Below are 72,089 nucleotides of genomic sequence, written 5' to 3'. Positions count from 1 at the left end.
TGAATTCCTAAGAATATAAAATGAGTTTTGCATTTAAAAAAGAATGATAACCTAGGGAGTGCGATAGCTATATACAAAAGAAAAAAAATTACAATAAAATGAGCAATTCACTGATACATCGATGTAATTCACTTTGTGGAAACCCTTGACATGTTAGATGAGCTTTAGATTGAATTGAATGTAAGGATTAAATTATTCACGGCAATGTTGGCCGATCAGTGGGTTTAAGATTGAAAATCTATGCACATAAGGGAACCACTTGAGGCACATTTTGTAAGTGCTGATTAAACAAACAAAACAAAATCCTTGAAATTGTTGACCATTGTTACCATGGTTGAAGTTTAACATCTCGGTAAAATGCTCATGAACAATTATAATCAACAATCAAAAAGGAAAACAATGGAGGGCAAACAATAATAGGAAGCATATGGAACTTTAAACAACATACAAAATATGCATATAACTCACCGATATATTGTCTTTATTATATAGTTAATATGAGTATATATTTCTTTCGCAATCCCTTACCCAGAAAAGTGGTAACGCTAAGTTGGAAACCGGAACTTGGGAATTACACCTAAGTATACATTTAAAGAATAAACCTTTCCTTTAGGTAGTATACATTTAAATGTGATAATCTTGAATAAAATAGAGTATTGGCAAATACAAATCACATATTTATCCGAGATACATGGACTTTTAGTTCATAAGATTGTGCTCGAAAATGTGCACGTGTCAACTAAAAGAAAATAATACCATTCAACATTTTAGACGCACACGTAAACCTTATAACCTGTGCCTAATTCTTTTCACATACATGTGCAATACAGAAAAAAGAAAAATGATTTTTATTAAACCAAACACCCTTTTTTCAAATATATAACAGTTGTAATTTGTTTTACACTCTTAATGGTTGTTTACATGTAAAAAATACTTATGCCGTATAGAAAGACTGATGAAACAAGACATCTTCCAAACTAAGCAGTCGAAATGGTCTCAGATTCATAAATGATGGAATGATTTGTATAGAATTCCGTATCTACAACATGAACTTATATCATTTCGTCATGCATACTATTTGATCGTAATGACAATATTTTTTTTGCAATCATACAGTACATAATAAGCCTTTCCTAGGTAACCGAAGACAAATATACTAAACTTTATAGGCTTACAGCTTCAAACTTCCTAAAAAAATAATAATCTAAGACTAAGATTAAACGAAAATATATATTCTTATGTTCACTCTAAGCTGAAATATTTGAGAAGCTTAGGCCCAAATTCCACAGAACGGAGACCATTGAAAGGCCATTGAAAGTGTTACAGTCCATTCCAAAGATCATCCATGATTTATAAAATTGGTGAGGTCTTACAGCGGTCTTCAAGATCACTGAAATTTGTCATCTCTGTGGAATGGCTCAGAAAGACCCCTCAAAGAACTCTGAGAGACTGATGGATATTTCTTGTTTTACTGGTCTTAGACTAGTCCTATAGAGATCTTTCAATGGTCTTTCAGAGATCTTTTATGCAACAAGTGATCTTACAAAATTCTTTCCATGGACTTTGCCTCTCATGAGTCTTACAGTGATCTCCGCAAAAAAAAAATTGAGAGACTGCCTGAAGATCATTGAAAGACTTTTAAGACTTTTGAAAGTTCATCGAAAGACCGCTGACAGACCATGTTCCTGTAAGACTGTTATAAGACTGTTTTAAATTATTTAAAAAAAATCTGGAGCCCATGAAGACCACTGAAAGATTGGTCAAGACTCGTGTAAGACCTCATAGACCATTGTAGGTTCATTGAGAGACCTCTAAAAGATCAACCAAAATTCGTGGTCTTTCAAAGTTCTTTACGAGTAAATCTGTATTTACAAACAAAATCATAGTGAGATCACTTCGACTTCGATTCTCGACTAGTCTTGATACGGAATACACATATGCCAACTAGAGTGCACTGCGCAAAAATAATTCCTAAATATTGCTAGGAAAGGAGTTAATATTTTTTGTCACCTTATTGAACTCAATGAAGTCGAAGTTGAAGTCAGAAACAGAAAAAAAAACATCACTAAATATGTTAAACTATGTTCTGTAATGGGTCAAAGATTTTCCAAAATGGCGTATCTAGCAAAATTGTTAGACCTTATTAAAACAAGAACATATTTTTTTGCGGTACGATTATAATATAATATTCTTTGTGTATAACTTTCTTACATGGTAATTCTTAATTTTTTAAGGAATATGAATTGACTTTTGCGTTAAAAAAATCAAAACCGAGGTGTGATGGCTATATACAAAAGCAACATCGAATTATCTACAAATAAAGAAGGATATGGAAAACATTGTTTTTGTAAGATTTGCACGTGTACTAATGCATCATTGTAATTCACACTATGTTATGGCAATTCTTAGGAATTTCAATTGTCTTTTGCGTTGACAGAATGATAACCAAAAGAGTGCGATAGCTATATACAAAAGCAACATCAATGTTTACAAATAAAGAATGGTATGCAAAATATTTTTGTTTTGTTGTAAGATTATCATATTCACTGATACATCAATTAAATTCACATTGAAATTGAATTAAATGGAATGATTTCCTTAATCACGGCAATGTGGATACATCAGTGAAAATAAATTGAAAATCTATGAACTCAAGAGGGGGAGTACATTTCCTTAGTGTTGATGAAACAAACATAAAACTAGAAATTGCTAACCTAAACTAAAATATCGGATGACGCATGGACGATAATTATCTCTGTAGAATGCTCATGAGCAATAGACAAAAATGAATAAACAATACAACAGTAAAAAGAAGCACATTGAACTATAAACATCGAACAAATTCAAATAACTTTCCAAAATATTGTCATGATTATAGACTTATTAACGAGTATCTTATTTTAACACTCCCTTTCCCAGTGGAGTGGCCACCCTAGATCTATCTTTCAGGTATACGTGCAATATAACCGTTGTAAATAAAATGAAATATATGCAAATACAAATCACATGAATATTTTGCCCGGATACTTTCAATTCATTCGAATGGATTTCTAAATATACACATGTGCAATGAAATAAAACAACCATCATTTAGCATTTGAAACATACGAGTAAACCTTTCTGTTTTCTTTTTTGTAACCTATGCATATTTCACATTGCTTAGATGGGCAAAACAAATGTTCTGCAAAAGTAACAAACCGAAATCATGAAAATCTTGAAAAACTCTCTCAGATATTGATGGAAAGAATTGCATTGAATTTTGTTTTGTACAACATGACATTCACCATTATGTGGTATTCACTTTTCATTTCTATAAAGCAAATTATTTTCTCATGATGGCGGCATTTATTTTGCAATTAATCATTATACAATACACTTTTTCCAGTTAACTGACAAATAAACTGTAATTCATACTTACCGCTTCAAACTTCCTCAAACAAATATTTTACACTAAAATATGCAACGCAAAAATTAGATACATATTTTTGTTTACAACACGTTAAAAAATAGAACAAAATGATAAGTAAAAGAAAAAAATATATATATAAATCTATATGAGCAAACCTGTATTTAAAACAAAAAATCATTTACTATCATTTTCTAGTAGTCGTTCCTCGACTGGTCTTGATGCGAAATATATTTACAGATAAGTAATGTTACTGTAAGATGTAAAAAAAATCCTTACTTGTGCAAAATTGAATTATGAATAAAATGTCAACTAGTTAAAAACTTAGTACATTTTTATTTACATTACTTAACTCAATAAAGTAGGAAGATGAATTAAGAAACACAAAATCTCATTAAGTTTGTATATATCAGTGGGGGTAATATTTCAAAGATCTTCCAAAATGACATATCAAGCAGAAATTAAGACCTTGATAATACAAACAACATATTTTGTGATAGATATTGACGTAATATTATTTGTTTATAACTTTTTGAGATGGCACATGTACCACTATATTCCTAAATAATGAAAATCGACCTTTGCATTGAAAGAGTTTTAACCGAGAGAGTGTAATAGCTATGTACAAAAGCAACATTAAATATTTACAAATAAAGAATGGTATAGTCAATATTGTCGTTTTTTGTGTAAGATTATCATATTCACTGATACATGGATTTATTTAACATTAATTTACTAAATCTTTCTACATGTTTGATAACGTTAAAATTGATTTAAATGGAATGATTTTGTTAATCACGGCATTGTGAATAAATCAGTGGAAAATAAATTGAAAATCTATGAACTCAAGAGGGGGAGTACATTTCCTTAGTGTTGATGAAACAAACATAAAACTAGAAATTGCTAACCTAAACTAAAATATCGGATGACGCATGGACGACAATTATCTCTGTAGAATGCTCATGAGCAATAGACAAAAATGAATAAACAATACAACAGTAAAAGGAAGCACATTGAACTATAAACATCGAACAAATTCAAATAACTTTCCAAAATGTTGTCATGATTATAGACTTATAAACGAGTATATCTTTTTTTAACACTCTCTTACCCTGTGGAGTGGTAACCCTAGATCTATCTTTCAGGTATACGTGCAAATATAACAGTTGTAAATAAAATAAAATATATGCAAATACAAATCACATGAATATTTCAATTCATTCGAATGGATTTCTAAATATACACATGTCTAATGAAATAAAACAACTATCATTCAACATTTCAAACATACGTGTAAACCTATTGTTCATTTTTGTAACCTATGCATATTTCACACTGCTTAGATGGGCAAAAGAAAAGGTTCTTCAAAAGTAGCAAACCCAAATCATGAAAATGCTTAAAAAATCTCTCAGATTCATAATTGATGGAAAAATGCATTTAATTTTGTTTTGTGCAACATGACATTCATCATTATGTGGTATTCATTTTTCATGATGGCGGTATTTATTTTGCAAATAATCACTATACAATACACTTTATCTAGTTAGCTGACAAGTAAAATATAACTCATACGTACCGCTTCCAACTTCCTCAAACAAGTATTTTATATACACTAAAATATGCAACACAAAAATGAGATACATTTTTGCCTACTACACGCTAAAATATAGAGCAATATGATAGGAAAACGAAACCTATATACGTATATTTAGTTATTTATATGAGGAAACCTGTAATTACAAACAAAATCAAAATAAAACTACTTACGATCAATTTCTGATAGTCGATCCTCCTTTACTTCTCTTGATATGGAATATACCATATTCCATTTTAGTAATGTTACATTAAAATATGGAGAAAAGTTCCAACTAGTGCAAAAACATAAGGTAACACAATGAAGTAAGTAGCTGCAGTTAGAAACAGAGAAAATTTCATTAAGTACGTACATGTCACTGGCGTAATGAGTCAAAGATTTTCAAGGCCAGATTGGCGTATCGAGGAAAATTTGTGACTTTATTAATACAAAACACATTTTGAAAATAGATTTTGACGTAATATTCTTTGGTTATAGCTTTCTGTACGTTATCACTATATTCCTAAATAATGACAATTGACCTTTTCATTGAAATAATGAAAACCGAGAGAGTGTAATAGCTTTATACGACAGTAATATCTATGATCCCCACTTGAATGATTTTATGTTTATACCCCCCCCCTTTCCAAAAGAAAAGAAGAAGAACAAATTCATAGAATCTGAATAATAACAACATCCGAAAGAAAGATCTTGTGCAGAACTAGTTGTGACGTGCATATGGAAATTTTCATTAAAAAGCAATCGTCCAAAAAGTGATCCCTTCAATTTCATTTCTAATACACACGTGTTCTGGATTTTAGTTCACCACTCCTACCATTGGTGGACACTATTTACTTTTGAGAAAGGAACGAAAACAGTATTAGTGTTATTTCTTTTTTGTGAATATTCGAGATTACATAATTTTCCTTTACAAATGTCATTAGAATTATGTAGGCTCATCAGCTGACAAGAGGCATGATTTAACCATTAATCCTCGGTTATTGATAATATACAATTTACGTAGATAATGATTCATTTGGTGGGGATTAAAGCAAAACGGCGCAAAAAGGCAGGTCAATGTGTTGCGTTGCTAGCCCTGATCGTAAAGCTCGTTATTTATCGTAACGTTTTTTTTTGTTAACTCAACACTCAAATTAAGTTGAAGACACTAATAATCACTAATGTATTTGTTTTAGTCTTGCAGAAGAACATACGTTACACTGCTATCAATGATTATTCTGATCCTCGTTTCTATCTATCACCTATTCGAATGTTAAAATCTATGTCAAGAAAAGGCTGCTGCACACTGCAATCAATATTTGTAGACACAGTGTCGTCAGACCTGACAATTTAGCTTGATCTGCTGAGCTAGAAGGCATAAAACCTTCAGTTGACAGATCATGATCAATGTTCAATGAATCATCGATCACTGGGGGAAGAACAGTGCTAGAGATAGGTGAGAGGATTTGTTCAGGATAGCGAAAGATTGAATGGTCGCATGTCTCCTGTGTTACATTTTTTGTGGTAAGATGGGAACAACAATGAACTTGGTCGGCAAGTGGAGGCAAAAATGTTGCCCTAATCAAATCGTCACTGTCCGTGTAGACAACTATCGGTGGAGTCCTTGAAAAATTTTGGTAACAACTGATTGTCACCTTGCCATTTTCAGCAGGAGCATGACATCGCACAACATGGTGCTTGCTCGCCTCTTCCCTGAGAAAATGGCATTTTACTTTTTTAGGTTGACTAAGCACATTGATTTCTGCTGTTCTTCTTAAGAAGACATGGTCATTGTGGTTCAGTAAAAAGTAAACCAATTCAATCCATCCCCCATCTTGGACAGAAACATTACGTATGTTCAGGATAGCAGAGAAAGTATCATCCAGGTGAAAACCTTCTACAGAAAACCTGGCTTCTTGATCTTGTTCCTTGAGACCTCCACTCATTAAGGAATGGGAAACTTGGGACTTACAACAGAATGGCTGCTCCTCGGTTAGATACCTGAACGTGTAATATGGAACAGCTGGTGGAGGACACTTGAGGTGGTCGAAGTTGATTGTTGCATTGGTACCTTCGATCAGGTTAAGAGTTTGGGTCGAGTTTGTAGCAAGGAACTGGGTTGATGCAGTCGCAGGTGCAATCATGACTCCCAAAATGAGTAGTGGAAATATCCATGCCAATAACGATACCCATGAAACCAGGAAAGTCTGAAGAAAAGAACATCGTGAGCAAATAATTACCGTTGGGGAGGTGATGGACAAACTATCACTTGCGAAGGAAAATGAATGTAGCTATCTTTTCGAAGCGGAGATGAGGAAAGATAGCGAGTACATCTAGATTGCCGAGGAAGTGAAGGTGTGCCTCGTCACCTGAAATATTTTTATTCCGCATCGAGAACCACTATGAACAAAGTAAATGATATCATTACGTCTTTATATAAAAAAATAAGAATCCTTGGAAGAAATATATCGGGAGGATAATGATTGTTTCATGCTAGCGAGTGCAAGTTTGTAAACTAGTGTGACCTCAAAAACAAATTACCGTCACAACAAAGCATAACAAAGGAGGGGCAATGCAGTTTGATCACACATTTTTTTTTACCGCTAGCGCCCATCTATATCTTGCGCGATTGTCAGTTGATGGAGAAAAAAGGCCAAACAATCGAGTGGTAATGAGCTGTTCATTTTGTTTTTACTCAAACTAATATATAACGCGTTATGAACCTATGAACTAAAATATCACTAAAACAAGAGGTCCATTACTGGGGGAAACCGACTTCTGACCAGTCCTATAGCAAGATTCTTAGTATGTCGAATATAATTTTTTAACAATAATATAAAGCTTTCTTTTATAATAATGGAGGTTTACGGAACATATCATTTTTAATATGCTAGATCGAAAAGTCTTTTGCTATTTTTTTCATAATTGCTTGTAACTATTTTTATTTTAAAGTATAACATGGATATGGAAATTAGGTACATGTAAGCCTGCTAGTGAACACGTAAAGTTTAGCAATCTTACCATTCTCGGTGTAAATGGTGTATCAGAAATCTGCTCAGATTGTTCTTTAGCCGCGGTGATGGGAGGTCTAATGAGAAAAGGTTAAACATTTACTGCAGTCCTATTATTGTTACATTTTTTTTAAATAAAAGGTGAAAATAACGTAATAATATTGTCATTTGCACATTGTCGATAGTCTTTGACTGACTTTGTTCTTAGTATTTCTAATTATGGAAGCGGCTCATAGTAATATTTTTCACTTTATTAACTCAACATCATGGTATAATTCTCCCTTATCATATGAAATCATTTCCCATTTCGTATACTTGTAATTTGTATGTTATCCATGTAATATAATATTCTATATGAGCCCTTGGTATTTTCTGCAATTAAAACTTTCCTCATCATTCAGATAAGCATTGAGTTCATGTGAGGAAGATCAACCAAACAATTCAAATACATGCCATTTGGGTTTACCTATATTCTTTGGTATCTGATGAGCTTGATTCACCTACTAATACCGAAGAGTTGGTGGTAGGGTTCATTATCTGTAATTCAAATAGATTAACATCGGTAAATACTTAAAGGACAAGTTCACCCAAGAAAGGGTTAAATTGAATAAAGGGGAACGATCCAACAAGTATAACATTGAAAATCTCATCAAAATCGGATGTAAAATAAGAAAGTTATGATATTCCAAAGTTCGTTTCACAAAGCAGTTATATGCACATCCTGGTCGGTATGCAAATGAGGGGACTGATTACATCACTCACTCATATTCATTCTGTATATCTCTGTATGAAATATGAAATAGTGTAATTTTCTTTTTGCTGTCATGTGAAACTGACTTTTATTCCTCTCAACATGTAAAAGTTAAAGTCACATCGGTAGAAATTGATATATTGTAAAATTGAAAAAAAAAATAGTGAGGGACATCATCGACTCTCTCATCTCCATATCATTGAGTTCGGCAGATAACTGTTTTTCGAAAAATCGGCAAAATTTAAAATTTCATAACTTTCTTATTTTTACATCCGATTTTGCTTAAATTTTCAGCGTTATGCCTCTTTGATTTTTCTCTATTGATTCAAATCAACATTTTTTTTGGAGCGGACTTGACCTTTAAAATTTTGGAGAAAAGCAATTTCATTTTTTTTTTAAAGTGGAAGGTATAGAGCAGCAATTTTCATTCATAAACATTTGCAAGTTAAAAAATAAATCTAATAATCCTTTGTGGGCCAACGTTCTCATATACACATACAATATATGATATGCATATATATATATATATATATATATATATTATGCATATATATATAAGGCTTTATTAAATGCCGTAGAAAAAAAATTGTAGGTATTTAAATGGAGCGTATAGCTCCCAAACAATGTAAGGCACAGTCATCCTATTCGTCAATGCCCATGATAGCTACAGTTGAGGCCAGAAGTTTACATACACTGAGAAAATAAAAAAAATGTTGACACTTGACAAACATCATAACATTTACTGTATCTTGTACATATTTGTGCTATCATGACAAATTTGATATCAAACAAATGAGTATGTCATGTCTCTTCATCACATTATTTTGCCATTAGGAGCTGAACAATATTTATATGCCACCCCCCCCCCCATATCTTCATGTTTTATACACATTAATAATAAAAAGAGGACACAAACATTTAATATTTATGCAGATTACTTCTCTGCACAAGCATTTCAGATTACATTTTTTTGTTTAGTGGTGACATACAGTATCATGATAGAACACTTAATATAAATTGTAGATTTGAAATTTATTTATACATGTACATCTATGAAACGATGTTTGAATTATAATTACAAACAATGAATAAATTTGCCACGAATATTACTTTTTTTTCAAAGAAAATTCCACCAAAAATATAATTCAATACCAACGGCATTCTAATCATGTCAAAGAGCTGAATATGCTCACTCATTTACCAAATTCATCATGGTAGTATTTATATTTATGAAGATATAGTAAATTTTACGATGTTTGGTAAGCGAACAAATTTCACTGAATTCCATGGGTGCATGCAAACGTTTGGCTTCAACTGTTTTATATATATATATATGTATATATATATATATATATATATATATATATATATATATATATATATATACACTGTAAAATATGGAGTGTTGTTATAGCACTTAAAGTGCTTGTATAGTGACTGCACTACGAGTGCTGATTTTCTAGTTCAAATTTCAACTAAAAAATCAGCACTCGTAGTGTAGTCACTATACAAGCACTGTTAGTGCTAAATTAGCATTTCATTTTTAACAGTGTATGTATGTACATATATATATATATATATTAAAGTGAAATTAAAAATGTGATGAAAAAGTGGAAAATAAAAATAGTATTTTATCAAGAATAATTGTTTCATTTGCATTACCTTGGTCTCATAACACTCCATTGACCTTTTTGCGTTTCGAACGAACAGCTGCAAAACGCCATCTATCCAATAATAAATTCAGATGTTAAAAAAAGTAAATCAAGCTTTCCAATATAAAAAAATGGAATATTTCAGTGTATACCATTCTATTATTATCATTATTATTATCATCATTTGTTTGGTGTCTCCTGTGCCTTTGAGACGAAAAGCGAACTGAATCACTATGACCCGCAGGTCTCTCCTCCCGATATAAGTGATAGGGGGAATACAGGTGGACCACTACCAGGCGCGGATCCAGGATTTCGTAGGGAGGGGGGCCCAAATTCGACCTGATTTTGGCGCCCCTGTGTACTTTTCGTAAAAAAGGCGGCCCCTACCTCCCCCAGGCAATCATAAGTGCCTTAAATGCATGTTAAATTATCTTATTTCATAGGCACATGAATCAGGGGTGGATCCAGTCTTCGCCAATAAAGGGGCCCGGAAATATTTTTTCTGCCATATTTTCCCCGATCGGCCGCTCGAAGATGTTTTTTTTTCGTTTGTTTCTTTGAAGGAGGTATAGTCCTATAAGTCACTTCTTATAGCTTTATTCTTTAAATCAAAATAAATGTGTAATTTCACAATCCTTATTTTATAATGCCTGCGCGAAGCGCGAGCATTTTTTTTTAAATTGTATGTATTTTTCTAAAATTTGAACATTCTGAAAAAAAGATGTGCCTGCAATACTACGAACGCGAGTAGACTTTTTTGCTAAACGTTTTGAACTGATCGGAAAGGTAGGCCTACCAGTCCTGTTAAAGACTGCATACAGTTAGCCATGAAGACGTTATATATTCAGACAATCAAATAATGCGAGCGCGAAGCGCGAGCTGAAAATTTTTGACATTTCTACATAAAGAATGGAAAACTTTAATCAGTTTCTGTAATCATGAACAGGATAGCTATACAGTATAACTAAACAATTGATGCGAGCGCGAAGTGCGAGCGGAAAAATTCTAGATTTAGATCTAGAACGGGACACTCTATTCATGTTTCCTAAATCATGAAAAAGATGAGTAAGAGGGGATCTTCCTACATTAATAATGCGAGCGCAAAGCGCGAGCAGAAAATGTTTGTATACGTTTTGAACTGATCGAAAAGTGCCTTTTAAGGACTGCTTGCATTTAACCATGAAGACATTACATATTTCATCAATCAAATAATGCGAGCGCGAAGCGCGAGCTGAAAATTGTCGACATTTCTAGTTCTAGACCTAGAACGGGACACTCTATTCACGTTTCCTAAATCATGAAAAAGATGAGTAAGAGGGGATCTTCCTACATTAATAATGCGAGCGCAAAGCGCGAGCAGAAAATGTTTGTATACGTTTTGAACTGAATGAAAAGTGCCTTTTAAGGACTGCTTGCATTTAGCCATGAAGACATTACATATTTCATCAATTAAATAATGCGAGCGCGAAGCGCGAGCTGAAAATTTTTGACATTTCTACATAAAGAATGGAAAACTTTAATACAATTTACTTAATTACAGAAAAAACAATTCGAATCTGTACTGATTCCCAATATTTATCACACACAAATCCATTATTCCATAAACTAAAGACTGTAACAGTATTTGACATAAATACACTGCAAAGTTTACTACTTATGTTTAAGTACGTAAATAACATGCTCCCATCTACCTTCATCTAGAAAAATTATAGATTGAGACCTAGAACGGGACACTCTATTCATGTTTCCTAAATCATAGAGGGGATCTTCCTACATTAATAATGCGAGCGCAAAGCGCGAGCAGAAAATATTTGTACACGTTTTGAACTAATCGAAAAGTGCCTTTTAAGGACTTCTTGCATTTAGCCATGAAGACATTACATATTTCACAATCAAATAAATACGAGCGCGAAGCGCGAGCTGAAAATTTTTGACATTTCCACATAAAGAATGGAAAACTTTAATCAGTTTTTATAATCATGAACAGGATAGCTATATAACTAAACAATTGATGCGAGCGCGAAGTGCGAGCGGAAAAATTCTAGTTTTAGACCTAGAACGGGACATTCTATTCATGTTTACTAAATCATGAAAAAGATGAGTAAGAGGGGATCTTCCTACATTAATAATGAGAGCGCAATGCGCGGGCAAAAAATGTTTATATACACTGTACGTGTTGAACTGATCGAAAAGTGCCTTTTAAGGACTGCTTGCATTTAGCCATGAAGACATTACTTATTTCACAATCAAATTATGCGAGCGCGAAGCGCGAGCGTAAAAAATCCAGATTTCGACCTTGAATGGGAAACTCTATTCATGTTTTGTAAATCATGAACGGGATGAGAAAGAGGATCATCCTACATTAATAATAAGAGCACAAAGGGCGAGCAGAGTTTTTTGATATTGTGATCTGAAAGTGGATAACTGAATGAAAATGCGCGCGTGTGTTTCAGATTTAGACCTAGAATCTAGGCATTCTAAACAATCTTTTATCATGAAAATAAAAGCGAGCGAAGCGCGAGCTTAAAATATTTGATATTCCGATCTGATATTTCAGGAAACTTGTAAGTTGGATATAAATCGCACATGATAAAGAGCTGATATGTTTCATTATTACTTTAATTTTGAGACATAGGACCTTGACATCATTAGGACATGTTATTATTTGAATATGATGACTATATATCTTCCTATTCATCTTGCTAAGCGCGAAATAAAACAAAAGTGACAATTCAATTATTAAATTGATATCTTAGTATTAATGCATAATGAGGGCGCAGAATCTGATGATATTATGACCTGAACACTGAGCATTTCAATCACCTTTTTTTCATGAATAGGACGCATCATTAATTAGTTGATATATTTTTAACCATTAATGCGAGCGCAAATCGCGAGCCGAAATTTTTGATAAACTGTCATGAAAAGGGGATTTTAAGTAGTTTGTTATATAATCAATATTGAGACATACATAACCCGCCAATCAAAAATGCAAGCATAGCAGCGCTAGCTGATGCGTTTTGACAATCAGACCTGAAAAGGGATATTTTAAAAACTTTATGGAATACATGAAAATAATAGGTACCTGATAAATCAAAATTCGCAAACGCGCAGCGCAATTGGAAAATGTTAATATTCAGACCATACATGTAAAACTGACATTTTTACAGAGCATTTTTTTTAAATCAATATGTAAATCACAGGCGCGGATCCAGGATTTCTTAGGGGGCCCTAATTTCAAGTCAAGTAATAATCGTGCCGAAATATTGACTACCATTGCCGAATGGGTAATGTCTAGTTCAGTTACTTCTCACAGAATCCTCTCTTGCATTGTAGGCATTCTTTGTTCTTGTGGGTGCTCCCATTATTTTTTTCTTTTCTACTTTTTGCTTCAGGGGTTGAAAAATCTTACGGGGATGACGCCCCTGTATCGCCGCGTATGAAAACTGGTTGTGCGATAACTAAATTGCATATTCTGCATGAATGAAAATTAATATTTTATTTTGGGTAAGATATTCTTGAAAAAGATATGAATTTACATGTTTTTTATTATATATTTGAGGTAGATTCAGTAGTCAGCACTCAGCATTTACTAATTGGGAGTGCACTGCCTACTTAGATCTGTAAGTGTTTCGATATAATTTATCATATAATCTTTTGTTATTCGCTTGAAATCCATTCAAAACTGTGAGTTGTCTTGTCAATCCTAATCAGCAAACATTGGCTCTTCCGCTCTTGCAACAATCATATAAAGTATCAAAAGATTAAGTATCTTATAATCTTGCTAAAATTTTATATACTCCAAATAGATTTTCAAAAGAAACAGAATGCGTGTAAACGGTGTATATAAAAAGAATAGAAGATACTAAAGATAAATATACTGTAAAAATATACTTTATTGTCAGTGTCTTTATAAATATGAAAACAATGCTCTTAAGTTCGAATCATTTTGGACGATAAGTTCTTATCTCTCTCTTTCATACAATACTCGTGGTTGGAAACGAAAAGGTGTCGTATCATCAACTGTATATAGCTGTCTTTTACGCATTACTACATGAAACAAAAACGATATAAACCATAGAGTTATTTCAGTTATTTGAGTATTTGACGATTCGTCAAAAAATAAAAAACGCATCCCAAACTTTCACCATTACAATGAAAGTATCATTTATTCTTTTACATATTGCACACTAAGAAATAAAGGTTCAAAATTGAACCCCGAAAGGTTCATGCAAATTCAGCACCCTATGTGTTCAAAAATTGAACCCTGTGGTTGGGGCTCATTTTTGCACCCTTTGGGTTCAAAACTGCACCCCTAAATTTCGAATTGAACCCCTAGGGGTGCAATATTGAACCCGCAGGGTGCAAAAATGAACCCCAAATCAGGGGTTCAATTTTTGAACCCATAGGGTGCCTATTTTGCATCAACCTTTCGGGGTTCAATTCTGAACATTTATTTCTTAGTGTGTGCAAGTAAACTTCAACATTTCTGTAAATAATATCTATCAATATATCCATCAGTGTTGTAGTCAAGGCCAAGGCTTTAATACCCAATACCAAGGCTTCAATCCCCAAGGCCAAAGCCTAAAAACCTCAAGGCCAAGGCATTTCAAACTTTCAATATATGGAACAATGAGTCAACAACAAGGCGGCAGTTCGAATATCAGTTCGGCGCCTCTACATCTAGGTCTATCATCAATTTGCCCCCCCCCCTTCGAACATCATTTTGGCATCCCTTCGAACTCAATTTGCCTTCCCTAGTTCGAATATCATTTCGCCCCCCTAGCTCGAGTATCAATTTTGCGCCTCCCTAGTTTGAACATCAATTCGGCGCCCCCTAGTTTGAGTATCAATTTGGCGCCCCCTACCTCGAACATCGATTCGGCCCCCTCCCTAGTTCGAGTATCAATTTGGCGCCCCCACTTCGGACATCATTTCGGCGCCCTCCTAGTTCGAATATCATTTCGGCGCCCCTACATGTAGGTCGATTATCAATTTGCGCCCCCCCCCCCCCGTTCGAACATCAATTCGGCCCCCAGTTCGAACATCATTTTGGCATTCCTTCGAACTCAATTTGCCTTCCCTAGTTCGAATATTATTTCGCCCCCCTAGTTTGAGTATCAATTTGGCGCCCCCTACCTCGAACATCGATACGGCCCCCCTCCCTAGTTCGAGTATCAATTTGGCGCCCACACTTCGAACATCATTTCGGCGCCCTCCTAATTCGAATATCAATTCGGCGCCCCTACATGTAAGTCCAACATCAATTTGGCGCCCCTAGTTGAATATTAATTTGGCGCCCCTACATGTAGGGCGATCATCACCTCCCCCCCCCCCCCCGTTCGAACATTAATTCGGCCCCTAGTTCGAACACCATTTCGGCATCCCTTCGAACTCAATTTGCCTTCCCTAGTTCGAATATCATTCCCCCCCCCTAGCTCGAGTATCAATTTTGCGCCCCCCTAGTTCGAACATCAATTCGGCGCTCCCCTAGTTTGAGTATCAATTGGCGCCCCTAGCTCGAACATCGATTCGGCCCCCCTCCCCAGATCGAGTATTAATTTGGCGCCCCCAGTTCAAACATCATTTTAACATCCCTTCGAACATCATTTCGGCGCCCTCCTAGTTCGAATATCAATTCGGCGCTCCTACATGTAGGTCCAACATCAATTCAGCGCCCCAACATGTAGGTCGATCATCACTTCGCCCCCCCCCCCCCCGTTCGAACATTAATTCGGCCCCCAGTTCGAACATAATTTTGGCATCCCTTCGAACATCATTTCGGCGCCCTCCTAGTTCGAATATCGATTCGGCGCCCCTACATGTAGGTCCAACATCAATTTGGCGCCCCTAGTTCGAATTTTCCCCCCTTTTTCTTCTTTTCTTTCCCCTCTCTTTTTTTTTTCTTTCCTCCCTCTTCCTCTCTCTCCTTTTCTTTCCCCTCTTCCTCTTTCCCCCCCTCCCCTCCCTTTTCTTCTCTTCCTTTCCCCTTTTCTTCCCCTTCTCTCTCTTTTTTCCTCTTCTTTCTTCCCTCTTCCTCTCTTTCCTTTTTTTTTTCCTTTTCCTCTCTTCCCCCCTCTTCCTCTTTTTTTCTCCCTCTCCCTCCCTTTTTCTTCTCTTCCTTCCCCCTCTTCCTCCTTCTTTCCCCTCTTCTTCTCTTTTTTTTCTTTCCCTTCTTCTTTTCTTTCCCCTCTCTTTTTTCTTCTCTTCTTTCCTTCCTCTCCCTCCCCTTTCTTTTCCTCTTTTTCCTCCTTTTCTTTCCTCTTTTTTCTCTCTCTCTTTTTCTTCTCTTCCTTTCCCTCTTCCCCTCTCTCTCTTTTTTTCTCCTTTTCCTTTCCCTCTCTTTATCCTTCTCTTTCTTTCCCCTTTACCTCTCTCTTTTCCTTCCCTTCCTTCCCCCTCTTCACTTTTTCCTCTTTTCTTTCCCCCTCTCCCTCTCTCTTTCCCCCTCTCCTCTCTCTTTTTTCCTTTTTCTTCCCCCCTTTTCCTCTCTTTTTTTTCTTCCTTTCTTCTTTTCTTTCCCCTCTCCCCTCTTTTTCTCTTTCTTTCCCTCTCTCTTTTTTTAGCCGAAAGAGGGGGGGGGGGGGCAAGGCCCCCTCGGCCCCCCCATGGATCCGCGCCTGCACACCGGGGCTTCTGTTTTACGAATATTGCAGTGGGTTTTTAACGTGCAAAGGTGATTAATCTCCTCTACACGGGGCCTCAATTTAACGTCCTATCCGAGGGACGGAGTGTTTTCCATTGCAGCATAGCTTGCATCTATGAAACATGGGAAAGACGTTTACACCCAACCAACAGTCTTTGGTTCGACGGGCAGACGCGTTACCGACTGAGCCCACAACGCTCATATTTGATACTCAAATAAAAAGGATTTTTTTCAATAAGTATATTGAAAAATACAGATGATGACGAATTGAACATTTTAAGAGCCGTGTGTTAAGGCCCTAAACCGCAAATTGCACCTAAACCGCAAATCGCCGCCTAAGCTTGTAGAAAAAAAGTATTTTTGAAACGAAGGACCTTGGATGAGTGGTTTCACTCCCCTGGTAACATTTAGTATTAAAGTTTGAAAATTTTTGAAAATAAGCTACTATTACTACTACTACTACCACTACTACTACTACTACTCCTATACTACTACTACTACTACTACTCCTACTCCTACTACTACTACTACTACTACTACTACTACTACTACTACTACTACTACTACTACTACTACTACTACTACTGCTACTCCTACTCCTACTACTACTACTACTACTACTACTAAAACTACTACTACTCTTACTGCTACTACTACTACTCTTACTGCTACTACTACTTCTACTACTGCTACTCCTACTACTACTACTACTACTACTACTACTACTACTACTACTACTACTACTACTGCTACTACTACTCCTCCTACTCCTACTACTACTCCTACTACTACTACTACTACTACTACTACTACTACTACTACTACTACTAAAACTACTACTACTACTACTACTACTACTACTCCTACTCCTACTCCTACTCCTACTACTACTCCTCCTCCTACTACTACTACTACTACTACTACTACTACTACTACTACTACTACTACTAAAACTACTACTACTACTACTACTACTACTCTTACTGCTACTACTACTACTACTATACTGCTACTCCTACTACTACTACTACTACTACTACTCCTACTACTACTCCTACTACTACTACTACTACTCCTACTACTACTCCTACTATACTACTACTAAAACTACTACTACTACTACTACTACTACTACTACTACTACTACTACTACTACTACTACTCCTACTCCTACTCCTACTACTACTCCTACTACTACTACTACTACTACTACTACTACTACTACTACTCCTACTCCTACTACTACTACTACTACTACTACTACTACTACTACTACTACTACTACTCCTACTCCTACTACTCCTACTACTACTACTACTAAAACTACTACTACTCTTACTGCTACTACTACTACTCTTACTGCTACTACTACTTCTACTACTGCTACTCCTACTACTACTACTACTACTACTACTACTACTACTACTGCTACTACTACTCCTCCTACTCCTACTACTACTCCTACTACTACTACTACTACTACTACTACTACTACTACTACTACTACTACTACTAAAACTACTACTACTACTACTCTTACTGCTACTACTACTTCTACTACTGCTACTCCTACTACTACTACTACTACTACTACTACTCCTACTCCTACTACTACTCCTCCTACTACTACTACTACTACTACTAAAACTACTACTACTACTACTACTACTACTACTCTTACAGCCCAAGTTGCCCAACTCCCATAACAACCAAGAGTCCAAAACCAACAAACAAGAAGAACAATAATGATAGCCTTTTAGGGCCCCATGGGAGACCAACTTTATGTTGAATGAGCACCCTGGTAAAATATTTAAATAAATAAACAAATAAATAAATACGTGTATCAACAAAGGGATCAACAACAACATTTCTCATAAAAATGAGATCAGCGCCCTAGATCTAATTCCTCACTCTTCAACCTCTATCCTTCTGCGATTTATGTTTGCCGCCCTCTGTGTTCACGCCTCTTACGCGCACACGGTCCTTGTTAATATACCGTGTGCGCGTAAGAGGCGTGAACACAGAGGGCGGCAAACATAAATCGCAGAAGGATAGAGGTTGAAGAGTGAGGAATTAGAACTAGGGCGCTGATCTCATTTTTATGAGAAATGTTGTTGTTGATCCCTTTGTTGATACACGTATTTATTTATTTGTTAATTTATTTAAATATTTTACCAGGGTGCTCATCCAACATAAAGTTGGTCTCCCATGGGGCCCTAAAAGGCTATAATTATTGTTCTTCTTGTTTCTTGGTTTTGGACTCTTGGTTATGGTGGGAGTTGGGCAACTTGGGCTGTACATAGTGCCGTTTTTTGTGTTTTTTTTTTTGGTGTTTTTTTTGTGTATCCCTAATTCTCCCCTAGTATAATCTAACGCCTGTAGGATTAAGCAAAGGAAAAGGAAAAGGGAAGAAATGAAAGGCGGAAAATAAAGAAAGAATCGCTATAAATAATTTTTTAAATATTTATTATAATCTTTTTAAAACTTTAATACAAAATGTTACGAGGGTAATGAAGCCATGTACTCATATTATTATAGTCATAATCAGTACGAAATAGTAGTAGTAGTAGTAGTAGAAGTAGAAGTAGTAGGAGTAGCAGTAATAGAAGTAGTAGTAGCAGTAAGAGTTACTGCAGTAGTAGTAGTTTTAGTAGTAGTAGTAGTAGTAGTAGGAGTAGTAGTAGGAGTAGTAGTAGGAGTAGTAGTAGTAGTAGTAGTAGTAGTAGTAGTAGTAGGAGTAGCAGTAGTAGAAGTAGTAGTAGCAGTAAGAGTAGTAGTAGTAGTAGTTTTAGTAGCAGTAGTAGTAGTAGAAGGAGTAGGAGTAGGAGTAGTAGTAGTAGTAGTAGTAGTAGTAGTAGTAGTAGTAGTTTTAGTAGTAGTAGTAGTAGGAGTAGGAGTAGGAGTAGTAGTAGTAGTAGTAGTAGTAGTAGTAGTAGTAGTAGTAGTAGTAGTAGGGGTTTTAGTAGTAGTATAGTAGGAGTAGTAGTAGGAGTAGGAGTAGTAGTAGTAGTAGTAGTAGTAGTTTTAGTAGTAGTAGTAGTAGTAGGAGTAGGAGTAGGAGTAGTAGTAGTAGTAGTAGTAGTAGTAGTAGTAGTAGTAGTAGTAGTTTTAGTAGTAGTATAGTAGGAGTAGTAGTAGGAGTAGTAGGAGGAGTAGTAGTAGTAGTAGTAGTAGTAGTGGTTTTAGTAGTAGTATAGTAGGAGTAGTAGTAGGAGTAGTAGTAGTAGTAGTAGTAGTAGTAGTAGTAGTAGTAGTTTTAGTAGTAGTAGTAGTAGTAGTAGTAGTAGGAGTAGGAGTAGTAGTAGTAGTAGTAGTAGTAGTAGTTTTAGTAGTAGTATAGTAGGAGTAGTAGTAGGAGTAGGAGTAGTAGTAGTAGTAGTAGTAGTAGTAGTAGGAGTAGCAGTATAGTAGAAGTAGTAGTAGCAGTAAGAGTAGTAGTAGTAGTAGTAGTTTTAGTAGTAGTAGTAGTAGTAGTAGCAGTAAGGAGTAGTAGTAGTAGTTTTAGTAGTAGTATAGTAGTAGGAGTAGTAGTAGGAGTAGGAGTAGTAGTAGTAGTAGTAGTAGTAGTAGTAGTAGTAGTAGTAGTAGGAGTAGCAGTAGTAGAAGTAGTAGTAGCAGTAAGAGTAGTAGTAGTAGTAGTTTTAGTAGTAGTAGTAGTAGTAGTTTTAGTAGTAGTAGCAGTAAGAGTAGTAGTAGGAGTAGTAGTAGTAGTAGTAGCAGTAAGAGTAGTAGTAGTAGTAGTTTTAGTAGTAGTAGTAGTAGTAGCAGTAAGAGTAGTAGTAGTAGTTTTAGTAGTAGTAGTAGTAGTAGTAGTAGTAGTAGGAGTAGTAGTAGGAGTAGGAGGAGTAGTAGTAGTAGTAGTAGTAGTAGTAGTAGTAGTAGTAGTAGTAGTAGTAGTAGGAGTAGCAGTAGTAGAAGTAGTAGTAGCAGTAAGAGTAGTAGTAGTAGTAGTTTTAGTAGTAGTAGTAGTTTTAGTAGTAGTTTTAGTAGTAGTGGTTTTAGTAGTAGTATAGTAGGAGTAGTAGTAGTAGTAGTAGTAGTAGTAGTAGTAGTAGTAGTAGTATTAGTAGTAGTAGTAGTAGTAGGAGTAGGAGTAGGAGTAGTAGTAGTAGTAGTAGTAGTAGTAGTAGTAGTAGTAGTAGTTTTAGTAGTAGTATAGTAGGAGTAGTAGTAGGAGTAGGAGTAGTAGTAGTAGTAGTAGTAGTAGTAGTAGTAGTAGTAGTAGGAGTAGCAGTATAGTAGAAGTAGTAGTAGCAGTAAGAGTAGTAGTAGTAGTAGTTTTAGTAGTAGTAGTAGTAGTAGTAGTAGCAGTAGCAGTAGGAGTAGTAGTAGTAGTTTTAGTAGTAGTATAGTAGTAGGAGTAGTAGTAGGAGTAGGAGTAGTAGTAGTAGTAGTAGTAGTAGTAGTAGGAGTAGCAGTAGTAGAAGTAGTAGTAGCAGTAAGAGTAGTAGTAGTAGTAGTTTTAGTAGTAGTAGTAGTAGTAGTAGTAGTAGTAGTAGTAGTAGTAGGAGTAAGAGTAGTAGTAGGAGTAGTAGTAGTAGCAGTAAGAGTAGTAGTAGTAGTAGTTTTAGTAGTAGTAGTAGTAGTAGCAGTAAGAGTAGTAGTAGTAGTTTTAGTAGTAGTAGGAGTAGGAGGAGTAGTAGTAGTAGTAGTAGTAGTAGTAGTAGTAGTAGTAGTAGTAGTAGTAGTAGGAGTAGCAGTAGTAGAAGTAGTAGTAGCAGTAAGAGTAGTAGTAGTAGTAGTTTTAGTAGTAGTAGTAGTTTTAGTAGTAGTTTTAGTAGTAGTAGTAGGAGTAGTAGTAGGAGTAGTAGTAGTAGTAGTAGTAGTAGTAGTAGTAGTAGTAGTAGTAGTAGTAGTAGTAGTAGTAGGAGTAGTAGGAGTAGTAGTAGTAGTAATAGTGTTACCTGGGGAGTGAAACCACTCATCCAAGGTCCTTCCTTTCAAAAATACTTTTTTTCTACAAGTTTAGGCGGCGATTTGCGGTTTAGGTGCAATTTGCGGTTTAGGGCCTTAACAGCCGTGGTTCAACAGAGCACCATGCATTTATTGAAAGTACAACATTAAACCTTTCAGCTTTTTAGATAATTTTTTACTATTAATTCAATATTCATGCCAAAAGCGGAATCTCATCTACAATTTGAAAAATTTCATTTCTAATTAATGAAACTACTCTATGTTTATGTATTTTCGTATTGTATAATTTTTGCATGTTTTTTTTAATTTTCACGTACTGAATGTAAGTTCTACCGTAGTGGAATAAATACAATGCAACACAAGCCAACAACATAGCAAATCGTTAACGCATGGCAGATTACGAACAATGCATGTATATTGAGGCATATCAGACATGTCAGAAACGATCTGCAGAAGCGCAAGCTGTAAAATTGGGACATTTTGAACATTGACATTTTAGGCACTTTTGTAATCATATACAGGATAAGTATATAACTAAACATTTCATGCAAGCGCGAAGGGCGAGCGAAAAAATAGCCTTAAAATGGGACAAATTATTCATGTATCGTAAATCACAACAACAACAAGATTTTTTTTATGTTCTGACATGAAACTGAATAATTCAAGCACCTTTTGAATAAAGTACTGCGTGTTTTCGAGATTTAGAATCTGGGCATTCTAGACGTATTTATATTATGAAAATCAATAAAGTGCAAGCGCGAGCTGAAAAATTGATAGCGATTTGAAGAGGGTCAATTTAAGCACTATTTCAAGCATCGTGAAGTGAACGAGAAACGCGAGAGCCGATTATTTTATCATTATTTAGACCAAGCACCCGGAGAAATTTAAGGACCATTTGTCATTATATGAAAATTACTATTTTCCTATCCCTCTTCCAAAGCGCGAGATAAAACTTGTCGATATTATATTCGGAAAAAAAGGAGACAATTTCATTGTAGGGAATTCATGAAACTGTTACTATAAATATTTACCTATTTGCTAGTAATAATGAGAGCTCGAGATATGATGATATTAAAAAAGTACATTTTAATCATTTCTAAAATATTCTTTTACGGCCTAATTGTGCACATTATGGTTATCCTCTATGCACAGCTAATCGGTCGTTAATTGAGTGCAGAAGACCCATGTGCGAGATAATAACTTGATGCGCGCGCTGTTGCGGTAGCGTGGTTTACGTACATGACTGAAACTAACAGATTGCAGTGCCACTGCAAATAGGCCTTGGATCGGTCCGGCCGTTACGAGGATTTAAATTAGACATGTTTTTTATACCTCCTTCGAACTTTTCTTTCTCTTCAGCGTTTGTCTCAAGTCAAAAACACTATATTTTGGTTGCCAAAAAATAGGGGTCCAGGGCCGGCTCGCGCCCCCCCCCCCCCCCCCCCGTTGGATCCTAGCTCACCTGGTTGTCGTATTATGAACCAATCTTTTCCCATTTTTCTGCGGAGTCTGATTTTGACATTCAGTTAAACTAAAAAAAGTCGTCTTTCTACTTAATGCATGATATGTTTGTCTCATACATGGGCGGAAATCCCAAGGGGGACAGGGGGAACGTGTCCCCCCTACTCAAAATAGTAGGGGGGTCACAATATCGAATGCCCCCCTACTATTTTTTGTCTTTTATGGTGGTAAGAAATACATCATTCTAAATCGAAATAAAAAAATGTATTTTGGGACGAGATGACGTCCCCCTTTTTTTGGCGGAGCAAAAAAAGAAAAAGGGAAAGGGGAAAAAAGGAGGAAAAAGAGAGAAGGAAAAGAAGAGAAGGACGACGAGTGCATAAAATAAGATGAGGGGAAGACTTGGAAAATAAAAATAATCTTTCGTACCACTATATAAAATTTTCGAGCTCGCATTGCCTTTTAGGTGATTTATATATGTTCAATATGGAGTTCGAATATCAAGTTTGGAAATATAAAAAACATATTTCACCTCGGAAATCGAACTTTCATTATTTTGTGTAATTTACAAATTGTTTTTACAAAGTGCTCTGTAATAATGTCCTATTTATGGTCTGAATGTTAACATTTGCTGCTTGCGCTGCGCGCCCGCAAATTTTTATTTATCCCGTACATATTTTTTTCGTGTATTTCATAAAGTTTTCAAAAACCTTTTCAGGTCTGATTGTCAAGACGCATCAGCTAGCGCACTGCACACTAGCATTTTGATTGGTGAGTTATATAAATGTTTTAATATTGATTATACAACAAACTACTTAAAATCCCCTTTTCATTATAGTTTATCAAAAATTTTAGCTCGCGATTTTCGCTTGCATTATAATGGTTAAAAATATATTAACTGATGTATCCAATTCATAATCACAAAGGTGAAATGTACAGTTTTTATGCCATGATATCATCCGATTTCGCGCCCTCATTAGGCATTAATAAATATGATATTAATTTGATAATAATTTATCATTTTTGCTTCATCTAGCGCTTAACAAGAGGAATAGGAAGATAGTCATCATTTTAATATATGATGACATGTCTTAAGGATGTCCCGGTCCTATATCAAAACTCAAAGTAATAATAATTTTCAAGTGCGATCCATGTCCACCTTAAATTTTTTCTACAAAGTGCTTGAAATATAAAGCTGAAATTGACTCTTTTTTCAGATCAGAATATCGAAGTTACATGATTTTCATGATTAAAGTTGTATTTAAAATGCCTAGTTTCTATGTCTAAATGTGAAACACGCTCGCGCATGTTTATTCAGATACTCAACTTATTCTCTAATTTAAATCATTATCCAGTTTCAGATCACAATATAAAAAAATTCTGCTCGCGCTTTGTACTCGCATTATTAATGTAGGAAGACCTCACATTACTCATTTACAAAACATGAACAGAGTGGCCCATTTTTAGGTCTAAGTCTCGGGGGAGATTTTTTTCTGCTTGCGCTTCGCGCTCGCATCAATCATTTAATTATGTAGCTATCCTATTCACGATTACAAAAAAATATAAAAATGTTCCATTCTTTCTTTAGAAAGTTCAATTTTTTCATCTCGCGCTTCGTATATAAAAATTTTCTGCGTTCGCTTTATTTGATTGTTAAATGCTACTTTAACAGGTATCTTTTCCATCAGTTCATTTCTGCTCGCGCTTTGCGTCCGTGTTAATTATTAAGTTGGATTCACACCGTTTTCAGGATAACAAACATTGCCCGGAATCACTTCAAATTTGTTGGGAAAAATACATAAAATTTCCAAAAAATTAACTCGCGCTTCGCGCTCGCATCAGATAAATAAGGATTAAGATATTATATATTAATTTATATGAATAAACCTAAGAAGTGACTATGAGGACTAAGCCTTCAAAGAAACAAACAAAATGATATTCTAGCTGCAGATCGGGGAAAATATGGCTGAAACAAATTTCCGCCCCCCCCCCATTTGCGAAGGCTGTATCCGTCCCTGTGTCCCCCTACCTTTTGGGAGAGATTTCCGCCCCTGGTCTCATATTCGGTATCAAAACAAATAAGTATAGATGAATGATACGATTATGTAAATACAAAGTCATAAATTATTTGCCTTCGAGAAAAAATACTTAGGAATGATGGTTTCGACAAAAATAGGAAAATTTAAATTAAAAAAGGCAATATTTCTCGTGTTTGGTGAATGAGGGAGGTGGATATAAAAAACGTGCTGTTCTCTATTGCATTTGCCTTTGGAAAAATATAACTCATCAAAAAAGTTTGGAAATCTGTCTTTGACTGATAATCCCTCCTCGGTTCTCGTAAATATTGATCGTCGATTGATCCCAATTACTAGATCACTTAATTCTCTATAAAATGATATCCTACACAATGTGATTATGATTCACATGCACTCTAAAAAATGAAGTGCTAATTCAGCACTCACTGTGCTTGTATAGTCTGATAGTACTGGCACTACGAGTGCTTATTTTCTAGTTTAGATTTGAAATAGAAAATCAGCACTCGTAGTGCAGTCACTATACAAGCACTGTAAGTGCTAAATTAGCACTTTATTTTTTTACAGTGTGGAGGTGCAGAACCTAGAAATGTTGGGCAAGGTCAAAATTCAAAAGTTGGAAAATTTCACAATATTGAAAGTCACTGTTTCTTTTTTTCCGTGATGATGAATGAGTTTGTCGGTAATTTTTGTTGTTTTAATGCACATTTACATCAAGATTAACATGGAATCAAACACACCTCCGCACAAGCAAACCCATAACAAACAAACAAGCATGGGTATTTTAAACCATGACTCAAACCATGTTACATGTATCTCACAGAACGATCACTACATAAACAACATCAAAAATGAAAAAGAAGGGGCTTGATATGAATGGATTTTCATTTCTATTGACACTGACAAAAGAACCATGTTCTTATTGAACCTTCAAGTGGATTTCTGCTCGTTTTGCAGCTTTTCAATTAAGATCTAATTCAATAATTTTGGAATCTTGCTCTTTTCGTGACGGCACGATCATAATAAGCATGGTAGCATTTTGCAGAAAATTAAAGGATCTTTTGAATGATATCAAATATGCATTGTGTAAAATAGGGAGGAGGGAGAAATTAGTGGGTATATGCCATCATCATCTCACCTAATGAATATTCATGACGATGTACATATAATTGTTTTCACAAAATATTGATAAACTTTACAATTCAATAACTTCGTTTTTTGTTATCCAATTTTGATTAAATTTTCAGCATTTTGCTCCGTAAATTTTACTCTATGTATTTAGATATACATATTTTCAGAACGGACCATCCCTTTAATCAAAGAGCATATTGGATTAGGGCCATGCAGTATGCTTGAGCTTGAGAGTAAAAGGTTCTTGCACGATGTTCTGCTGTCAAATTTCTGTTGGAACCTGCCGCGACCGGTTGGGCATGTTTTATTATAATAAAGCCGTAAAAATGTATTAATTTGCTTTCATGACTGTCATTAGTTCGTTGTTTAACGGTGCGTCAGAATAGCAAAATTACGAATATGTTGGAAAAACTGGAATGAGTGACAATACACACACACACACACACACACACACACACACATATATATATATATATATATATATATATATATATATATATATATATATATATATATATATATATATATATATATATGGTAGTTTAACCTACACCACGTTTGATCATAGTTGAAATGTAAAGTTAAACTTCCATGTGCATACAACAAAATTTCGATTCTTTATTTAAGTTGGATAGAAAAGTCTTTACCTTTAGTTTCTTCATTTTCATCACCTTTTTTGTGAGTAGACCCGAGTTTACCATCAGCTTTTGCGACCTGGATGTTTATGTCGCAAGTGTTTGCGGTATCGACGCCGGCTGTTTTTATTTTATTCGTATCAATCCTGGAACAGAAAAAGAGTGTGGGGTTTGAAATAGTAGAGTCTATGTTTAACTGAAGATCGGAATAACAGAAGGTAAATCACACATGAAACAGAACACACGGAGATAAAGACGAACTGAACTCGGTAGAAAACGAGTAAAAATATGGTTCGACCAGAGATGAAATATTTCTGGCAATATTTTACCTCAAGAATAATATAATAAAAATCGACCAAAATTCTCATCTGGGAAAGATTGCGTCCAAGTTAGCCGCCATTCACTAATAATGCATGTAACCGACTCATTAATCACCCTAGAATCCTATTTCGGTACATATTTCGTGTTTCAGGGGGTGAAATGATTTGATGCAAGTAAACTTCAACTTAAGCATTCCAGGTACATGAAAAAATTCAAGATGGCGCCCTCAATGGCTGTCGTAGGCTAAAAATCATCAATTCATCTCTTACTTAAGTGGCTTTGATTTGGTTTCTATTCAATGCTTTAAATGCTGAAGTAGTACATCTCGTCAAGTTTCAAGGACTGTCATGTGTGTCTAAGAATCCAAGATGGCTTCCAAAAATGGAGTCTGAAATGGCGGTTGATACTTAAAATGGACATAACTCATTTCATATCGACCTGAGAGATTACTATGGTACTTATGTCTATGTCATGGTTAAATGGGTCTAGTAATATTGTTTCGTTTAACATGTATTTTCTCATATGTGTTTCTTTCATTCAATTCAGAAAGTAGAATTTGAAGATACCATAGACATTTACGCTGACCGTAAAATTGGGCTACATGAGCAGCATTCATGATTTTAGCTGCTTCGCTGCAGTTTTTTTCAGGCAAATGATATAGTGAGGTTTTTTTCTTTCTGAGTCATGGCATAGGCGGATCCAGGGGGGGGGGCGGCGATAATTAACATTGCCCAGAATATTCAAAATTTAAAAAAAATACACAAAATTTCCAAAAAAGATTTAGCTCGCGCCTCGTGCTTGCATTATAGAGTGCGTCCCACAAAAAACGAAACCGAGATTTAGCGATCATTTATTATTACTTAATCATAAATAAAATAAACAAATGACCTACCAATTTAAAGCTTAGAATCTCCTCTTTCATCTGATATTACTCAGATTATTTGTAATTCACGCATAAGTGAGCAAAGACAATTTGAAAAAAAGTATCAAAAACTCATTTGGCGGGGGGTATCTGGGTTTCAAAAAGAAAAATCACATTTTTGAACGGTTCAGTATCTGCTTTCTAATTTGATACCAAAATTACAGAAAATGGTCAAGAAATAACAAAGTTCTCGTCATTTGAAATGAGGCATGAATTTCAATAATTTTATAAAGTGAAGAGGTTCTCCAGGCTGGCGTTCAAACTCACTTGACACTCCGTTTTGTTGACGCTCAGCCATGCATTAAATCTTTTGTTCACCATGCCATAGCTTCTGTGGGAAAGCCGGTGGAAACACGTTTATCTCATTAAATTATGGAAATAAAAGCCTAATTTCAAATGACCAAAACTTTTTAATTTCTTGACCATGTTCTGTGATTGAAATACCAAATTAAAAAGCAGATATTGAACTTTTCCGAAATGTGGTTTTCTTTTTGAAACCCAGATACCCCCCGCCAAATGAGTTTTTGGTATCCTTTCTTCAAATTGTTTTTGCTCACTCATGCGTGAAAAAGAAATAACCTTTGTAATATCAGATGAAAGAGGGGATTCTAAGCTATAAATTGGTAGGTCAGTTGTCTATTTTATGATTAAGTTATGATTATGATAAATGATCGCTAAATCTCGGTTTCGTTTTTTTTCTGGGACGCACTGTATACATAAGGATTATGGTATTATATTTTCATGTTTATTTATAAGAATACAGCTAGAAAGTGATTATTACGACTACCCCTTAAAAGAAATAAAAAAATCCCGGCTAAAATCATCTTCGAGAGCCAAATCGGGTAAAATATGGTTGAAAAAAATTCCGCCCCCCATTGGCAAAGGCTTGATCCGCCCCTGCATGGTATTTCCTTCAAGAAAGTAAGTAAAGTAAGATATCAACAGGATCAATATATGTAATTCAAAAATGTGAAAATTTTGAATAGAGAGTGTACGAATCAAGTGAAAGTTTTAGCGCATGGATAAAGCGCCATAATAATTGCAAGCGGCATTGTTCAATGCTTGTATTTTTTTAGACAAAAGAGACTAAAATATCAAAACGCTAAGAGTTATAAGTTAGAGATTCTATTCTGAATCTGTAAATATTTCAGTTTATGAAACTAAAGGTAATGATACTTGTAGAATGATAACAGAAGCAAGATAATGCATTTGTTTGAAACTTGTCTGTAAATTATAAACAAACATATATTTGTTTTTTTAACAGAAAATGAGATGAACATTTTCACGCATTATGTATTTAGATGAAGAGTATGCATGAGAATAAATAAGGTCCCATGCTTAGTAGGAATAGTAAGATTACAACTTAAAAGGAAGAGTCGACGTGAATGATGAAGATAACACATTTGTGGTCTTGCTCAATATCTTGGTTTAGAATTCATGAGAAATACACTCTTTGAATTAGTCGATTTTAATAACAGATATTGTTTAACCCTAAAAAGACTGGGGGGGGGCTGATTCAGCCCCCCCCCCTCGACATTTTTCGCGATAAATCCGCCGCGCAAAATTTTTTGACCGCGTCACTCACTGACTTTTTACTTTCAAGTCTCGCGCAACTTTTGAGACCAAAATTGTGACCCCCGGGTACGCGGTTCGGAAATTACGCAACATTTCGTAAGTGCATGCACACCCAAAATTACTCAAAAACGTGAATTTGTGTACAAATCCAATGCAAATAGTGTTTTTAACCAAAATTCATAAATGTATCATTATTTTTCCTTTTACTGCTTAAAATCAATTAATTTTATCTTTTTTATGGTCCAAATAAAGTCCCCGACAATTTCCATTGAAAAAACAATAAAAAACAAAAAGTCGAAAAACAAAGAAATACATAAGAAATTTAGAAAACAATAGAATACATAAGAAAGTAAATGTGATGTTGATTTTTTTTTAAATAAATTTGATCAGATGCCTTTCTAGAGTATGTGAAACAAAAATTAGCATTTCAGGGGCATTATTTTATTAATTACAGCAAACTTATGATTTTACGCATAAATTAGCATAATTAATCAAACATGAGATTTTTGCAGAATTTGATGTTATAGTTTTGTAGATAATGCCATGGGTAACGCGTGTGCCAATTTTCGTCGCGATCGCGCGATCGACAGCCGAGATCATAAGGGGGGGGGGCTGAATCAGCCCCCCCCCCCAGTCTTCTTAGGCATCGAAATAGCCCAGTCTATTTAGGGTTAAACCAAAAGTAAGGTTTTGCGAAAGTAAAGGAATTTCCAAATTTAGGAAAAACACAATTATTTCAGAGATATAATATATTATGCACCGAACCATATCAAGATCAAAGAAAGAAGAAAACATATACAGAAAAAATTTGGGGAAAATTTGCTATTATTTTTCACAATGTTTGAACGAGCCTTCCCCAATACCGACTTTTCCCAAACAATTGGCAGATGAATACTATCCTGCCACGTATTCTACACCGAATCCAATTAACGTGGCCAAGCTGAATTGGTTCCCCTACATCAACGCGGAAGAGTCATCTTTTAAATTTTATCCAGTGAGACCGAAGCATATCAAGTCCATACTCCAAAGGAAAAAGCCATCTTTCGCTCCCTACGATGACGGGATTATGTATGGTGTTCTACGAAAACTAACAAGTTCTTATCTTTTCTTAGCAACGATGTTTACGAACTAATTGCATTCGGCTGATCCTTCAGAGGAGTGGTCAAGATCTAGTATTACCCTAATCTACAAGAGTGGCAATACCCATGAACCCAAGTCGTTCTGCATGATCGCCCTCACTTCTGGAATTGGTAAATTGTTTCATCAGATCCTCGCAGATAGGCTGGAAGAGTTTGCCATTGCAAACGATATAACTGATCCTGCAATTCAAAAGGCTTATTTGAAGGGAATAAATGGCCGTATTGAAAACAATCAGGTAGTCCACGAGATCCTCCAGAATGCTAAACGCTGGATAATGACGGCCCATGTCATATTCTTTGACCTATAGCATGCATTTGGGTCAGTAGAGTACGAACTTATCTGCAGAGTTCTTGAGGTCTACAAAGTTCTTACTAAAGTAAGATTCCACATAAGGAACTTGAATTCTAGACTAAGTGGTCAGGTATGATTTGCAAACTGGTCATCATTTATTTATTTATTATTTATTTATTCTCCAATATTTATACAGAGTGGCCTGATCAGTATTAAAATACATACAATACACGAAAAACATAGTAACAGGACATTATGAGATACAGAAAAGGGGAATAAATGCAAGGCAAAAATACGAAAATGTGTTACGAGTTACAGATGGCAAGATACATGATAAAATATGCAAAGTTAACATTAAAAGCTGGTCTACCTCAGCGCTCTGTGGTTGAATATATATATATATATACATCAGGGTGACCAGACGTCCCGTATTTCCCGGGATTGTCCCGTATTTTTCTCCTGTGTCCCGGCGTCCCGACAAACCCTTCCCGGGACGCCTATTTGTCCCGTATTTCAGAATATTGAACAAAATGTAGTTAATAAATTTAAAAGTGACGAATTTTCATTAAATAACCAACAGCTAACGAAGCAGGGACAACAATTAAATCGATAACTGTAAACTTTTGCAAGTTCTGCGGTGATTTCTTGCTAACCCAATACATTGCAAACGAACTGGCCTCCTGCCTGTGTGTGGCAGGCTACTAGCTATAGGCATATAGGATCGGAGCAAATTCTCAATGGTGCAAACAATCTCACATGATAAACAGTTTTTCCAACAAAATAATCACAAAATCGGCGGGAAATTCTAATAATTATACTATGGATTCTGAGATTAATGAAGATGTAATCGGAGGAAGTTATTGACTTTTTATAGATCTAGTTGTTTCAGCTTTCGTTTTGAGTCTTGATGTGTACGATACCGCGATGTTTCATCTAATTTTTAAGTTTGACATTATGTTTCACCTTAAAATTTTATTCATTTCTAAAACATTTTATTTTTTTTAATTCTAAAATTACATTTAAAAAAACACCAAATAAGATTATGATTTTTATTAGACGATTGGATTTTTTTTTGTTTACTTGAAGTTTGAACTTTTCCCTTTTTCTTTCTTTTATACCCTATCCTTTCTGCATGCCCTTTTTTGTTCCATCTATCTTTATTTCCTATCTTTCTTTCCTAGACATTTTCTTTTCTATTTCTCTGTTCATTTTTCTTTCTTTCCTTCTTTCTCTTACTTTCCTTTTTTTATCAAATATCCTTTTTTATTTCTTTCATTCTTTCTTTCCTTATAATTAGATTGGCTTCCTTCTCTCTTCGTCTCCTGTTTCTTTTCGTTCTTTATCTCCTTCCATTATTTTCTCTTTTTCGTTCTCTCCTCCCTTCATTCTCCCCTTCCGCTCTTTCTTCCTTTCTTTATTTTTCCCCTTCTTATTCTTTTCCCTTATTCTTTCTTTCTTTTTGTTTCTTTCTTTCCCTTCCTTCCTTCCTTCCTTCCTTCCAGTTTTCTTCTTTCTTTCTTTCAAAGAATGAAGGAAACATGTTTATTTCCTTCATTATTTCTTTTCTTTTTCTTACCTTTTTTCTCCTTTAATTCTCTCCTTCATATTTTCTTTCAGACATTTATTCTTCTTCCCTTCCTTTCTTTTTTTCTTTCTTTCTATATTCATTTCGAAGAATGACGGAAACATTTTCTTCATCTCTTTTATTATTTCTTTCATCCTTCTTTTATTTTAACTATCTAATTATTTTTTGTGTTTTCCTTTTTTTTCTTTCCTTCTCATCATCTCTTTTCTTTCTCTCCTTCATTCTTTCGTTCACCTTCCCTTCCAATTCTTTATATTTTTTCACAAGTCTAACACATTGTGTGGGCTTCTTTGTTGATCCTCGTTTGTCAACTGTCCCGTATTCCATTTTGTGAAATCGGGTCACCCTGATATATATATATATATATATATATATATATTGTCACGAAATGGGTTTTATTTCGTGTTAGGAAATTATTTTGGGTTGATTTATAATGATTTTGTCGTAGCTGGCGATATTACATGCATGTTTCTGCGGTAATAATGACGTAGATAAGACATTGAAAGTTCTGCATGTTTTGAACCGTTTTTGTGAAATAACAATTTTCTGGAGATGCTCAACTGATTATTATGGTTATCACTAGCTTGATCTAAATGAAAGCTTTAATTTGATATGTCATTCATGCATATCCGGTTTTGGAGACCAAAGTTATAGCTGTTTTAAGATTGTAACAGAGGTTAACTATATCAGATATTGTATAATTAATGCATAAGTACAGTAAGTTGGTGTACTCGTGAGGCTTTGCCGATGATCTGTTGAAATACGGCGCCCACGGGGTGCATTGCACGTAAAGTATGCAGATCGATTTGGATTCGCTATCCAATAAATAAAGTTGGTGGATGCGATCGAAATGATTTATATGATCGTTCGCATGTCTTTCCACGGGGAAACCTAGAATTCTAGGCGACGACTGTGGTTAGATTTCCTTGTATGTTGGGTCTTTTGCACGCCAGCAAGAGACTATACCAGGGCTTGCTCTTTTGGTAGTCTGGTTGGTCTGGAGGCGGACGGTTCGGAGCAGACGGGTTGGTCTGAAGCGGATGGTTGCTGGTCTGGAAGCAGACGGTCGGAGGTCCGGAGCAGAAAACGGGAAAAACTACAAGTAGAGCAGAGCCAATTGGTGTGGTCGTGGGAGCCTGACTGCAGAAGGACCCATACATATGGTCGAAGAACCAGACGTCGTTCCGGTACTGAACAGAGGTCCCTGGTTGCAGTACGGTAACAGACGAGGTTGCGGTACTGAACAGACGTGGTTGCAGTACGGAATCAGACGTGCTTGGTTGCAGTACTGAACAGATGTCAGTGGTTGCAGTACGGACTCAGACGTGGTCGTGGTACTGAACAGACGTGGTTGCAGTACTGAACAGATGTCGGTGGTTGCAGTACGGACTCAGACGTGGTCGTGGTACTGAACAGACGTGGTTGCAGTACTGAACAGATGTCGGTGGTTGCAGTACGGACTCAGACGTGGTCGTGGTACTGAACAGACGTGGTTGCAGTACTGAACAGATGTCGGTGGTTGCAGTACGGACTCAGACGTGGTCGTGGTACTGAACAGACGTGGTTGCAGTACTGAACAGATGTCGGTGGTTGCAGTACGGACTCAGACGTGGTCGTGGTACTGAACAGACGTGGTTGCAGTACTGAACAGACGTTGTTGCAGTACGGTATCAGACGTGGTACTGAAAAGACGTGGTTGCAGTACGGAAACTCAGACGTGGTTGCAGTACGGAGCAGACGTGGTTGCTGGTCGTAAGCAGACGTAGTAGCTGGTCGTAAGCAGACGACGGATGAAATTAACAGAGTCCATGGGTATGGTCGTAGGAGTTTAACTACAGAGAAACCCATACCTATGGTCGAGAGAGCTTAATTACAGGAATCAGATGCATATGGTCGTAGGAGCTTAACTACAGGAATCAGATGCATATGGTCGGGTGAGCTTTTGGAGCTGATAACAAAGAGTGTAGCCGTCTGGAGGTTGCCTGGTGGTGGTACTGACAGGATCGAGACGTGTGCAAGTGTCAACTGCGGCAGTATATCTCTGCCAAACGGATCCACGACTTAGAGTTTGGAAATCGACGTGGCGACGCACCCGCCGGCGGCAGGCATCCTGACAAGAGCGAGCTGCCGGCGGACCGAACCCACGCCGCCGCCGAGCGGTTCCGTCACAAGTGGTGTCAGAAGTGGGATCCAGTGACAATGGCACAACAAGGAAATATGCAGTATCGACCGACGCCAGGAGAGATGATGGCGCACTTAGAGAGGAGCATGACAGAGATTGACCAAATGATGGAGCAGTTTGTCCATAAGACAAGCACCCGGTGCAGAATCAAGTGGACAGGATATTCCCCCAACTGTGAGTGGACAAGCGGACAGAGGACCAAGGAATGACTCACAGATGGAAGGGGCACAGCAGGCTGGATTCAGCTCAACGCCCAGAGAGCAGATGAGACGATCATCTACTGCAAGACCCGGTGTTCAATTTACACCCCCACAGTTTTCCCCACATATTCAGGATGCGGGGATGGCAAATTTTGATGCTATGATTGGCAGACGACCACATCTGGTACCGGACAGATTTGATGGACGCACACCTGTCGAAGATTATTTGCATCACTTTGAGGCCTGTGCTGGAGTAAACGGATGGACAAAAAGGGAAGCAGTTCAGTTTCTTGCTGCAAGTCTGAGGGGCCCTGCTGTGAAGTTGTTGACCCAACAACCTGGAGTGGTGTTGACATACGACGAGTTGGTATACAGGCTCAGAAACAGGTTTGGCCTAGGAGGCAAAGCTGAGGTATACCTGGCGGAGTTGAGGCAACGTCGTCGCCAACCAAAGGAAAGCCTCCAGGAGTTAGGACAAAGAATACGGGAGCTGTGTGGATTGGCATATCCCGAATTCGACGAAAAGGGGCAAGATCGGCTTGCCCGAGGGCATTTTCTAGATGCCATAGTAACACCAGAAATAAGAGAGGGATTGTTCCGTGCTCAACCTCGCACATTGGATGATGCTGTGGAAGCTGCTTTAAACACAGAGGCCTTTCTGAGAATGGAGGGTCAGAGGAATGAAGTGAAGCGGGCCATAAGGTACAGCCGAGCTCTGGAAGAGCAGGAGTGTGAGGTTGCAGCAGTGGAGGAAAAGCAACCAAGAAATCCAACTATCGACAAGATAGTAAAGGCTGTCATAGACGCCTTGGATGAAAGAGACAAGAAAAAGGAAACAAAAATCAGGACCAAATATCAGGAATTAAGAAAAGATGGCTTTGAGCCACAAAGAAAAAGAGAGGAACCAAATAAATCAAGGATTGATGAACAAGAGGAACAAAGATGTTTCAACTGCAATGGATTGGGGCATTGGAGGAACAACTGCCCATATCCAAAGAAAATAAAAGGAAGAACAGCAGCTTTACAAGTACCCGAAAGGGAAATGATGAACGAAATAAAAGGAAAAGAGGAACAAATCAGAGTCGGAACGACTCTAGATGGACAAGACAAGAAAGGAACAAGAGAACAAGAAACAGATGAACAAATCAGAGTCGAAGCGACTCTAGATGGACAAGAGAAAAGAGGAACAAAAGAACAAGAAAAAGAGGAGCAAACAAGAGTCGGAGTGACTCTAGATGAACAAAATAAAAGAGGACAAAAGAAAGAGGAACAAACCAGAGTCGGAGCGACTCTAGATACCAAGAGAAAAGGGCTTTACCTTCAAGGCAAAGTAAATGGACAAGAATTGAAATTACTGGTCGACACTGGAGCTACCAACACTCTCATTGGAGAGAAAGTGTTTGACCAGATAGAGGAAATCAAAAGACCAGAATTACGACCAGTGACAAGTGTTGTACTACAAGCAGATGGATCTCAATTGAGAATCAGAGGAAAGTCAATGTTGGAAGTGCAGATTGGAGATATAGTCGTCACTACAATGGCTACAGTGGCTAGTCTAAAGAATGAGGGGATTCTAGGGCTAGATTTCCTAGTCAAAATCAATGCTGTGTTAGACTGTCAAAAGATGGAATTGAGGACCAACTATGGCATAATTCCATGCCTAGATAGTAATGGAGAATCATTTTGCAGGAGGATAGTGGCGGGAGAAGATTATTCAATTCCTCCAGGACACGAGATGGTATTAGCAGGTAGAGTTACAGGCAGAGAAGTGTCACTAGGTGATGGATTAGTAGAACCACCTGTAAATCCAACAGTACTAATCAAGAAAGGACTCATCGTCGCCAGATCTGTTGTGAAGGCAGACGAAGATGTACTACCTGTTCGGGTTTTCAACCCAACCAATGAACAAAGGATCATAAAGGCAGGCACTGCCATTGCTTCATTGTCAGGGCTGGAAGAAGTGAGCATGGAAATGTGTTACCTTGCCGAGCCAACTGAGACCAATACCAACAAAGACATACCAGAACATTTGAAGGACCTCTTTGTTCGCAGTACTGACGAAGTGCCAGCCCAATGCCATGATTCGATAAAAGAACTGCTGGTTGAGAATGCAGATGTTTTCTCTACAGGACTTTCGGATCTTGGACAGACCAGTATTGTCCAACATGGCATAGATACTGGTACTGCGAAACCAATACGTCAAGCCCAGAGGAGATATCCCCTGACGCACAGGAAAGAAATAGACGAGCAAGTAAAGAATTTACTAGTTCAAGGCCTGATTGAGCCAGTGACCAGCCCATGGGCATCCAACATCGTACTGGTCAAAAAGAAAGATGGCAGCCAAAGATTGTGTGTTGACTACCGTCAACTCAATGCTGAGACCATTAAGGATGCCTACCTGCTGCCTAGAATTGATGACATTCAGGAACAGGTACAACTGGATGAAACCATCACTGACCGGAGCTCACAGGAAAAAGCTGACTGGCAAGAAGAAGACAAGGACATACGTCCTATATACACGGCCAAGAAACTTGGCAACAGGCGAGATCAAGATGAAGTATGCACGTGTTCCATGGCTTCTAGACATCTACTGGAACATTGGGATGCTTGAGAACTGACGGAAGATTCTACATGCCGTCTTGTTCGAATAGACCCTGTTCCGCCGGACCGGGAAGATAGGGAACTGCGAGTGAGTCGATCTCTTAATAGGTCACTATGTCGCACTGACTCTCGCTCACCACGTCAGTCAGAACGTGGAAGCTTGGCTCGACGCTCCTATATTTTTTATATGCTTCCTAAAATACACAAGGTTGGAAATCCTGGGCGCCCGATTGTTTCTACGATAAACCGTCCCACTGAGCTCATCAGTCAGTATTTGGATAGTATCTTCTCTCCTATTGTGAAGGGCCTTCCGACCTACGTAAGAGACTCGTCAGAGATGATCCGGACTCTTGAGACTATCACACTCCCAGAGCATGGAGAGAAGTTTCTTTTCACTTTAGATGTCAAGTCTCTCTATACCATCATCCCCCAATCAGATGGCCTCAATGCTATTCGTTTCTATCTACGGAGTCATCAATCAGCTAACAGACCTGACGAGGACACTATAGTGCGCTTGACTGACCTCGTTCTCACACGTTCATCATTCAGCTTCAATGGTAAATACTACAAACAGAAGAAGGGCGTGAAGATGGGTACTAAGATGGGACCTTCTTATGCTTGTCTGTTCATGGGATACATCGAAAGCAGGTTCTTGTCCAATTACGAAGGCTTGCCAAAACATCTGCTTCTGCGAAGATATATTGATGATTATCTTGGAATCGCAGTGTCATCCAAGGATGAAGTTATGGAATTCATTGACAGACTTGGCAACATGCATCCTTCAGTTCAACTTACCAACGAAGTGTCAGACGCCAGTGTGGCTTTCTTGGACCTCAAAGTCACAATCGAAGGCACGGGTATCACCACGTCAGTGCATTACAAGCTTACTGATTCCCATACTTTCCTGAACTACGCATCTTCACATCCTCCTGCATGCAAGAATTCCATTCCCTTCTCTCAACTTTCTCGTATCCGTCGTATTTGTTCAGAGGAAGATGACTACAACCAACGAGCAGATGAAATGCAACATTTCTTCAAGCAACGAGGATACCCGGATGAGATCCTGACTAAGGCAGCTAAGAGAGTTGATACATCAACACGTGCGGATTTCCTACATCGGAGAAACGAAGAGGAGGCTAGCTGACAGAGTGACCGAACATCTTCGCTCCATCAGGATCAAGTCAGCAGGGTTGCCGGTAGCGCATCATTTTACCCAACCAGACCATAACATCGGGTACTTCAAGGTGTGCGTTCTTCTAGCTAGTTTTCGTTCAGATGGGATAAGGAAAGAGAAGGAGGAACGCCTCATCCACTCACTCGGCTCTCTCCAACCTTATGGAATGAATGCGTCTTTCCATTCTTTTCCCGTGGTGTGATTTTCTTTTCTCACCCCCCCCCCCCCCCTCTCCCTTGCTTCCCTTTCTTGTTTTCTTCCTTTCTTTCTGTTGTCCTTCCCTTTTTTTCTTCTCTTTCTTTCTCCCCATCTGTCCTCTATTTCTGCCCCTTCTCTCCCTCTCTCTTTTTTTTCTTCTAGTCGGTTTTCTTTTTTCCGTTTTCTCTCTTCCTTTTGTCTCCCCGGCTTTCTTCTTTTTCTTCCCTTCCTCTTTCTTTCTCTTTCTTTTTTTTCTCTCTCTTTTCTTTTGTACTGTTGCGCTTCGCGTGTCACCTTTTAGCGCGTTGTTTTTTACGCATTTATTTCAGATCGAAAGATCAAAATTTTCAGCTCGCGCTTCGTGCTCACATCTATTCTTCTTTTAGATACCAATCTTAATCATTGGTACCAACATTTCTTAGAATATCAAACTTTCAGGTCAGAATATAAAGAAATTCTAGCTCACTCATGGCACTGTTTAGTGAGATATGCATCCTCCTCATGAGTTACTGCAAACAGTTCTAAACATCCACGCTTTTCCTCTCAGTATACTGAAACAAAATCAGCTCGCCCTTCGCGCTCGCATTAATTTGTTGCTGAAATACTTGTCTGTGTCTCATGAGTCATATATATATATATATATATATATATATATATATATATATAAATGTAAACAGGCATCCACTCTTTAACATGACGACTGTGTCTTGTACCAACTACTTACAGGCGAAAAATTACAAGACGATTTGACGTTGCTGATAGACCACAATTTTAATCCCCGAACTTTCGGCCTTAGGCCTTCTTCATGGGTTCTATACAAAAATGAACGAAACAAAATCAATAGTACAGAAGGAGGAACAGATGGACATATACGTAACAATGACGTTTTACGTATACAATATATGCAAATACATATACATACATATACAAAATACATGCACATATAAACATAAATACATATATATATATATATACATACATATGCACACATACGCATATGATGTACAAACATGACAAATATATAGAAATAAATATGTATGTATCTAATGTGGGGTAATTTTACCTGGGTCTTTGGGGTCTTTCGAGCTTACTCGGAGGTGTGCAGTGTCGTGCGTTCGGTTTCTGGTGTGATGTAGAAAATGCGTGACTTAGGTTCATTCAAGTGAAACGGTAAAGGTATATGGTCAGGGTGGAGTATTAAACAATACATTGTTATCACACCGATAAATTCGAGAGGGTACATTATAAAGACTAATTATAATTTATACAAGTAAATGACTAGATACGGTTATAAATTGTAATGCAGTACATTAATTGAAATATATATGTTCACAAAATATATATGTTCATAAAGTATATTTATATATATACATATATATATTTATATATGTTTATAAAAATATCGATGATAACAATGTCTTGTCATTATAGTATACCAAATAGGTTTGATGCGAATCAAAGTATAACTTAGTATCGTAAATGGTATCAGTCGTAAATTGGGACAGGACCTCTCTATTCCTCAACATTTATACCGTGTGGGTGAAGTGTTTTGAGTTTGTGTATCCAGAATGATTCTCTATGGAGGATAGTGTTGTGTGATTCGTTGTTGATGAGTTCGATATCGGTTATCATTGCATTTTCTACTGAGTGGTTTGGGAGTCGTCACGTTAGAGATTGGATGCCTGTTTACATTTGTAATTATTCTTCACTACTCGAATCCTGGGCTGGCCCCGTCACCCCGCTGGATCCATGACACTGGCCTTGACGGCTGGACCACTAAACACAAGCCAGAACGGAACATGTCATCTACTACACAGGGAACAACAATGGGCACCAACAATGAGCCTTCAATCTTCAATTCTCTCCAATACAACGCAGACAAAAAGCTACGCTATAAACTCCATCTGAAATACCTCGACAGATATCAAGAAAAGGATATTGTCCCCAGGGGTCTGTTCTTAAAAAAATCTTTCGGACTTGAGAATAATGATAGGATCGATGTCGATTGGTCTACGACGCTCTGGAACGCCGCTCGACAACTACGGGACTTGACCGTCGAAGCAGTAAGACAACAATACGACATTATATCCAAAGAAACAATTAAACTCCGTACTAAACTGAGGGAACAATGCACGAGTGACATATACCACAGAACAATCAACCGAATCAACTTTGACTGCGCACAGAATGAAAGACACCTCACTGAAAAGAAAGAAGAGAAATTGAAACGTGACGAAATAAATTGTAAGTACGTCAAAGAACTAATCGCCGTTAATTCCTCACAACCCAACCCCATCAACAGTGGGCACAGAAATAAACATAAGAGTAGAAGATTTAGAAAGAAACAATACTTAAGACGCAGACGAGCTGCGAAAAGAATTGTAAATGGAGATGCGCCCCTTGCACAAAAGGAAAGACCCAAAGTCCCGATCGTCAACCTATCCAATTACACACTATCGGAATCAGAAACAAAACTCTTATCCAAGGGACTCAAATTTTGCCCCACACCCCCTCAGGTAGACACCCTTGACATAAAAAAGGACATGGACGGCCTAAAAAGACGTATGATGCTAAAAGTCCATTATACTGACAAACGAAATGACCAAAATGATCAAAATCATTCGCCTAAAACCCCCAGCAAATCAGACGATAATGATACCAAGCAGCCCAAACTCATCAGGCCCCCAAACACCTGGACCCCTTCTGTGCACGAGCCGCATCTCCATATTTTTCTCGACACTGTCTTAAAGGATGTAGAGAAAGAAACCCACAAATACAACACAAAGAGACATTATGACAACCTGACGAGAGATGAAAGAATGGCGCTCAGGAAATTAAGAGCTAACAAAGATATCATCATAAAACCAGCCGATAAGGGCTCATCTGTTGTCATAATGTCTACAAAAGACTATATTGCTGAAGGTCTTAGACAACTTTCAGACCAATCTACCTATGTCCGGCTTGATGAAGACCCCACTCCCCATCACATGGAACAGGTTAAAAGGGCAGTTAAAGACCTGGAAATAGATACCCAAACAAAGAAAGTCCTAGCCCCAAAGGATGCTACATGTCCCAACCTATATTTCCTCCCTAAAATTCGCAAACCGGGCAATCCCGGCGCCCTATTGTATCTGGGTGTTCATGCCCCACTGCACAAATATCTAGACTTGTCGATTTTTACCTCAGACTCTTCGTAGAACAACTACCATCACACCTCAAACACACCACCCACTTCCTTAATCACGTATCTACCATCAATAGAGAATCCCAAATCAGTCCAGAACGATTTTAGTAACCGCAGACGTAAAATCCCTATATACCAGTATTCCACATAAAGAAGGTATACTAGCGTGCAAGGAAGCCCTTGACAAAAGGAAAGAACAACACCCCCCTACAAACCAACTCATTAGACTGCTCGAGCTAATACTTACCCTTAATAATTTCAAATTCAATGACACACACTACATTCAAATAGAAGGGACGGCAATGGGCACACCTGTTGCCCCTACATACGCCAATATCTTCATGGGCAAACTTGAACAACAAATAATATCAAATTCCCATAGCACTATACTCAAAACATCCTGGAAACGATACATAGATGATATTTTCTTTCTCTGGTCAGGATCACCAAGAACTCTCAATAAACTTCAAACAACAATGAACACTTTCCACCCGACGATCAAATTCACATTTGAATCCTCAAACAACAATGCACACTTCCTGGACGTCTCCTTACAACTCTCTACTGCACAAATACACACCGAACTGTTCACAAAACCCACTGACACCCACACATATCTGCTCCCATCATCATGCCATCCAAAACACACATTCAAAAGCATCACATACAGCCAGGCCTTACGCGTAAGAAGAATATGCTCAGACAACACAAGGACAGAACACCACATGCAACAACTGGAACATCACTTCATAGATAGGAATTATGATAAACACATGGTAAGACAACAAATTGAACGGGCCGCTGATAAACCCAGGTCTGATCTACTCCAATACAGACCCCCCAACACATCCGACCCAACCAAGATCTTCTTCCCAATTACATACTCCCCACCTACTCGATCAGAAATAAGAAACTACCACCCCCAAAACACAAAACATTGCCGTACACAACACACTTCAATCTCCCAAACCACTCAGTAGAAAATGCAATGATAACCGGTATCGAACTCATCAACAACGAATCACACAACACTATCCTCCATAGAGAATCATTCTGGATACACAAACTCAAAACACTGCACCCACACGGTATAAATGTTGAGGAATAGAGAGGTCCTGTCCCAATTTACGACTGATACCATTTACGATACTAAGTTATACTTTGATTCGCATCAAACCTATTTGGTATACGATAATGACAAGACATTGCTATCATCGATATTTTTATGAACATATATAAATATATATATATATATATATATATATATATATAAATATACTTTATGAAAATATATATATTTTTTGTGAACATATATATTTCAATTAATGTACTGCATTACAATTTATAACCGTATCTAGTCATTTACTTGTATAAATTATAATTAGTCTTTATAATGTACCCTCTCGAATTTATCGGTGTGATAACAATGTATTGTTTAATACTCCACCCTGACCATATACCTTTACCGTTTCACTTGAATGAACCTAAGTCACGCATTTTCTACATCACACCAGAAACCGAACGCACGACACTGCACACCTCCGAGTAAGCTCGAAAGACCCCAAAGACCCAGGTAAAATTACCCCACATTAGATACATACATATTTATTTCTATATATTCGTCATGTTTGTACATCATATGTGTATGTGTGCATATGTATGTATATATATATATATGTATTTATGTTTATATGTGCATGTATTTTGTATATGTATGTATATGTATTTGCATATATTGTATACGTAAAACGTCATTGTTACGTATTTTATCACATCAGTATTATATGTACATGTATATGTCCATCTGTTCCTCCTTCTGTACTATTGATTTTGTTTCGTTCATTTTTGTATAGAACCCATGAAGAAGGCCTAAGGCCGAAAGCTCGGGGATTAAAATTGTGGTCTATCAGCAACGTCAAATCGTCTTGTAATTTTTCGCCTATATATATATGTATATATATGTGTGTGTGTGTTTTTGTGTGTGTATGTGTGCGTGTGTGTGTAGTTGTCTTGTACGATCTAGCGCCTTTGGAACGTTAATGATTTTGCCCCCCCCCCTCCATCTGAAAATGGATCGACGCCCCTGTTGTATAGATCATATTCCTAGAATTATAGTTTTGATGTAAATATTCATGGTACATGTAGCTTTCCTTACAATACGTGTTTTAAGACAAAAGAAGTATTTTATTGTTTTACAAACTTTTCAAGTTTTCTCTTCTTCCACATTTTTACATTTTTTTCCCTTGTGCCAAACCTATTTAGAAACTAAGCTGAACTACCCAATTAGTCAGATTGAAACTCTAGTAAGCATGTGACCCAGTAATGCGAGTTTGGATATTTCATTCATATTTTAAAAAAAGAAAGCAAAATATAAATAAATTGACATAACAATCTTAATTCCAATATATCTCATTTAAAATTGACCTGCTTTGTAATAAAATTGTAAGATTTATGACCTTGGAACATACAGCACAATGACCGCCTCTTTATTCAAATACCATTAGCAAAGATAATTCGGTAAATTATTAATTAGTTTAAGGAAATATAAGGTATATCGTCCGGCGTTACAACATACAACGTAATTTGAATTTGTTACCTTGGAAAAATCATCTGTCTGACTGATTCATCTCTTGCATAGTGGATCGGTATGTTGCCTGCTTTGTCTTCCGTGTCAGATCGTGCTCCGTTTGCAAGTAGGACCTTCAGAATGTCAATGTAACTATTCTTAGCAGCGATGTGTAGAGCAGTCTGACCATCTTTATTACCCCCATTGATCTCAGCTCCTTGGCTGATCAGATACATGATGACGTCAAGATGACCATTCTTAGCAGCAATGTGTAGTGCAGTCTGACCACCTTTATCACTCCTGTTGACATGAGCTCCTTGGTTGATCAGATATTTGATGACGTCAAGATGGCCATTCTTAGCAGCAATGTGTAGAGCAGTCTGACCATCATTATCACCCCTCTTGACCTCAGCTCCTTGGTTGATCAGAAATATGAGGACACGAAGATGGTCATTCTTAGCTGCGATGTGTAATGCAGTCCAACCATCATTATCTCCCTTATTAACCTCAGCTCCTTGCCTGACCAGATACATGATGGAGTCAAGATGACCATTCTTAGCAGCAATGTGTAGTGCAGTCTGACCACCTTCAACACTCCTATTGACATAAGCTCCTTGGTAGATCAGATATTTGATGACGTCAAGATGGCCATTCTTAGCAGAAATGTGTAGAGCAGTCTGACCATCATTATCTCCCTTATTAACCTCAGCTCCTTGGCTGATCAGAAGTTTGATGACGTCAAGACGGCCATTCTTAGCAGCGATGTGTAGAGCAGTCTGACCATCTTTATTACCCCCATTGATCTCAGCTCCTTCACTGATCAGATATATAATGACGTCAAGATGGCCATTGTTAGCACCACTGTGTAATGCAGTCCAACCATCATTATCTCCCTTATTAACCTCAGCTCCTTGACTGATCAGATATTTGATGACGTCAAGATGGCCATTCATAGCAGCACTGTGTAATGCAGTCCAACCATCATTATCTCCCTTATTAACCTCAGCTCCTTGCCTGACCAGATACATGATGGAGTCAAGATGATCATTCTTAGCAGCAATGTGTAGTGCAGTCTGACCACCTTCAACACTCCTATTGACATAAGCTCCTTGGTAGATCAGATATTTGATGACGTCAAGATGGCCATTCTTAGCAGAAATGTGTAGAGCAGTCTGACCATCATTATCTCCCTTATTAACCTCAGCTCCTTGGCTGATCAGAAGTTTGATGACGTCAAGACGGCCATTCTTAGCAGCGATGTGTAGAGCAGTCTGACCATCTTTATTACCCCCATTGATCTCAGCTCCTTCACTGATCAGATATTTGGTGACTTCAAGATGGCCATTGTAAGCATCACTGTGTAATGCAGTCCAACCATCATTATCTCTCTTATTAACCTCAGCTCCTTGACTGATCAGATATTTGATGACGTTAAGATGGCCATACATAGCAGCACTGTGTAATGCAGTCCAACCATCATTATCTCCCTTATTAACCTCAGCTCCTTGACTGATCAGATATTTGATGACGTCAACATGACCATTGTTAGCAGCAATGTGTAAAGCAGTGTAGCCTTTCCAGGCCACTTTGTTCACATTTTCTCCATGCCTAAGTATAGTTCTGATTGCTTCCAGATGACCCAGCGATGCAGCAAGATGTAAAGTTGGATGTCCATCTCCATTCGCCATCTCCGCATCAGCTCTGTGCTTAATCGTATGCAAAGATGAGTCTCCGTTTGCGTAATTACTGTATTCACTGCCTTCGGTATGTAGAGCTAGGTAAAATAGCAATATCAAATCCCTGCATGGTATACAAATGATGCATGCAAATGTGTTTATTATGCGTCCCCTTTCCCTCTCAATCCATTGCACGAAGCCAACAGGCCGTTTGGGTGGCATAATGGACAAATGAAGACATGCACCAGTTAGTTTATACAACGACTCTTTTAGATTGTGTTATTTGACAAAACAGAAAGGAAAAGAATGTTTCCTGGCGCACTTTGATCTGTTGATCCATGGAGCGAGCGAGCACGGCCGTGCTATGGAAAAATAAAACATGCACAGTCGCCGTGCAATGGAAACTACAATTCGCATTCGCACAATCTTGATCAAATATGAAATGACTTTCAACCAATCACAAGAATGACAAAATAGAGGGTTACTAAAACCAGATGAAATTGAAAAATAATAACGAATCCGCAGGCGTGCATTGCAAATAATATTTTCATAACAAATAATGCATGCACATGAGTAAATTATGCGATCTATCCTCACTCGAATTGGGGCTGTATTCAATCCATTGCACGAAACCGCTAGATTGAGAAAATCTGGTTTAACACAGCCTCAACGAGAGTGAGGATAAGTTTCTTAACCCTATCTAGGCCGGGATATTTTCTGAGTTCATATAGCCGGGGGGAGGGCCTCCCAGGCCCCCCCCCCTGAGATATTGGCTGTCGACCGAGCGATCGCGCCGAAATTTGGTACGCAAGTTTTCTGGGATATAATCTACAAAATTGCATAGTAATTTTTTTCATGCAAATTATTATTACTTAATTATGTTAATTTATGCATAATTAGTACGCGAAATCATAGTTTTTCATCTAACTCCATAAATAAAGCTCCAAATGTTCTAATTGTTAGCATAGAAACTCTTTGTGATGTTCTCAACAAGTGCACATGAAAAAAATTGTGATATCAAATCAATTTCTTATGTTTTATATTGTTTTTGCAAGTTTTTATGTATTTCTTCGTTTTTTGGACCTTTTGTTCTTCAGTGTTCTTTCAAGGAAATTTGTAGGGGACTCTTCTACGATCATAAACAGCATAAAATACATACAGTCAGGCCAGCAAAACTAAAAATAATCATACATTTATGATTTTTTATTAAAACACAATTTACATTGACTTTGTACACGAAATCACGTTTTTGAGCAAATTTTGGTCTGACATGCACTTACATAACGTTGCGTAACTTCAGAACCGCGTACCAGGGAGACGCAAGATTGGTCTCAAAAGTTGCGCAAGACTTGAAAGTAAAAAGTCAGCGAGCAGCGCGGTCAAAAATTTTGCGCGGCGAAAATGTCGCGCGACTCATTGAGGGGGGGGGGGGTCCGAGCCCCCCCCCCCCCTGGCCTAGATAGGGTTAATGGACGAATGAAGACATGCGTCATTTTTTTTTATACAATGACCTTTCTATCGTACACCGATAAAGACCCGGAACTAATTGCAGCAAAAAGTTTTTCAACTGTTTATGTTATGCATTGTTCACACAAAGCCGAGTTGGATGTACGAGTTTGTGCGAGTTGTGGCGAGTTGATTTTTGGGGCTACTCGCGGTATCTCTTCATTCAACTCTTGATAACTCTCCGTTACTCGCAGCAACTCGGCACAGCTTTTTACAACTCTTGGCAGCTCGACGCAACTCGAGTGATGTCGCAGTAAGCTCGTGCAATTGTTAAAAAAATCAAAATTTTTTCAAGCTCTCGAGAACTCTTGAAAGACTCGATCAAAGTCGGAACAATTCGAAGTAGACTCGCTAAACTCGTGAGAAACTCTTCGTAAACTCTTGGCAACTCGTAAAAAATCGAAGAAATTTGCGTAAAGCAAGGTTTCCACTTTGGCGAGTTGGAGTTGCGAGTCATACGCGAGCTGCGCGAGCTCTAACTCGCCTTAGCTCGCACAAGCTCGCGTGAAATTTACATTTTTTCCTGGAATTTGCTTCAGTGACAAAAGACTCAACATCGAGTTCACTACGCTCGCTGTACGAGTGAACCGAGCGCGAAACGAGTCAGGTCGAGCTAAGTATGAGTTGCGGTGACCTTTATACGACTTAAAGCGAGCTATGAAGGAGTTATCAAGATTTTGTTACGAGTGATAAGAGTTTCATATGACCAAGGGACGAGATATGCACATTTTTGGCACTCAAAGATGGATGCCGGCGGCGGTGGCGTCAACACCAAATCTTAACCGAAGGTTAAGTTTTTGAAATTAAATGGCATCATAACTTAGAAAGTATATGGACCTAGTTCATAAAACTTGACCAAAAGGTTTATCAAGCATTACTGAACATCCTTCTTGAGTTTCAGGTCACAAGATCAAGGTCAGAGGTCATTTGTGGTCAATGAACTTAGACCATGTTTAGGGAATCAACATCATAATCTTAACCTACGGTTCAGTTTTTGAAATGTCATCATAACTGAAAATATATGAACCTAGTTCATGAAACGTGGACATAAGGTTATTAAAGAATATAAACATCCTGCTTGAGTTTCAAGTCACATGACTAAGGTCAAAGGTCAATTAGGGTCAATGGACTTTGGCTAATTGGGGGTATTTGTTAAATTAACATTATAACTTTGAAAGTTTATGAATCTGATTCATGAAACTTGAACATAAGAGTAATCAGGTATCACTAAACATCCTGTGCGAATTTCAGGTCACATGTCCAAGGTTAAAGGTCAATGAACTTTAGTGATGTTCGGGTGATCTGTTGAATTACCATCATAACTTAGAGAGTTTATAGATCTGATTCATAAAACTTGGATATAAGAGTAATCAAGTATTACTGAACATCCTGTGAGAGTTTCAGGTCACACGATGAAGGTCAAAGGTCATTTAAGGTCAACGAACTTTGGCCATGTTGGGGGTATTTGTGGAATTACCATCATAACTTTGAAAGCTTATGGATATGATTCATCAACTTGGATATTAAGAGTAGTCAAGTATCACCGAACATCTCATACCAGTTTCAGGTCACATGACCAAAGTCAAAGGTCATTTAAGGTTATTGAACTTTGGCCATTTTGGAGATTAATACTTTGTTGCTGTCATAACTTTCAAAGTGTAGATACAGTTTATAAAATGTGGATATAGGGTAATCAAGTATCACTGACAACTGAAGACTTAGGTCACATGATCAAGGTCAAATGTCATTTATTGTCAATGAACGTAGTATTGTATCATTGTATGAATGGTGTTTTTGTGAATTAATTATTTTATAGTAGTTTTCAAAGTCAGCACTGCTACTACATTGGATAGCGTGATGCAGGTTAGACTCTCAGAGGCGCTCCACTTGGACCTTGTCTAATTTGATGTCTTGTTCTTTTACCTTGGCTTTGCTCGTCATTGAACTTTTCTTCCGTTTCAATTGTCTCTTCCTGCACTTCTTCTACCCTTGTTTGAATGTCATCTTCTTTCGCTGTTTCCCTACCTGAATGGCCACAACTCTTGGATCTTTTGGATCGAGGCATATTTCTCTCCTTATTTGTTTAAAGTTGTAATAATGCAGTGGCAACAGCCTTTTTAAAAGTAAGTGTACATTGCGTGGGTCAGTTAAAATGTTCACTTTAAAATAAACTCCCTCCTCGGTTTTAATAAATATCAATTGTTATTAATATCAATGATTAGATCATCTAATTTTCTTTAAAATGATACCCTACATGATATGATTATGGTTCACATGGACGTGCAGTGCCTTGAAATGTGGGGGCAAGGTCAAAATACAAAATTAAGTTGCAAAGTGACACATTAATGAAAGTCACTGTTCCTTTTTCCGTGGTGATGAGTGAGTTTTTAAGCGGTTTCTTTTGAGTTTGATCGGTAATCCCGCCTCGGTTTTAGTAAATATCAATGTTAAATTAATATCAATGAATAGTTCATTTAATTTTCTTTAAAGTGATACTTTCCATGATGTGATTTTGGCTTACATGGAGGTGCAGTGCCTTGAAATGTAGGGCAAGGTCAAAATTCAAAATTTGCAAAATGACATAATATTGAAAGTCACTGTTCTTTTCATCCATGATGATGAGTGAGATTCTCAGCAATTGTTTTCATGCACCTTAACATCAACATTCAAATGGAATCAAACATACCTCTGCACGAGCAAACACACAACAAACAAACATAAACCACAAGAAAACATTATGAAATGAAAAAGCAGGGCCAATGGATTTCCATCTGTATTGACACAGACAAAAGAATCATGTTCTGTATTGACCCTCCATGATTATTTCTGCTCGTTTTGCAGCTTTTTACTTCAGCCCTCATCCAACACTTTTCAATTTTACTCTTTTTTATGGCATGATCATAACAAGCATGGGATCATTTTAAAGGTAATCAAATGATCTTTTGAAAGATATCAAATATGCATTGTGTAAAATTTGGAGTCGGGAGAAATTATTGGCCAAACTCAGATTTCCAAACTTTTTTGCTCGTTTTGCAGCTTTTCAATTCAAACTTCATCCAACACTTTTGAATCCTGCTCTTTTCGTGATGACATGATCATAACAAGCATGGTATCATTGTAAAGAAAATCGAATGACCTTTTAAATGATGTCAAATATGCAATGTGTAACTTTTGGAGTTGGGAGAAATTAATGGCCAAAATCAGATTTCCAAACTTTTTTTGAGGGGTTTATATGTGGGGAAAATATAGATCACTGGACATTTATCATTCAGCTGGCATGCCTCTGAGCCCTTGCCACGCACTCGGAATAAACTCATACGAAACTCGCTGTAACTCGGGGTGCTCGATCTAAAGTCGCGCTAATCTCGTAGGCACCTCCACTTGACTCGTAAAACGATCGCAATGCTCGTATCTCGGTCTTGAAAACTCGGAACGCACTCGCGTATACTCAGATGTGGCGAGTTATTACGAGTTATTGTGAGTTTATCTCGAGCTTCTTACGAGTTATTACGAGTACTGCGAGTATACAACGAGTTTAGGTGAGTTTAGCACGAGTTACAGCGAGTTAGCAAAATTTTTGAACATGTTCAAAAATTTTGAAACTGCTCACGACTTCAAGGAGAGTTGTCCTGAGCTTGAACGAGCTCCGCCGAGTCATGCCGAGTTGTCGCGAGTTATCCCGAGTTTCATGGTGAGCTTTATGCGAGTTATCGCGAGTGCCTCATTTTGGCAACTCGCTATAACTCGCCATAACTCGCGATGTTAACTCGCCAAAGTGGAAACCTTGCTTAGAACATGAGACCAGCTTTATGAATGATCTCCGGCAGTATTCCCGACGGTCTTCACTTCGCATGTTTTATGTGTTACTTTCATTATGTCAGCTACTCAGTTTTGTCATGTACGTAAAAAGCAAATTTTTAGAATCAGGAAGAAATATAGGGCCTAATTGTAAAGATCCAGTTTATGAATCTATGAGGGCAGTACAGCATAATTTTGCATTTGATACTCAATGCATTTTTCCACAGGACTTTGATGATATTATGTCTAGTATAAATAATTGTGGCAGTTCCATTTCTATAGTTCATTTCAATTGTTGAAGTCTGAAAAAAAACTCTGATAATTCTATATTTTTCTCATCATTATTCCATTATAGCTTTATCCGAAACTTGGCTTAGTGGTGGAGAATCTTTAGATATAGATGATTACACTTTTATTGGATTGGTAAACGTGGTGGTGGTATTGGTTTCTTCATAACAGATCTCATCAAAATTCGAAGACGAAAAGACTTGGATATCTTTAGTGAAGTTGTAGAAATGTTATTCCCGACCTTTCGTTTCAGGACGCACACGCTATTTTACAAAGGTAGTTGAATTTGGAAGGGACTTTTTTGGCCCGTCATCATAATCGTAAAACTCTGTCCTGCAATGCATATTTTGTGACATGAGATTTTTTTATCGTTTCACATCTGCGGTGGAAACATTCAATGTGCGTTTCGTGTGCAAAATTCTGGTTGCTACTATGGTAACAGCGATATATCCGATTGAGGGCGACTTGATTAGTGGATACCAGGAACGACAACGCGTAAAAGGGGACAGAGTGGGCAAGTACGTTACGTATAGTCCTATGTAACGTTATAAGGGTGTCAAAACGATACTTGTAGGGTGTCACAATCCAAATACTTATTAAGAGATGCATTTTCATAATCTGGAAAAGACTTACTTCCATTGTTTAGGGTGCTTTCGAAACCCCATAGTCGCGCCTGGTATCCACTCGTCAATGGAAGTGGTACCCCCGGAATTTGAATCTAATCCCAATCTCTGTGGAAAGTAAAGCATAATGCCCATTACATCGTGTGCTTAGAGGCATATCGTTTGTGTAGAAGGCGTAAACAATAGAACAAAAGAAACCCGTTAGCTCAAACCATGGACCCTAGGGTCCATGCTCAAACGTATTGTATATGCTGTGTACAGAAATGGTTTCGGCTCGAGGGGTTGATCTGACCCATGAAATCAATTGCCAGTGATCCACCAATAATCCACATTAAATGCAATATCGATTCGATGGACTGTAATAATCTATATCTAAGCCGTCATTCAGTAAGTTTTTTCCTCATTCAATATGTACTCGATTTGTTTGAAAAACCACTTTCTTATCCATGTCATAATCTATTTTAGGTCCTGCATTTCGAATATCTCCAGCCATCAGTGGTAATATACATGTATGTATGGTGCGGGTGTCGCGGGAAAGGATTTTGCGCACGAAAAGCAGGTCTGTAGGGCCTGTAACCCCCCTGTAACACAAAGCTTAAGCCCCTTTCACAATTGGCGCCTCACTCGTGCGATAATTTTTTTTTTCGAAAATATTTTTTCCGTCCTGTTGTAGAAGTGTTGTCTTTGAGTCGCAAGCAATATATAAAATCGCACGAGAGGTGAACGACCACTGCACCAGGATACAACAGTCGTGAGACGTAATCGTGCGATTATTTTCATGTTTCCGGGTGCAACAGTCGTACAACGGCTGCAACGGTTGAACGATGATGCGACCAAGTCGCACGACATATGCGTTTTGTAGCGACCCGTTGTACGACTACTACAACCGATCGTACCCATTGTGCGACACGTTATGGTGCACCTGTCGCGCGAGGTGTTGGCCTATAAATACGACACGCGATGCGACTTTCTTCATTACAACCGCTGATGCCTGACGAGACGCTGCTACAGTGAACAAGACACAACCAAAATACAAGCATCGGCATGGCCCCAAAGAAGTCAAGGAAAAAGAGGAAAAATCAGCCTGATGAGGAGGAAGGGCCCCAGCCTATACCCTTGGCCGAGGAGAAAGCTACTGCTTCTGTCATAGCTGGTGATGAGGGTGATGAATTTGGTGAAGCCCAGACCGAGGATGATGAAATGCTGCAGGAAGGGGGCCAAGATCCACCAGCCGCCGCCAGTGATGAGAACAACGTGACAGATGGCCATGCTACCTGCGGTATCACCAAAGCCATGGACAGTGAGGACCATATTCGATATACCACTAACGAGAATGTTGATGCGAAGACGTTAGTTTCGAGGTTCAACCTGTTATGCAACATTGCGCAATACTTTGGCCGCTGTGCTATAGCTATGGGAAACCGACCTCCGGTTTTGACATTCGATGAAACAAAACATTATTTCGCGCTATGTACAGGTTGGTTTATTTTGTAGTTCCCTGTGTTGGAAGATGAATAAATGAACTAGCGGTTCAGAATTTTTCAGAATAAACCAACCTGTACATTGGGCGAAATTCGCGTCGAAACAACAAGTTTGAATTTTGGCTAAGAAATCCTCAACGGTTGTTCGTACACTAGTCTCGGAAGGACAGTCGTAAGTTCGGACTGTCAACCCATATTAAAACATACAGCCAGCACACGATCGACGTATGCGTAGCATGCAATATGCATTGACTGCGAGCACGCGGTATTCACATGCAAGCTTGGTATGCTGGCATTGCATAACACCATGAACATGATGAACACTGATGCTTTGTCTTTTCGGAATAGTCTTTCATTCGAATTCTTTAGTAATACCTTGCACTGTGCCTTACTATCTTCCCGTCCCCTTTCCCGTTCTTTAAATAGATATCATTAAGGCATTCGTAATGAAAATGATACAAAAGACAATTGTTGTATCATTGGAGTGTGAGAGGAGAATTGGTGAAAAATATTTATTTTGTGACGATTCAAATAATTGGCAAAAATACGATGTTTCAACGGTAAGACTACCAATCTACGGATAAGAGAAGGGTCTGTTACATAAACTGCAATTTAGTTTTTTTTCGGCAGTACTCTGAGAGCAACTGGTAATATTATGGAGGCTGGGCTCCAATCAGAATTTGGGGATTCCAACCTGAAAATCAGTTGGCAGGTTGGAGTTTTATGCAACAGACCCCAGATATGCCAGAGTATAAAACTCCCGCCAACATCTCTTCGGTTGGTGTTCCTGTGCCATATTTGCTGTGTGTGCTTTCATGAACAGGGGCTATATGGAGAGATTAACTTTCATTAACCATACATATATTATTTTTTGGGTTTATCACCAATGACTGTGGAAGCGATTGGTCCCAAACTGGGACGATCGAAGAAAAATGAGCCATTTGTTATTTGTTGGAACAACTTAATGAAATGCATTTCTCAGTGATTGACTCATGATGGACAAGCGTGGAATACTCTAATTTGGAATAACATAATTTTGTGTGAAGTATCGCTGTTCTAATGGCAGGTTAGCAATGGATTTCATTTTAAGGTAGGATACATGAACTCCTGTTGTTTAATAATCATAGTTATGCGCTTATTTTACAAATGCTTAGCTAAGCTAGGTTACCCATGTGATTTCTCCATGGGCTGGAAGAGAGGATACAGAAGAGAGGGAGAGAGAGAGCGTGAGAGGGAAAGAGAAGCGGATAATCTTATGTGTATACAAGACGGTACGGGCAGACGGGTACACAATGTACTCTCATACTCATACACACCATGCACACGGGAGTTACTCCGATGCGAGATCGTAGAATGTTTCGCATTTGAGAAAACGGCTGTGAAAATGCTAGTTCTTTCGATCGCACAGAGCGTATCGATAGAGACGCCGACGCCGATCGAAATCCCTCTATGGGCATAAGTGAGCCATGAACGTTTCCACACTAATTTTTCCTTAGTGGAAAATCGAATATGGTCCTGACTGATGGAGCAGGAGCTGGCCGAGTTTTTCGCTGACAATGAGTTCGTCTACGACAAGAGCAAGGTGGACTTCAAAAACTCTAAGAAGAAGGAGCGCAAGTACATGGAGATGGCGGAAAAGCTGGGAGTCACCGGTAAGTAGTAGCTGAAAAATATGCACATTCCGATTTATTGATGATGTTTATTAGTTAAACATACCAATTTTTTGGATGTTGACTAATTTCTTGCTTCTACATTTTGTATATTTTCAGTGGCCGACATCAGACTATGGTATAAAAGCCAGAGGACCATCCTGGGGAAGATGAAGACCGCTGGAAAGAAGAGTGGTCAGAAGGCCATCGTCCTTACCCCCAGGCAGAGATGGGTCAATAACAACCTTGGTTTTCTGACGAAGCACATAGTCCATCGGTCACAGGGCTGCCAACTGGGCCACCTCAGTGGCCGAATTACTGAAGCCGCCTCCGACGAAGAGGGTTGAGATGAGGAGGGTCCAGATGCCAGCCAAGCACCCAGCTCCAACCAAGTCTCCAGCCAGGGGGCTGCACCTCCCAAGAAGAGGCAGAAGAGGGGGTCGCCCACCGATGTGGACAAGGCCCTCCTGGAATTCATCAGAACATCCACCGAGCAGACGGCCATCCGGAGCCAGGTGGATGCGGCACTCACCCAAGGCGCTGACGAGAGGCAGGCCTGGCTAGAATGGATGCTGCAGGCCGTCCGCCCACTCCCAAGACCCCTCTGGCGAGAGTTCACCAGGGACAATTTCAGCTTGGTGAGCCGCTACCAGGATCGGGCGGACCACCTTTCCACCACCCCAGTATCTCGCCCCAGCACTCCCCAGATGATCCAGCCACTCAGGCCTCAGTCAGCGCCGATCGGCTTCACCCAGGACGCTCCACCTGCTTCCTTCCTTGGGATGCTCGGGCCAAGCAGCACCTGGACCCCTCAGAACCCTCAGGGAGGATTTCAGCAGCCCAATTTACAGGCCCCCTTCCAGCAGCAGCGTGCCCCCTTCCAGCAGCAGCACCCCCACTTCCAGCAAAAACAGCAGGCCCCCTTTCAGCAGCAGCAGCAGCAAGGAGGCAGCAACAGCGCCAACACATCAATCATCACCCAGTTGAACTTGTCAGATGAAGAAGATGAATAGTGAACTTTTGTTAGGATTGTTTTTATTGTTACTTGACGAACTCTCTCAACTCAAATTATAACTTGACTATTTTGGAACATTTATTTCAAACTTTTTTAAACATTTACTCGGTGAATAGAATTCATTTTCGTTAACAAAATGTCTTGGAAAAAATATATAATTTTTAAAACAACATGATTAATGACAATATAAAATTTGTTATATCTGTACATCTTTTTTATTCTCATAAATCACGTTTTTTCAAAAATGTTATCTTTTTTATTTCAAATACATGCTATTAAAGGAGAATCAACTTTTATTATTTCAAACATTTCATTGTCAAAGAAAACATTTCTGTTTAAAATAAATGTTGACATGATCATTCATTTCTTCTTTGAAATGATTCATTCCACTAAATCAAGGCGGCAGCAACAGCACCGTCACATCAATCATCACCCAGTTGAACTTGTCAGATGAAGAAGATGAACAGTGAACTTTTGTTAGGATTGTTTTTATTGTTACTTGACGAACTCTCTCAACTCAAATTATAATTTGACTATTTTGGAACATTTATTTCAAACTTTTTTAAACATTTACTCGGTGAATAGAATTCATTTTCTTTAACAAAATGTCTTGGAAAAAATATATAATTTTTGAAACAACATGATTAATGACAATATAAAATTTGTTATATCTGTACATCTTTTTTATTCTCATAAATCACGTTTTTTCAAATACATGCTATTAAAGGAGAATCAACTTTTATTATTTCAAACATTTCATTGTCAAAGAAAAAATTTTTGTTTAAAATAAATGTTGACATGATCATTCATTTCTTCTTTGAAATGATTCATTCCACTAAATCAAGGAGGCAGCAACAGCGCCGTCACATCAATCATCATCCATTTGAACTTGTCAGACTTGTCAAATAAAGAAAATGAACAGTGAACTTTTGTTTGGATTGTTATTGTTACTTGATGAACCCTCTCAATTTTATTTACAACTGACCCATGTTCGCACATTTATTTCAAACTTTATTTCAAACATTAACATGGTCAATAAAATTAATTATCGTTAATAAAATGTCTATGAGAAATATATATCATGTTTAAAACAGCATGATTAATGACAAAAGAAAATATGTTATATCTGTACATGTTTTTTTATTCTCATAAATCACATTTTTTCAAACATGTTCTCCTTCATTATTTTATTTCAAACACATGTTATTAAGGAGAGTTAACTTTTTAAATTTCAAACTACCTTTCGATGTAAAAGTAATGTATGTTTAAAATAACTGTTGACATGGTCATTCATTTCTACTTTGAAAAGATTCATTCCACAAAATCATGATCGAAGTTTACATGCCATTTTCATGGCAGAGTCTGTGCTGTATCCCGAGTAGTGCGCCAAGTGGCAGTCTATATCATGTGTTGTTGCCTGGGCAGGCTTCCAACTGGACTGTGGTAGTAGTGCTTCAGGTAAGTTCTCAGCTTCTTGCCCTCTTTGTTTGCCTGGTAGCCTCCGCCAACTCGTTCAACATCCTGCAGAACTGCTGCGTTTCTCCATGCCCCAGGGATGTGGTTGCCCAACTCATCTTCATGGTCAACGTCAATGTTCTGAAGCCCAGGAAAACGACCTCTCATTAGGTTGTGGAGGCACATGCAGGCCATAATGACTGTCCTGGCTTTTTCTGGATCAAGCTGTAGGGTACTCAACAAGCAGTCAGGGAAACTCCCGGTTTTCCGAGATCGCTTAAAAAGTCCCTTTTTCGAGATAGTTGCGTTCACCGAAGCGTGAATCACCGCTGAAAACCTTCGCCCTGTGTAGTCTTTCTCGGCTGTTTTCAGACCCTTATGTATGTGTGCGAAACACTCGGTAAGAGCGGTGAAAATGTGTACGCGTGTATACGAACGTGATTGTTCGGGACATTGTTATCTTTAAAACATGTGCCTCTCTCTTTTTCTCTCTCTTATTTATTGTCAAGCATTCAATTTGATTTTCGTTCATCACTTACCCTTAATCCAGACGTCAAATGTGCCATAATTAGACCATATTTTTGGATCCACCGTCATGTATATCCGTAATATCCAACTTTCATGTTAATTCCACCTGAGCATTCATCTTCAGCTTATGATCTGCTGCACAATCCATAATCAATACATTATAATATTATTTCCACTACTAGTGCCGGCGGAAGTCATGGAAATTATTAAGTCGATATGCAATTTCAAAACATGCCGAATACAGGTCTTGTCCTAAAACAATCATTGGCTGGTTGACGAAGCCAACGAATTGGAAAAAAGTATACTGTATTCACCTTCAAAACAAACATACTGCAAAGTATTGGGGCTAGCGGTCACCAAATCAAGTGCATTATAAAAGTCTGCCTGTCAGCTCGATGTCCAAACTTCCCTCAAACGTCCAGCCCAGATGAATATCATGATGTCATTATGATCATGACCATTCTCCATTCGACATGATCCATGCTAGCAGTGAACAGGTGTGAGATCAATGGTTTAGATTATGAACATTATCGAGAACTGCATGTCCATTTTCCAGAGCACTAAACCGCCGGAGAGCTGGTTAGAGGTTATTGCCATAGGAACGAATATATTTTCCAAGTCTTTCTTATCATATATTACGTAATACCGTACCCAAAATAACTTTCAGCATGATCATGGAAGGTCCATGGTAGTACTATGCACACTTTGTACACGCAGTACACACACACCACACGTTCGGCTTCGCGGCACAAAGGCTGAACGCAGAGACTAACCTCCTCTTACGAGAACTTTTGCTTAGATTTTTTCAGCATAAATGTGTCTTCTTTCTTCAATAGCGTCTAAGCACCACGGTGGCGAATTCTATTTTTTGGAATATAGATGAGAAATTTAGTTTTCTTTAACATATTTGAAAATAAAAATCCGCCACCGTGGTGCTTTTTTTATATGATTTTTTTAGTGAGGGTATGTCAAAAAACCCCATTCACTTTGTACAGGAAAGCTATTCGGTGAGATCCTAAAAGATTACGTCATGCGACCACAAATCCCTGTTATTCGAGATTCTGTCGCTTTCGCAAAAGCGGGAGTTTCCTTGACTGACAAGCATCTCCAGCGATGCGCAAGGATGCCAAAGCTGTTCTCCACCACACGGCGAGCCCTCGAGAGACGGTAGTTGAAGATTCTCTCCTCTTCGGTCTGCTCACGGTTGGATTACGTCTTCTGTATCCATGTCCTGAGAGGGAAGGTGTCGTCCCCAATTAAGAAGTAAGGGGTGTCTCGGTCATCATCTGGCAGGGGCTCTGGATCTGGCAGGCCAAGAGTACCATTCTCCAGTCCACGTCTCAGCGGGCTGTGGTTGAAGACCTGGGCATCCGATGATGAACCGGGATTACCAACGTCAGCCCAGAGGAACTTGTAATTGCCATCAACTAGGGCCAAGAGGATGAGGCTGTAGAAACCCTTGTAGTTGTAGTAGATCGTACCAGAGCCTGGTGGATTTCTGATGGCCACGTGTTTTCCGTCCAAGGCTCCGCAGACATGATGAAAGTTCCATCTGTCAGCGTAAGTCTGGGCCACTTCTCTCCATTCATCTGGGGTAGTCGGACAGGAAAATACTTCATCTTGGTATTCACTGATGATGGCCTGGCACACCTCTGGTATAAACAGAGAGATGGTATTATGGGCAACACGGAAGGCATACTGCAGGGTTTTGTAGCTGTTGCCGGTCGCAAGATATCTCAAGGTGATGGCCAGTTTGAGCCCCAGGATCCAGTGGCTGCCGGTAGCAATAGGACCTCTCTATCCTCGGAGTGATGCGCTGCAACAGTTCAAGGAACGTTTCTGGTGGCATCCTCATGTAGTTCAGGAAGTCACCCTGACATTCTCTCTGCAACTCCGTCATCAGATTATCATACTGTCCAAACAGCACACGTCTCTCAATCTAGGGTTTGACCCACCACCTTCTTCTTTGCCTTGCATGTCTTTGACGTCTACGGATTAGTAAGGCCATCAATATGACATGTCTGTCTTGAACGTTTTGGATTTGCCTTCTCAGACTTAGCAAATGCAAGAGCCTCCCAGGAGCTATTGGTCGAGCAGCAGCCATGTTTACAGTATGGATGGTCCAGACATTTGGGATGAAAGCTCAGGAGTTCTCGAGCTTATATTGGGGATGAAAAAAAATCGTACAACGTTGCAAAGGGGGCAAGAAAGGTTTTCCAATAGTCTTAAGGTTGTACAACGGACTCGTACGACAGGATGCATCATCCTACGACATGAAAATAATCGTGCAACACTCGTTCGGGTTCTTACGAGTGCGTGCAAAGTCGCACAACACTCGTACTGCCTGTCGTGCAATTATTTTTCATCGCGTCAGTCGCTCAAAATATCGCAGCAGCACGGTTTTTTTTCCCGACCGAGATGCGACCATTTTGTCGCATCTGGATCGTACAATAAGTGGTACAACGGCTACAACGAGTCGTACAACCGGAAAAATTTCGAGTCGCAAGCCGTTGTAGTCTGTTTGGCAACAATTGTGAAAGGGGCTTTCGTTTCAATATTACAAGATCGTGAAAAGGGGCGTAGCTACGTTGGGGGGGGGGGGGGTCACGCTTGATACCGTACATTTAAGTCTTGTCTTTGCCACCAAATTGCACATTTACCAATTACTTGCGTAACATATAGATGCGACACTTTTGGCAACTCCATAGTTTGGTATAAGAAATGTATTACCAAAATGTGCCAATGGTGCAATGCGTTTTTAATTTGGACATGGAATTATTAGTGTTTATGTTTGTTTAATACATGGAATTTTAATCTTCGTTTCCTCGATTCTGACTGGCTGAAAAGCACTGTAATTATGGTAATTGTCTTTTCATAAAACGCTCCCCTGATCATCATGATATTGGGAGAGTCAGAAGTGTACACAAAAAGAAACGAGTGTATGCATGTGTGTAGGGACAGGTGTTGTACAAAATTAAATGGTTTACAAAATCGGTTTAGCCGATGTTGTTTTAGGAAATAGAGACCAAATGGTAAAACCTCCTTGCGGTGTTTTTTTGTTTGTAGGTTTAGTGCAGTAAACGAGTACAAACGCTTTGCGAATGATGTCAAAAGTTACCAAAATGTGCGTTCAATGTCCTACACATTTTGGTAGATTTACCAAAAGCTACCTAAATGTGTCTTAAAATAAATGATTAAATAATAAATTGCACACTTTGGTAAATACAGTAAAACTAGCGGACTTTTCTCATATTTACCAGAATGACAAACGAGGCACCATGACATGGCAATTGAAGTAAACTTTTTCAGTAGAACTGGCTTTCGCTATATTAAAAAAGGACTTAACAACAATTGGCTAATGCTCATTCGAATGCCAAAGGCAATGATTTATTCTTGATCCATTGATAATAATACATGCGATGTTTGCCTTCAGTGCCGCTCCATTGATGGTGGCACGCAATGGAAATATTGCGTTATTTTTATGAAGAATAGGAGAGGGGCATAACAAAAAAATCTTTTCAACCAGAATAAGGAATGTTGAATGATTTCCCCCAGCAAATGGTTTAGTTGGAATCCATTAGGAACTGTGCCACTCTACCCGACAAACTGAACCAGGAATCATTTCGTGTATTTTAACTTAAGGCTGGCTATAAATTCATATTTTCCCATTCAGAGTTACAAAGCCTCACCTTATTAGGCCATATGCGTGTAGGGGCGACCAATCGTCATTTATTTATTTATTTCAAATATTTAAAAGAAGGGTATCCCGATCAACCCTTATGGAACAAACACAGTGTTACCACAGTGTGTACCACAGTGTGTAACACAGTGTGTAACACAGTGTGTACCACAGTGTGTTCACAGCGTGTACCACATGTGTTTAATATATGATTTTGGGACGTGTGGTAACACTGTGTTTACAACACTGTGTAACACAGTGTTGCCACACAGTCGCCACACAGTCCGAAACACATATTAAACACACTGTGTACCACACGTTTATAACCACATAGTCCTTTACACTGTGGCATTCACCACATAGTCCACCACACTATGACATACACCACATAGTCCACCACACTATGACATCAACCACATAGTCCACCACACTATGACATATACCACACAGTCCACCACACTATGACATGCACCACATAGTCCACCACACTATGACATATACCACATAGTCCACCACACTATGACATATAGTCCACCACACTTTGACATATACCACAGAGTCCACCACACTATGACATACACCACATAGTCCACCACACTATGACATACACCACATAGTCCCCACACTATGACATACACCACATAGTCCCCCACACTATGGTGCTCATCTTACTGTGATGTCTACCACACAGTCCACCACACGGACATTGACTACACAGTCCACCACACTGTGGTATGCATGTGCCACTAGCTCATTTACCACATGCAGTCCACTACATACCCATGCAGCACATACCATGTAGACCACTGCAACACAGGCCAACTGGAACGAAGCACAGTGTCCGGCAATCTTGACCACAAAAGTATACCATCATTGCCAATTAGTGCTGATCTCAATAGGAGTGGAAGCTAATAATAGTGTCACCAATTCAAATCAAATTTTAGAATATATCTTTCATCATTTTGCATACCCAGTTGTAAAAAAAAAATCAACACTAAAAACTTCCATCCTCCTGATCACAACATAATTGATTTGAGAATTTGTCTGTTGTCACTGGCTGTAGGTACTTGGGTGGTTGTATCATGGTAGACATTGTGCTTTGGTCCCAATCTGAAGAGTAGGGAGAGCAATCCACAAGACACGAGAAAATATAATTAGAAATAAAAAATGAAAAAATTTATTTTGTTCAGTTTAATAAACAGTAGTATAATAAAAGCAACATGAAAATAACTGGGTCATAAATACAAGCACTGTGAATACAAAGATGAATTTTTCTCCTCGATTTTCACAAGTAAACATACATTGTGGAATGAAATTGTTTGGGAAAACAAGCCTGGTATGAAATATTTCTTAAATGTAAACATATTAACGGGGTACTCCAGGCTGACATAATACAATTTTAACAAATAAAGTAAAATGAGACAAATAAAATACCGCAAATTTCATCAAAATCTGACAAGGATGACAAAGTCATTACATTTTTAACTTTTGCATTACTAGGGCAAAACAGTGCTATGCATGTCTTCATGAATATGCAATGAGCAAGCTGATGATATCCCCACGTAATCTTTTGTATTTTATTTCAAAAAATTATATTTAGTCAAATTTTGTCACCAAATATAATAAAAAATTGGATTGACAACTGATTTAGTTTGTAAGAAAATCATTGTGCCAACTTATTTTGTTACAAGGGAGACATGTCGTGTACACATGTAGGAAAATATGAAATGATCATGATTTTATTAAATAAAATAAGAAAAAGGAAGGTGGGGACATGACATCATTATTCAACCTATTGCACATTCATGATGACTTGCATATGACTATTTTCACAAAATGTTGCTAAGCTTGAAATTCTATAACTTCGCTATTTGCTATCAGATTTTCAGCGTTTTGCTCGGTGGATTTTACTATATTTATTTTGATATGATTATTTTCAGCCTGGAGTACCCCTTTAAGGTATCTAACATTTATGAGTCTATATTCTGACAAATTTATCTTTGAGGTTGTTCTTTCATTCAAATGCAAGTATCTTCATTCGAAACAAGACTTGCAAGGTTACAAGTGATGAAAACACCGAACTAAAATAACCTGTTTAACCTTAAAAGAAAAGGTTACTTGAAAAAACAACAAGTGGAACGCCTCTGACAGTCTCGCCTGTGTCACGCAATTCAATATAGCAACAATGCTGACTTTGAATAAAAAACAGTGATACTTGATTACCCTAATGTTCAAGCTTACTTTCAAAGTAATGAAGACATTTCTAAAATTATTACCAACATGGTCAAAGTTCTTAGACGCTAAATGACATTTGACCTTAATCATTTGACTAAAAACTAGTGCAAGACTATCAATGATACTTGATTACCCTTATATCCAAGTTTCATGAACCAGATCCATAAACTTTCAAAGTTATGACATTTAAAAAAAATATCTCGAGCATGGTCACAGTTCATTGACCCTAAATGACCTTTGACCTTAATCAATCATGTGACCTAAAACTCATGCAAGATGATAAGTGAAACTTAAATACTCATGTCCAATTTTCCTGAACTAGGTCGATAAAATTCCAAAGTTAAGATGACATCTCAAAAACTTTGGTTAAGATTTCGATTTTGATAACCAAACATGGTCAAATTTTATTGACCATAAATGACCATTGGCCTTGACAATGTGACCTGAAACTCATTGTCAGTGGTACTTGATTACCCTTATGTTCAAGTTCATGAAATAGGATCATGATGATGACACTTAAAAAATTAACAGTTCAGATTTCAGTGCTGTGACCTTTGACTTTGATCATGTGACCTGACAGGCTGACACTAATGTAAGATTATCAGCAACTTTTGTACAAGTTTCATAAAATAGGCCCTTATATTTTTAAAGTTATGACATAAAAAAAAATTCGACCCTAAATGACCTTGATCATGCAACCTGGACACTCATGCAAGATGGTCAGTGATACTTCGTTACACTTATGTCCAAGTTTCATGAACTAGGTCCATATACTTCCTAAGTTATGACGACATTTCAAAAACTTAACCTTGGTTAAGATTTCAATGTTGACGACGACGCCGCCGTAGTCGGAAAAGCAACGCCTACACATGTAGTAAAGCAAATCCCTACCATCACAGAGAGTTGTGAAATTTCGAAACAGGAACAAGTAACCAACATTTATTTTTCAAAAATAAGAACACTTTGCATATATTTTGCCTTTTCACAGAAAAATATGAACAAGAGCCAAAAAATGTCCACAAATCTCTTGCATGAAGTGCATATACTAGCGTCCATATAGCTGCATATAAGTATTCCTTTGTATTAGTTGGAACTTGGAAACAGTATCAAACGGAAGGTACATGGCAAGAAAATGATTTGTCATAGTATAAATATAAAAATATATCAATCTGAGTTTGATGAATAGCACAAGCGGGAGTTGGAATGTCATGATAAATTTTGAAAGCACACACTATATAAACCTGAGTTGGCTGTATTAGCAGACATGTCATAATACATGAAAGACATTTTCGTGTAATATATACCCATGATCAGAATAAAATGGGTTTTTTAATGACTTGTATGAGGCAATATTAAGGCTTATTTCCAAACAAAAAAAAAGGTATCACACTTAAACCTGCTTTTCTGCACGTCTTCGAGATGAACGGACATCTTTCAGCTTCTGGCCCATGCGTGCACGTACTTGGCCCGTGGAAGTGCAGGGAAATTTGCTTGTTGTGTGTGCTGAATATAAGAAAATGAAAGGACACAAAAACTGGCTCAAAGTCTCAAACTTTTATCAAAGACTCTACATCATTTATAAATATTAATTAAAGCCAAGTCAAGTTCCGTCTGTTTGTGACTGTTGGTTACTCAGCTGCAGTGGAGTATCTAAGAGTCACAAACATAACAAAAAACCATGCATACCCATGAAACAGGATTATAATATTAGGGGCAGATAAGTTAAAGCAAGAAAATCAAGATTTCAGGCTCGGTAATCTTATTTCTATAGTCCTACTTGATTGAAAATATCTTATGAAATGACAAGGAAGTGACTTAAAGGAAATTAAGTTCTTAAACTGGTTGATTGTCTAAGCCTTTGACTCTGTGAATTTCTAATTTCTTTGGTCCGCCGTTCTGGAAGAAATTGTACTGGTGACAGGCAGCATCGTTGTAAAATGTAAAATGACAAGACATTTGTGAAGATCAATCACTTACTTAAAACATTAAAATGTTTTCTATGGTTACGTAGATTCAAATCAAAGTCGGTGTCCTTTTCCTCCTTTTTCTGTTCGTTTGTTTTTGTTTCCACATCAAAAACTTATTTTCACGGTAGATTACCATTTGGAGAGACTGTGCTATTCTACATGTAGTTTCTCTTTCAGGGAGATTCACCCTAACCCTCCACCTTGAAATTATTGACAAGCTTGGTAATATGAGAAATTACAGAGCATCTTCCTATTGACATTCTGAATTCATTTGTAGATTCACGCAGAGACAATCATTCTTGGCAAAATACACAAGAAAATGTAAAAGCTATCAAAGGGGAAGTTCACCCTGATGAATAATTGGTTGTAATAAGAAGCAAAAAAATTGAGAAATATATCAGTGAAGGTTTGATAAATATCATTAAAGAACAGAGATTTTTTTAAATATGATTTTATGACATCACAGACGATATGAATTGCCCAAAATGCCATTTTTTCAAAAATTGAAAGTGATTTCTTTATTTTTGCGGTGGATATATCATCAGACACATCATTTCATAGCCCCTTCTACTAGAATTTACCATAACGCAAATCTGTGTGAGACAGTGTTATTTGTGAATGTTGATATGCCAGGGCCAGCAATGGAAATTCATCCGTTTAGAGTGCCAATATCCTACAATGATATACCAAGAAAGTCAGAAAAAACTTTAACATTTAAAAAAATCACAAATTTAATGAAAAAGCATGTCCGGAAAACATAACTCTCATCTCATATAGATATATGTCCTGAAAGAGCATCTACTCCATCAAAATTTCAGATAACATTTTTATGTGGTATATGTTTAACCTTTCATAATTAAGAGGTATTCTTTGTTGTGATGTAAAATTCTATTTGCACCAAAAGCATGAATGCAATGCTCTGGAGAAGATACTCTTTCTGGACATATGAGAATTTTGTTTTCTGGTCATGATTTTTCATTTAAATGGCCACAGAATCTTGCCGTAAATAATAAACTTTTAAACTGACCTTCATGGTTCCGCTGGTCTTCAGTCTTTTTCTTCTTTAGAAGCTCTGCCATAGCAGATCTGTCAGCTTTCCCAACCTGCAACCAAAAATGGAAATAAAATATGAACACATATGGAATATGTTTAGAATTTTAAAAATTAAAATTTAATTTAGCCCCCCCCCCCCCGCTCAACATTTTTCAAGACCATTCAGCTGCGATTTTTGGGGATGACCGCGCCGCGCCACTCACATTTAAGTCTCGCATATCTTCTGAGTTCAATTTGCGATACCTGGGTACGCGGTCATGTGCAAATCCAATGCAATTCTGTATCTAGACTAGGAATCCAGACAAAATTCATAAGTGTATCATTATTTTTAGTTTTTCTAATGAATTTTCTTTTATTGAAGTAGTACCACCAATACTTTCCAATTCCATCATTTTTTTTTCAAGTAGAAATTTAAGAGCAATTTTTTTAATCACCACTGGCAGCGATATCAAGTTATGTAGAAGTCATTTTTTTTTGCAAATCACAGAATAAAGTCTGGCCTGCTTCAGGTAAACACTTATCACTTTGGACTAAATTTCCTGGCTAGTATGCTTCAAAATTTCCTGATCCATGCACGTCTTAAAAATTTAAGTTGAATGTAAAGTTTCAAGGTACCCTTTTTCTCACATCTTTTTTTGAGGTTGAAGCCTCATCCTCCATGTCTTCATCTGTGGCATCAGACTCATCCATAGCCTCATCTACTCTGGTTGCGGTGTTTAGGAACTCCTTCTCTTTCTTTAGTACATCAGCTTTTTTTCTGTAAGGGCAGGCACATTAAGGACAGACATAAATAGTCAGAGTAATTTCAAAGAGCCATTTATGAAATGCATTGTAAAAATGGAGTTTAGCATTATTAGATTTATTACTACAGAGTACAGACAAGTTATCAAATCAGAATTCAGACACCAGTTTTTAAGTTATAGAAGTAAATAATTTTATTCTGTACACACAAACTATTTTGAGTTGTAGACATATTTTTCAGTAGATCTAAATAACATAATTATTATTTAAAAACTAGTAAGAATCTTTCACATCATTAAATTTGCCCCCAAATTTGTTAATTAGCCGATGTAATGCTAATCCAGTCTAGCCAGGAGGCTTCTAGAGAGTAAAAATCATTTACTAACGTAACTTATTCTCATACAAAACCAGGGCTTCTATTGTATACATGTGCATGTAGGCAGCCAAAACCTGAAAATTTTGCCCCCGAGATTTCAACTTTCTCTCTAAAAGATCTAGCCCTAAATCATGTACCTGGGATACAACTTCATTTCCGACATTTCTATGCTATGGATTTTATTTTTAGACAAGAATTCATTAAAAAAAATGACAAAAATATCATGGAAAGAAGAGACTTGCCCGAGTTTACACCGCCATCTTGTTTTCTATTGTTCTTCACCCACGATACGGACGCTTGAGTCGCGTAACGTGGGTGAGAGTAGCCAGGCGGCTTCTAGAGAGTAAAAATCATTTACTAACGTAAGGTTACTCTCATACGAAGCCAGGTCTTCCTTCTCATAGACGCGTGCGTCGGGTAACGTTGGCGAAGAACAATAGGAAGTAAGATGGCGGCGTAAACATCGGGCAAGTCTCTTCCGTCTTTTCACAATATTTCTCTCATTTTTTTTTTGATGAATTCTTGTTAAAAAAAACGAGAGCGTAAAAATGTCGGAAATGAAGTTTTTTCAATGTACATGATTTAGGGCTAGATCTTTTCTATTAAGGAAAGTAGAAATCTCGGGGGTGAAAGTTTCAGGTTTTGGCTTCCGTCGTGTGGGTCAATGAGAAGGAAGACCTGGCTTCGGATGAGAGTAACCTTACGTTAGTAACTGATTTTTACTCTCTAGAACTAGAAGCCACCTGGCTAGGTGAGAGTAAGGCCGTGTTTATGCTTCCACTTTTCAAGCCAGAATCAGCGTTTCCAAACGTGATTAGTCCAAAACACGGTTGCGTCCATGCTTACTTTCAGTTAAACGCTGTTTCAAAACGCCGATCGTAAACTCACAAAAAGGTGCGTTTGTAAACGTTGTTTGACCAGAATCAGGCTTTCTGGGGAAGTATAAACAGAACCACGATCGTAAACGTGTTTAAATGACGTCATTTGGTACATGCTTCCGGTGAGATGAAAATCCGCGGGCAAATACAGTCGTATTGCTCCTTGTTATCTCTACGTAAAAACAACAATCGGAAAAAAAAACTTTCGAAAAAAGGCGCGCCCAATTTGACCTCGCTTAACAAGATCATGATTTGCTCTGAAAAGTTAAGCATAAACAGCGTTTTCAATCGACGTTTGAAATCGCTGATTCTGTCCTCGCAATGGAAGCATAAACACACCCTAAGATACGTTAGTATTAGTCTTGAGGACGCAATGATGATGATTTTGTTATCATATACTTCTTCATCATTGACGTCTTGACACTCTCTCCATAGTGTCTTAAGCGAAGGACTAAAACAAAGATGGATTTCCCTAGAAAATCCATCTTTTTAAACCAAAATCACAAGAATTCTATTCATTCTTACATCTTCCTACGCCTAATGCGTAGGAAGGGTTTGAATATTACTATATAAAAATATAAAAAATGAAGATTTCTTACCTAACTGATGCCGCGTAGACCCCCCCCCCTTCCACATGTAAACAACGGAAATACAATAGCATCGAACCTTGAACCGCTTACGTATGACGTACTTCCGGAAAGCAATCCCGTCTTAACAAATAATAATTTAGAGATAAAAATTCTTATTTAACAAATATTAAAATTTTTGGATTATAAATAATTCATATTAATATATATAAATTATTTATGATCACGAAATAAATGTTAATATTTGTTGAATAAGAATTTTTATCTCTAATTTCTATCTCTAAATTTTATATGTTTATATATTAATATTTAACACCTTCCTACGCATTAGGCATAGGAAGGTGTAAGAATGAATAGAATTAATAGAATTCTTGTGATTTTGGTTTAAAAAGATGGATTTTCTAGGGAAATCCATCTTTGTTTTGGTCCTTCGCTTAAGACAATATGGAGAGAGTGTCAAGACGTCAATGATGAAGAAGTATATGACATATCTAAAAAAAATCATCATCATTGCTTCAAGACTACGTTAGTATAGGCCTAGTATTACTATTAGTAAATGATTTTTTACTCTATAGATTATTTAGAAGCCACCTGGCTAGTAGAAAAGATGGAAAGAGCTTACGGCCGTGTTTATGTCGCCATCTTGATTTCTTTGTCTTTCGCTTGGCGACAGCACGCAAATCGCGCGATTCGTTTTTTTTTATGAATTCTTCTTTAAAAATGAAATCAATATCGCGGAAATGTTACACCCGGTAATCTACTAAATAAGTTGAACCCCATGACAGTGTAGGCCTACATGTTTTAGGGCTAGATTTAGAGGGAAAGTAGAAATCTCGGGGGCGAAAGTTTCAGGTTTTGTACCAGTGGCAGTACCGTACGTAGGTGAATACAGCCCGTGATCCCAGGCATCAGTGGGGAGTAACCCTACGACTACGTAGAGTACTGTGTAGAGCTAAATTCATAGTAACCCAGGCCAGGGAACTGGCCCTGGGTTAAAATCATGACTTTCAGTTTCAGACGCCTCCAGGCTAGTCATGCTAGTCGAGCACCACAAAGCCTATAGATCTATATACATACGGTTCGGCAATTCGACAAAGGGAGAGCATAAATAAATACATATTAGGTACAAATCAGGATATAATAATGTATATTTACCACTTGGCCACTAACACCTTGGCCTTCCACATCCCAGCCAATGTTTCGGCCGTTTCTCTGCGGGGTTCCGGACTCCACAGGCCCTCAACTCAAGTTCGGGTCCACCAAGTTGACCAACATCTTTTTGTTACAAAATCGCTAGAAGTAACAGTTCCTTGTTTCCACCCAGTGTACTAAAACCCACATGGTTGATATCCTTATCAATTCAAGAAGATTAAGACAAAGTGCAGTAAGATCAGATTCTAAC

General features: G+C 37.8%; 3 protein-coding genes across 3 annotated transcripts; 1 reads left to right on the top strand and 2 right to left on the bottom strand.

Moving 5' to 3' along the window:
* Window positions 1–6,233: 6,233 nt before the first annotated feature.
* On the bottom strand, window positions 6,234–10,461 carry LOC121416496. The gene is made up of 4 exons (XM_041609988.1): window positions 10,404–10,461; window positions 8,457–8,527; window positions 8,001–8,067; window positions 6,234–7,186 (listed from the first exon to the last, which is right to left on the bottom strand). Exons 1-4 carry the CDS (start codon window positions 10,422–10,424, stop codon window positions 6,260–6,262), a joined length of 1,086 nt encoding a protein of 361 aa, XP_041465922.1. The 5' UTR covers window positions 10,425–10,461; the 3' UTR covers window positions 6,234–6,259.
* Window positions 10,462–38,217: 27,756 nt separating this feature from the next.
* On the top strand, window positions 38,218–39,174 carry LOC121416797. Its single transcript, XM_041610284.1, has one exon. It carries the CDS (start codon window positions 38,218–38,220, stop codon window positions 39,172–39,174), a length of 957 nt encoding a protein of 318 aa, XP_041466218.1.
* Window positions 39,175–45,178: 6,004 nt separating this feature from the next.
* On the bottom strand, window positions 45,179–46,840 carry LOC121416790 (ankyrin repeat domain-containing protein 50-like). The gene has a single exon (XM_041610271.1). The coding sequence runs from the start codon at window positions 46,838–46,840 to the stop codon at window positions 45,179–45,181; it is 1,662 nt and encodes a 553-aa protein (XP_041466205.1).
* Window positions 46,841–72,089: the final 25,249 nt, after the last annotated feature.

The sequence above is a fragment of the Lytechinus variegatus genome, chromosome 6 (genome assembly GCF_018143015.1).
Source record: "Lytechinus variegatus isolate NC3 chromosome 6, Lvar_3.0, whole genome shotgun sequence".
NCBI classification, from domain to species: domain Eukaryota; kingdom Metazoa; phylum Echinodermata; class Echinoidea; order Temnopleuroida; family Toxopneustidae; genus Lytechinus; species Lytechinus variegatus.
Note: the sequence above shows the minus strand (reverse complement) of the source record. Positions and strands in the feature narration are given on the sequence as shown.

Excerpts from the sequence above, each read along its gene's own strand:
- LOC121416496 (XM_041609988.1), bottom strand. The coding sequence starts at position 10,424 with ATGGAGTGTTATGAGACCAAG. Across the intron at positions 8,068-8,456 it reads TCAGATACCAAAGAATATAG|ACCTCCCATCACCGCGGCTA; the intron begins GTAAACCCAAAT and ends TTTTCTCATTAG. Across the intron at positions 7,187-8,000 it reads CACCATTTACACCGAGAATG|ACTTTCCTGGTTTCATGGGT; the intron begins GTAAGATTGCTA and ends TCTTTTCTTCAG.
- LOC121416790 (XM_041610271.1), bottom strand. The coding sequence starts at position 46,840 with ATGGCGAATGGAGATGGACATCCAACTTTACATCTTGCTGCATCGCTG.
- LOC121416797 (XM_041610284.1), top strand. The coding sequence starts at position 38,218 with ATGCTTCCTAAAATACACAAGGTTGGAAATCCTGGGCGCCCGATTGTT.